Raw genomic sequence first — 72089 nt, 5'->3', positions numbered from 1 at the left:
CAACGGGAGATTGGCCGCCCTATCCCGATTCTTAGCAGGAACTGCGATAAGATCTCTCCCCTTCTATGCCACTCTAAGAAAGGGAAAACAGTTCGAATGGACGACAGAATGTGAGCAAGGCTTCAAAGACTTCAAGGAAGTTTTAGGATGGCCACCTATCCTATCTCGACCACGAGAAGGAGAACCGTTCATATTATATCTCGCAGTAGGGAGCTGGGCAATAGCCTCAGCATTAGTCAGAGAAGACGAAAATGGGCAACAACCCGTCTACTTCATTAGCAAGGCACTACAGGGATCCGAACTGAACTACCAGAAAATAGAAAAATTTGCCTATACTCTTATCCTAACATCTCGACGACTCCGCCCGTACTTCCAGGATCACACCATTAAGGTTCGAACTAACCAGCCCATAAAAGGAATATTGCAGAAAATAGATTTAGCAGGCAGAATTCTACAGTGGGCAGTCGAGTTGTCAGAGTTTGACCTCAAATATGAAGCTCAGACGGCCATCAAATCACAGTATCTGGCCGATTTTATCGCAGAATTCACAGATGCCCTAGAAACTCCCATAGAATGGAATCTTTACGTGGACGGTTCTTCAAATAAAACTGGAAGCTGTGCGGGCGTGATAATAGAAAGCAACCAAGGAATCCAGGTTGAGCTCTCCCTCAAGTTTGAGTTCCCGGTCTCAAACAACCAGGCGGAATATGAAGCGTTATTAGCTGGTTTAAAGCTGGCTAAAGAGGTCGGAGCTCAAAAACTCAACATTTATAGCGATTCACAAGTGGTCACATCACAAATAACAGGGAGCTACCAAGCCAAAGATCCCACCATGAAAAAGTATTTGGATAAAACCAAGGAATAGCTCGGACAAGTTGGGGAGTATAAGATCTGCCACATACCCCGCGAACAAAATGCCCGAGCTGACGCACTCTCAAAACTAGCCAGCACCAAACCAGGGGGCAACAATAGGAGCCTCATCCAGGAAATGTTGCAGAACCCGTCAATCTCGGAAGAGGAAAAAGTCTTGACCATAACAAGTCAGGACCAAGGATGGATGACCCCTATAGCCAACTACCTCAGAACAGGAATGCTCCCCACAGAAGAAAAGGAGGCAAAGAGGTTAAAAAGGGAGGCACAGTATTACACCATCATAAACAACATCCTGTACAAAAGAGGAATCTCAACACCTTTACTAAAATGTGTGCCAACCTCCAACACAAAGGAAGTGCTAGAAGAAATACACGGCGGTATTTGTGGCAATCATCTCGGAGCACGAGCTCTCGCCAAAAAAGTACTCCGGGCGAGATTTTATTGGCCAACTCTACAGAAAGAAGCCACAGAATTTGTAAAGACATGCCCACCATGTCAGAAACATGCCAACTTTCACATCGCCCCGCCAGAAGAGTTCATCAGCGTGACCTCGCCTTGGCCGTTTGCAAAATGGGGACTCGATCTTCTCGGCCCTTTTCCACAGGGATCAGGACAAGTTAAATTCCTCATAGTAGGGGTAGATTACTTTACAAAGTGGATCGAGGCAGAGCCCCTGGCCAATGCCACCGCTCAAAGAAGCCGAAAATTCTTATATAGAAACATTGTCACAAGGTTCGGGGTTCCATATTCAATAACCACAGACAATGGCACTCAATTCACAGATGCAGGCTTCAGAAAACTAGTAGCCGACTTGAATATAAAGTACCAGTACACCTCCGTCAAACATCCACAAGCCAATGGGCAGGCCGAAGCTGCTAACAAAGTCATATTGGCCGGATTAAAACGGAGATTACAAGATGCAAAGGGAGCCTAGGCAGAAGAGCTTCCACAGGTCCTGTGGGCATATCGAACAACTCCACATTCCACCACGAAGGAATCCCCCTTCCGATTAGCATACGGAATAGAGGCGATGATCCCAGTAGAGATTGAGGAAGGGTCGCCCAGAGTAGTTCACTACAATGAGGGAGCAAACTCCCAACTTTAGAGAGAAGAGCTCGACTTGTTACCCGAAATCCAAGAAAGAGCTCGGATCAAGGAAGAAGCTCTAAAACGCCGAATGGCTTCCAGATATAATCAAAAGGTAGTGCCGAGAAGTTTTGCAGAAAATGATCTCATCCTAATCCGAAATGATATCGGAACAAATCAACCAGGAGAGGGAAAGCTGGTAGCAAACTGGAAAGGACCCTACCGAGTTGTAGAAGTACTTGGAAAGGGCTACTACAGACTGTCTGAACTCGATGGACGAGAGCTTCCCAGGTCATGGCACGCCTGCAACCTCAGAAGATATTCTACAAAGATTTCAAGACGCATTAATCTGAAGCATTCATCGTCCGATTATAAAGCAACAGATCGGCAGAAAGTGAAAAATAATTTCACTGCACGATCATGATAAAGACAACCGTCCGATAAAGGTGAAAACGCGATTCACCCAAAGGACGATCTAGAGACGACAACCACTTTCTACAAATCGGCAAAGATAAACACAGAATAATGTAAGAAGTTATCGAAAGTGATCTAAAAAAGAACCTGACGAGGTCTTACGGATTACTAAAATAATAACTTAAAGACTGGCCGACGTTGAGAAGTCGGACCAAGTCAACCCAAGTTATAAGTAAACCCTGGAAAGAGGTCTGGCCAACCCTATTAAAGAGGATTACTTTAACTTAGAAGGGCTCGACATGACAAAGTCAGCCCAAAATGAAAAGTTATAAAAGTAATCCCTGAAAGAGACCTGACAAAGGTCCAAGAAAGAGGATTACAAAAATAACTTAAAGGAGACCGATATAACCAAGTCGGACTCCTACTACTTAAAGTTATCAAAGTAGTCCCTGAAAGAGATCTGACAAAGATCCAAAAAAGAGGACTACAGATAACTTAAAGGAGACCGACCTAACGAAGTCGGACTCCTACTACTAACAAGTTATAAAAGTAATCCCTGAAAGAGACCTGACAAAGGTCCAAGAAAGAGGATTACAAAAATAACTTAAAGGAGACCGATATAACCAAGTCGGACTCCTACTACTTAAAAGTTATCAAAATAGTCCCTGAAAGAGATCTGACAAAGATCCAAGAAAGAGGACTACAAAAAATAACTTAAAGGAGACCGGTATAACCAAGTCGGACTCCTACTACTTAAAAGTTATCAAAGTAGTCCCTGAAAGAGATCTGACAAAGATCCAAGAAAGAGGACTACAAATAACTTAAAGGAGACCGACCTAACGAAGTCGGACTCCTACAACTGGAAAGTTATAAAAGTAATCCCTGAAGGAGACCTAGCAAAGGTCCAAAACACAGGATTACGAGAATAGCTTGGAAGGGGACCAACGTTAAGAAAGCATACAAAGCAAAGAAAATCAAAGAAACAAGTTGGACCCCCACAACCACGACCTCAAAGGATTCAAGCTACAAATAACATAACAAAAATAACCTAAGGAGGTCAAGCCACAAGATTTCGACATCAGCAGAAAACAGAAAAGATGCCTAGTCAAAAAACTACTTTTTACAGAATTATAAGGCCTTGAAAGGCCACCAAAGACTACTATAAAAAAGATAGCGAACTATTGTTTGTTTTTCAAAATAAAAGTTGCTAGATAAGCAACTAAGAAGTATCAGCAAATAAATAAAAGAGTTCTAAAAAAGCCCACAAGCCGGACCAACAATACAAATTTTAAGAAAAGATCAACAAGCATCAGGAGCCTTCTTGGCAGTATCAGGACAAGGAGAAGGAGGGAGAGTCTGGATCGGCACAGCATCCACAGTTCCATCCTCCCGATTCAGGATCTGGCAATCCGGGTCGGGCACAGCGGGAGGAACCGAAGAGGTCAGCACTTTGGTAGAAGACACAGGAGGAACGACATCATCATCATCACCCTCATCATCAGGGACAATCTTGCCATCCCTGACAATATTATCCAGGCTAAAGAGGGTGAGGTCGGCCTCGGGAGCAATGACCTGAACTTGCTCCCTCAAGTTCTCATAAGCAGCAGTCACACTGCCAACGAGATAACTTTGGAGCTCAGCATAGTCTTCCCGAACACTGTCAAGCTCCCCCCTCAGGCGCATCACTTCCCGATAAGATGAAAGGTAACTCTCCTTGTGCATCAAGACTGCGTCCTCAGCCAACCTCAAAGAAGCCACCAATGACTGAGAGCTCGCCTCCTCATTTTTCAAGTCCTTCTCCAGCTTGGCTACCTTCGTCTCAAGCTCCTCCTTTAGCTCCTTCATCCGATCAAACTCCTGTTTTGCCTCCTCCATAAATGCTTTAGTAGCGTGGAGAGGGAGATTCTGAGCAGTCCGATATATGGCAGCCGACATGTACGCCATCTTCACATGATTTCGGGCCATGAATTCCAAGTGATGGAGGATGGACACATCGTCCATGGAGAGAGTGCCATAAGGACCGATTTGTTGATCCACGAATTCAATAGCATTAAAATCAGGAGCATCGAGGTCAAAGGGCTCAACAATCTTTTGTTTTTTATTGGGAGGAGCAACAGAAGGAGCAGCAGAGGTGACGTGAGGATCTACCAAATGAACTCGGGGTGTAGGGATCACCTTCTTCACCCCGGCGGAACTCTGCACCGATGGCTCCTCGCGCACTTGGGAAGATCCCTCCCCAGCTGTTCCGAGGATTACCAGAAACTGGAGGTTGATCTCGGATGAGATATTTGGTACCGGTCGGAGATAACGTGTCCGGCTGGCTGGTGGCGGCCGGAGCGGTTGTGTTCGACTTGTTGGATTTGCTGCGCTGCTAATCCTTGGCCACCGGAGGGTGGGGGGTACCTGCAAGAAACTCCGATGCTTAAGTTAGCACGGGTATTAGGCAGGTTTTTATGTAGAATCAGAGTATGAGTTATACCTGGGTGCTCCAGCGTATTTATAGTAGTGTGGGCTGACCTTTCTGATTAGATAAGTTAGTTATCTTATCTTATCTTATCTTTATCTTGAGTGAAGTCAGCTTATCTTTAAGTGAACCGCCTTTATCTCTGCAGGCTTGAACTGCCTTTGGATTTGGGTCGTGTTCCTCCATTTGGGCCCTTTACTGGGCTCTCCTGTCGATTTGACCGATCTTTTTAAGAAGAGGTCGGATAGTTGGACCTAAAGAGGTCAGTCGTTTTGCCACCAATCATCCCGGGTCGGACAGTTCGACCCAGGGTATGAACAGTGCCCCTGCTTTGAGCTCGGTCTTCTTTTTGAGGTCGAGTTCTTGACTTTGATCCTTCTCTAATGAAGCCGAACTCAAGCATTTTGTCGATTCCTTTGTAGAAGCTTTTGAATGTAGAATGTTTTTCCTCTAAAAGCGTGTGCTTTTATATCGGCGCTGTTTTGGGAATGCAAGCGGTTTTAATATCCGCATTTAATTGGCATTTAATTGCCCCAATTCCCCTAACTTCTCTATTTTTTGAATTTTGCACTCAGGAAAACAGTTTCTTTATTTCGCCCTTTTCGTATCTTCTTCACATTTCTTCTTTCACTCTCTCGCTTTCTGTCTTTCGCTTGAGCTTCTGCTTTCGTCGCTTGGCGTTTTTTCTGGGCAGCCTTTGTCTCTGCGCTTCCACTCTTCCTCGCAGCTTCTTCCGTCTCCAGGTTAGTCTCATTTCGTATTTTCCTCGTTTGTTTTTGTCTTTGCGATGGGGTTTTCCTTTTGATATTCTTTTTGGAGAAAGTTTGGATCTTTCCGTTTTTTATCATGCTTGACTTGTTGCATGCTCTGGAATTTCTTTGTTTTTTGGTGCGAATCTTTTTCTTTTACATGTTGCCACCGTTTCTGTTTGTGCCTTGGCTGATGATTTTTTGCTTGATTTCAAAAGAAAATTTGCGCCTTTGTTGCTTGATCTTTTTTGACATTTCTGATATGCTGTAGAAGTAGTGTTTTTTGCTGGTAAACTGTAGAAGTGTGGTCCTTTGCGTTTTTGCTTCCTTTGTTTTCTTTCTGGATTTTGTTTTGACGAGTGCTGGGATGTAAGCTGTAGAAATAACTTGAAAACCTTGCTTGTTTACTGCCTCCAAGGGATGCCCCAAGACCTTTGTCTTGAGTCTTGGGGTTTTCCCTTTTTGTTTATCCACCCGTCGAGATGTTTTGCCCTCTGTCCGAGATGTTTTTGTGTAATCCATTCTTCCTTTCTTTTTGTAGGATTTAGTTGACCTCATGTCTTTCCGAAATAACGTAACAGAAATGCCTTCCCAGGTTCCCGCGGGTATGGCTGATTGGGTGGACTCCATGGTTCTTATGTGTGTCTCGCTGGTTGATTCCGAATTTTGTACTCAGCTTAGGCAGTTTCACAGTGTTTGTAGTAATTCTGGTGATGAGAAGAATTATGAACTTGTCCCTCCCTCTTCTGACGAGAGAGTCTATTTTTCGACTCGAGTTGTTGACAATCGCCCCTTCTTTTATGCTTACGATGTTTTCTTTGGTCAACTGGGTATTACTCTTCCTTTTACTCCATTTGAAACTGACTTGTTATGGTCTTGTAATGTTGCCCCTTCTCAACTTCACCCCAACTCCTGGGGTTTTATAAAAATTTTCCAGTTGCTGTGCGACGGTTTTGGTATTCCTGCTTCCCAATCTCTCTTTTTCTATTTGTTTGTTTTGACTAAGCCCGGTGTGGTAAAAAAGAAGTTAGCTTGGGTCTCCTTTCGTTCTACCCAAGGAAAGAAAGTTTTTTCCATGTTTGACGAGTCGTTTCGTGACTTTAAGAACTACTTTTTCAAGGTCCGAGCTGTTGAAGGAGCTCGGCCCTTTTTTCTGGATGAAAATGACGAACTTGTCTTTCCCTTGGAATGGCAAAAAGACGTGAGGGTCTCCCGATATTCGTGGGAGATGTTGGATGAGGCTGAGCGGGCCTTTGTGACTATCTTGGAAGAACGCTGGGGTCAACCTCCCCATCTTGACACAAAGAAATTCCTAACCAATCCTTCTCTTCTTCAATCTGAACTGGGTATCTTGTGTTTCTTTTATGATTTTGTTTATGTTGCTTTGTAACTGTCTTTTCGAACTTGTCCGACTTGTAGCTGAGTTTTCTGTTTTGTTTGCAGAGGCAATGAAGAATAATGAATCCATGAAAGCTTATAAGAGGGCGCAGAGGGCGACTGCTGCCAGAAATGCCGCTGCCCAGGCGGCTGGGGAGGGATCTTCCCAAGTGCGCGGGAAGCCATCGGTGCAGAGTTCTGCCGGGGTGAAGAAGGTGATCCCTACTCCCCGAGTTCGTTTGGCAGATCCTCACGTCACCTCTGCTGCCCCTTCTGTTGCTCCTCCCAATAAAAAACAAAAGACTGCTGAGCCTTTTGACCTCGATGCTCCTGATTTTAATGCCATTGAATTCGTGGATCAACAGATCGGCCCCTACGGTGCTCTTTCCATGGACGATGTGTCCATCCTTCATCACTTGGATTTTATGGCTCGAAATCATGTTAAGATGGCATACATGTCGGCTGCCATATATCGGACTGCTCAGAATCTCCCTCTCCATGCTACTAAGGCATTTATGGAAGAGGCGAAACAAGAATTCGACCGGATGAAGGGACTGAAGGAGGAGCTTGAGGTGAAGGTGGATAAACTGGAAAAAGACTTGGAGAACGAGAAGGCGAGTTCTGAAGCGCTGGCTGCTTCTTTGAGGTTGGCTGAAGACACAGCCTTGATGCATAAGGATAGCTATGTTACATCCTATAGGGAGGGGAGGCGCCTGAGAGAGGAGCTTGACAATACCCGGGAAGACTATGCTGAGCTCCAAGGTCATCTCGTTGGCAGTGTGACTGCTGCTTATGAGAACTTGAGAGAACAAGTTCGAATCATTGCTCCCGAGGCCGATCTTACCCTCTTTAGCTTGGATAATGTTGTCAGGGATGGCAAGATTGTCCCTGATGATGAGGGTGATGACGATGAGGTGGTTCCTCCCCCTATGTTTTCTACCAAGGTGCCGACTTCTTCCGCTCCTCCAGTTGGGCCCGAGTTGGATTGCCAGATCCTGAACCGGGAGGATGGTACTGTAGATGCGGTACCAATTCAGACTCGCCCCCCTCTCCTTGTTCTAATGCTGTCAAGAAGGCTCCTGATGCTGCCGAGAAGGCTTCTGATGCTTGTTGATCTTTTTCTTTAAAGTAGTTGGCCCGGCTTGTGGGCGTTTGGAAATTTTTTGCTGACATTTCTTAGTTGCTTTTTCTAGCAACTTTTTATTTTTGAAAAACAAACAATTAGCTTGCCGTCTTTTGGATAGTAAGTGTTGGTGGCCTTTCGAGGCCTTATGACTCTGTAAAGAACAGGTTTTTTGGCTAGGCTTCCTTCTGCCAATGCTGACATCTTGCAGCCCGACCTCCTTGGGTTTTTGTTTTGTAGCTTGAATCTCCGTAGTTGTAGGGGTCCGACTTCTTTGGTTTTCTCGCTTTGTGTGTGTTCTTTAGCGCTCTGTAACCGATTTCTTTGCGTTGGTCCCCTGCTAAACTCTTTGGACCTTTGTCAGGTCTCTTTCGGGGATTACTTTTTACGATCTTCTCGTTTGTAGGAGATAGACTTCGTTAGGTCGATCTTTTCCAGGTTATTTTCGTAATCCTCTTTCTTGGATCTTTGTTAGGTCTCTTTCAGGGATTACTTTCAGTAGTAGGAGTCCGACTTCATTATATCGGTCTCCTTTAAGTTATTTTTGTAATCCTCTTTCTTGGATCTTTGTCAGATCTCTTTCAGGGATTACTTTTATAACTTTTTAGTAGTAGGAGTCCGACTTCATTATATCGGTCTCCTTTAAGTTATTTTTGTAATCCTCTTTCTTGGATCTTTGTCAGATCTCTTTCAGGGATTACTTTTATAACTTTTTAGTAGTAGGAGTCTGACTTCATTATTTCGGTCTCCTTTAAGTTATTTTTGTAATCCTCTTTCTTGGATCTTTGTCAGATCTCTTTAAGGGATTACTTTTATAACTTTTTAGTAGTAGGAGTCCGACTTTATTATATCGGTCTCCTTTAAGTTATTTTTGTAATCCTCTTTCTTGGATCTTTGTCAGATCTCTTTCAGGGATTACTTTTATAACTTTCCATTTTGGGCTGACTTTGTCATGTCGAGCCCTTCTAAGTTAAAGTAATCCTCTTTAATAGGGTTGGCCAGACCTCTTGCCAAGGTTTACTTATAACTTGGGTTGACTTGGTCCGACTTCTCAACGTCGGCCAGTCTTTAAGTTATTATTTTAGCAATCCGTAAGACCTCGTCAGGTTCTTTTTTAGATCACTTTCGATAACTTCTTACATTATTCTGTGTTCATCTTTGCCGATTTGTAGAAAGTGGTTGTCATCTCTAGATCGTCCTTTGGGTGAATCGCGTTTTCACCTTTATCGGACGGTTGTCTTTATCGTGATCGTGTAGTGAAATTGTTTTTCACTTTCTGCCGATCTGTTGCTTTATAATCGGACGATGAATGCTTCAGATTAATGCGTCTTGAAATCTTTGTAGAGTATCTAAAATATATTTTATTTAAAGAAAAAGTGCAAATATATCCATATGGGATTGTCTGAGTCTCAACTTGGTGCCTCATTAAAAAACCTTTTCAGGAAAAAGAGTGCATCCAATGATGAGATCTTTTATCTTTTCTAACTGTAGTACCTTCTGAGGTTGCAGGCGTTCCATGACCTGGGAAGCTCTCGTCCATCGAGTTCAGACAGTCTGTAGTAGCCCTTTCCAAGTATTTCTACAACTCGGTAGGGTCCTTTCCAGTTTGCTGCCAGCTTTCCCTCTCCTGGTCGAGTTGTTCCGATATCATTTCGGATTAGGATGAGATCATTTTCTATGAAACTTCTCGGCACTACCTTTTGATTATATCTGGAAGCCATTCGACGTTTTAGAGCTTCTTCCCTGATCCGAGCTCTTTCTTGGATTTCGGGTAACAAGTTGAGCTCTTCTCTCTGAAGTTGGAAGTTTGCTTCCTCATTGTAGTGAACTATTCTGGGCGACCCTTCCTCAATCTCTATTGGAATCATCGCCTCTGTTTCGTATGCTAATCGGAAGGGAGATTCCTTCGTGGTGGAATGTGGCGTTGTTCGATATGCCCACAGGACCTGTGGGAGCTCTTCTGCCCAGGCTCCCTTTGCATCTTGTAATCTCCGTTTTAATCCGGCCAATATGACGTTGTTAGCAGCTTCGGCCTGCCCATTGGCTTGTGGATGTTCGACGGAGGTGTACTGGTGCTTTATATTCAAGTCGGCTACTAGTTTTCTGAAGCCTGTATTTGTGAATTCGGTGCCATTGTCTGTGCTTATTGAATATGGAACCCCGAATCTTGTGACAATGTTTCGATATAAGAATTTCCGGCTTCTTTGAGCGGTGGCATTGGCTAGGGGCTCTGCCTCGATCCACTTTGTAAAGTAATCTACTCCCACTATGAGAAATTTAACTTGTCCTGATCCCTGTGGGAAGGGGCCGAGAAGATCGAGTCCCCATTTTGCAAACAGCCAAGGCGAAGTCACGCTGATGAGCTCTTCTGGCGGGGCATTGTGAAAGTTGGCATGTTTTTGACATGGTGGACATGTCTTTACAAATTCTGTGGCTTCTTTCTGTAGAGTTGGCCAATAAAATCCCGCCCGGAGTACTTTTTTGGCGAGAGCTCGTGCTCCGAGATGATTGCCACAAATGTCGCCGTGTATTTCTTCTAGCACTTCCCTTGTGTTGGAGATCGGCACGCATTTTAGTGAAGGTATTGAGATTCCTCTTTTGTACAGGATGTTGTTTATGATGGTGTAGTGCTGTGCCTCCCTTTTTAACTTCTTTGCCTCCTTTTCTTCTGTGGGGAGTGTTCCTTCTTTGAGGTAGTTGATTATGGGGGTCATCCATCCTTGGTCCTGACTTGTTATGGCCAGGACTTTTTCCTCTTCCAAGATTGACGGGTTTTGCAACATTTCCTGGATGAGGCTTCTATTGTTGCCCCCTGGTTTGGTGCTGGCTAGTTTTGAGAGTGCATCAGCTCGGGTATTTTGTTCGCGGGGTGTGTGGAAGATCTTATATTCCCCGACTTGTCCGAGTAGTTCCTTGGTTTTATCCAAATATTTTTTCATGGTGGGGTCTTTGGCTTGGTAGCTCCCTGTTATTTGTAATGTGACCACTTGTGAATCGCTGTAAATGTTGAGTTTTTGAGCTCCGACCTCTTTAGCCAGCTTCAAACCAGCTAATAATGCTTCATATTCTGCTTGGTTATTGGAGGCCGGGAACCCGAACTTGAGGGAGAGCTCAACTTGGGTTCCTTGGTTGCTTTCTATTATCACGCCTGCGCCGCTTCCAGTTTTATTTGAGGAACCATCCACGTAGAGATTCCATTCTGTGGGAGTTTTCAGGGTATCTGTGAATTCTGCGATGAAGTCGGCCAGATACTGTGATTTGATGGCCGTCCGAGCTTCATATTGGAGGTCGAATTCTGACAACTCGACTGCCCATTGTAAAATTCTGCCTGCTAAATCTATTTTCTGCAATATTCCTTTTATGGGCTGATTAGTTCTAACCTTAATGGTGTGAGCCTGGAAGTACGGGCGGAGTCGTCGAGATGTTAAGATGAGAGTATAGGAAAATTTTTCTATTTTCTGGTAGTTCAGCTCGGATCCCTGTAGTGCTTTGCTAATGAAGTAGACGGGTTGTTGCCCATTTTCGTCTTCTCTGACTAGTGCTGAGGCTATCGCCCGGCTTCCTACTGCGATATATAATATGAGTGGTTCTCCTTCTCGTGGTCGGGATAGGATAGGTGGCCGTCCTAAGAACTCCTTGAAGTCTCAGAAAGCTTGTTCACATTCTGTCGTCCATTCGAACTGTTTTCCCTTTCTTAAAGTAGCATAGAAGGGGAGAGATCTTATCACAGCTCCTGCTAAGAATCGGGATAGGGCGGCCAATCTCCCGTTGAGTTGTTGTACTTTTTTGACGCAGGTTGGGCTCTTCATATTGAGTATAGCTTGACATTTGTCTGGATTTGCTTCAATTCCCCTTTGTGTGAGCATGAAACCCAAGAATGTGCATGCTTCAACTGCGAAGGTGCATTTTGCGGGGTTGAGTCGTATGTTATGCTTCCTTATAATGTCAAACACTTGAGCCAGGTCAGACAATAATGTATCTTCGCTTTGTGTTTTTATCAACATGTCGTCCACATAGACTTCCATGATTTTTCTGATGTGATCTAAGAAGACTTTATTCATTAGCCTTTGATAAGTAGCTCCCGCGTTCTTGAGACCGAAAGGCATCATGATGTAGCAGTAGTTCGCCTTTGGTGCTAAGAACGAGGTCTTTTCTTGATCTGGTGGATACATGGGGATTTAGTTGTATCCCGAATAGGCGTCCATAAACGAGAGGTATCTATATCCGGAGGAAGCATCTACCAGAGCGTCAATACTTGGGAGTGGGTATGGATCTTTTGGGCAGACTTTGTTGAGATCGGTGTAATCGGTACACATGCGCCACTTTCCGTTTGATTTTTTCACCAAGACGACGTTGGCTAGCCATAGTGGGTACTTGACTTCTCTTATGAATCCTGCCTCCAGTAACGTTTGTACTTGTTCTTCCACAGCTTGGGATTGTTTTGGTCCGAGTTTTCTTCGCTTCTGCTGTACCGGCCGAGATCCTGGATAGACCGCCAACTTGTGGCACATTAGCTTGGGGTCTATGCCTGGCATGTCTGCGGCTTTCCATGCGAAGAGGTCGACATTATCTCGTAAGAATTGTATCAGTAATTCTTTTGAGTCTCCTCTTAGGACCGTGCCGATATTAGTCGTTTTGTCCGAGGTGTCTCCAATCTGAACCTTCTCTACCTCACCTTCTGGGTGCGGACGGAGTTCTTCTCGATGCTGAGCTCCGCCAAGCTCAATTGTATGAAACTCTTCTCCTCTGCCTTTGAGGTTTAAGCTCTAGTTATAACAGCGACGTGCCATCTTTTGATCTGCTTTTATCGTGGCTATCCCCTCTGCAGTTGGGAATTTCATGCATAGATGCGGAGTTGAGACTATTGCGCCGAGTTGATTGAGTGTTGTCCGACCTATGAGAGCAATGTAGGCTGAACTTACGTTGACCACGATGTAGTCTATTTTGAGGGTCCTAGATTGGTTCTCTTTTCCAAAAGTAGTGTGTAGCGATACGTATCCCAGCGGTTGTATCGGAGTGTCTCCTAGTCCAAACAGATTGTTTGGGTATGCTTTAAGTTTCTTTTCGTCTAAACCGAGCTTTTTGAAGGCTGTTTTGAATAAGATGTCGGCAGAACTCCCTTGGTCTACTAGTGTGCGGTGTAGATTGGCGTTTGCCAGTATAATAGTGATGACCATGGGATCGTCGTGTCCCGAGATGATGCCGGATGCGTCCTCTTTAGTAAATATTATCGCCGGGATGTCAGGTGCTTCCTCCTTTCCCTCAACATGATATACTTCTTTGAGATATCTCTTTCGGGATGATTTGGAGATCCCACCTCCTGTGAATCCGCCGTGTATCATGTGGACGTGTCTTTCTGGTGTCCGAGGTGACCGTTCAGCTCGTCCATCATCTTCGTCTCTCCGTCTTTTTCTTTGGTCATCATCCTGGGTGGCCAGAAATCGATCTAATTTTCCTTCTCTTACCAATTTTTCTATGATATTTTTTAAGTCAAAGCACTCGTTGGTAGAATGCCCTCGAATTCGATGGTATTCACAATATTCCTTCCGGTTTCCTCCTCCCCTTTTGCCTTTGAGTGGCCGTGCTGGGGGATTTTTTCTGTATGGCAGACTTCTTTGTACACGTCGACCAGGGATGCTTTGAGAGGAGTGTAGTTGTGGTATTTTTTAATTTTCTCACCCTGTCGATCTTCTTTCCTTTTGGAGTCCTTGTCTTTGTCTCAGTAGGAGGCCCCAGATTTTGAGATTTCTCCTAGCCGAGCGTTCTCTTCCATGTTGATGTATTTTTCTGCTCGCTCCTGGACTTCGTCTAAGGAGGTAGGATACTTTTTTGATATAGACTGGCTGAAAGGTCCCTCTCGTAAGCCATTGATAAGCCCCATGATGGCGGCCTCTGTTGGTAAACTTTGTATGTCCATGCATGTTTTGTTGAATCTTTTCATGTAGTTGCGAAGGCTCTCCCGATCTCCTTGCTTGATCCCTAGTAAGCTGGGTGCGTGCTTGGCCTTATCTTTCTGGATGGAGAATCTGGCCAGGAACTTTTTGGCCAGGTCGTCGAAGTTTGAGATGGACTTCGGAGGTAAGTTGTCGAACCATCTGATCGCCGTTTTCGTGAGAGTTGTTGGAAAAGTTTTGCAGCGAACGGCATCTGAGGCATCGGTAAGGTACATTCTGCTTCTGAAATTGCTGAGATGATGGTTGGGATCTGTAGTGCCATCATACAAAACCATATTTGGGAGCTTGAAATCTCTTGGGATTTTGGTCTTCATGATTTCCCTGGTGAATGGATCCTGTTCTTTGCGTGAAATTTCCTCAGGAGTGGTCCGAGGAGCTTTTGATTTGAGGTCGGCCTCTAATTGCTGTAGTTTTTCTTCTAGTTCTCGACGTCGCCGTACCTCTCTTTGTAGATCCTTTCCGATCTCCCGTTGTTGCTGGGTTTCTTTCTCAATTTGCTTTAAGCAATCTTGAAGTGCTTCCATGACTCCCGGATTTGGTGAGTTTTTGTGCCGGTTGGATTCCGGAGTATCCTTTAGCGTAGTGTCCGCATTTTTGTGCGGTGTTCTGTTCTCCAGATCCGAGTCGTGGTCGTTGTCATGGCCGTCCGCCATGGTTTTGGGATGACTTTCGGGTTCCCCGGCAACGGCGCTAATGTTCCGAGGATTACCTGAAACTGGAGGTTGATCTCGGATGAGATCTTTGGTACCGATCGGAGATAACGTGTCCGGCTGGCTGGTGGCGGCCGGAGCGGTTGTGTTCGACTTGTTGGATTTGCTGCGCTGCTGATCCTTGGCCACCGGAGGGTGGGGGGTACCTGCAAGAAACTCCGATGCTTAAGTTAGCACGGGTATTAGGCAGGTTTTTATGTAGAATCAGAGTATGAGTTATACCTGGGTGCTCCAGTGTATTTATAGTAGTGTGGGCTGACCTTTCTGATAAGATAAGTTAGTTATCTTATCTTTATCTTGAGTGAAGTCAGCTTATCTTTAAGGGAACTGCCTTTATCTCTGTAGGCTTGAACTGCCTTTGGATTTGGGTCATGTTCCTCCATTTGGGCCCTTTACTGGGCTCTCCTGTCGATTTGGCCGATCTCTTTAAGAAGAGGTCGGATAGTTGGACCTAAAGAGGTCAGTCGTTTTGCCACCAATCATCCCGGGTCAGACAGTTCGACCCAGGGTATGAACACCAGCCGCCTGGGCAGCAGCATTTCTGGCAGCAGTCGCCCTCTGCGCCCTCTTATAAGCTTTCATGGATTCATTATTCTTCATTGCCTCTGCAAACAAAACAGAAAACTCAGCTACAAGTCGGATAAGTCAGAAAGGACAGCTACAAGCAACATAAACAAAATAATAAAAGAAACACAAGATACCCAGTTCAGTTTGAAGAAGAGTAGGATTGGTTAGAAATTTCTTTGTGTCAAGATGGAGAGGTTGACCCTAGCGTTCTTCCAAGATAGTCACAAAGGCTCGCTCAGCCTCATCCAACATTTCCCACGAATACCTGGAGACCCTCACATCTTTTTCCCATTCTAGAGGAAAAGCAGGTTCGTCATTCTCATCTAGAAAAAAGGGCCGAGCTCCTTCAACAGCTCGGACCTTGAAAAAGTAGTTTTTAAAATCACGGAACGACTCGTCAAACATGGAAAAAACCTTCTTCCCCTGGGTAGAACGAAAGGAGACCCAGGCCGACTTCTTTTTTACCACACCGGCTTAGTCAAGACAAACAGATAGAAAAAGAGAGATTGGGAAGCAGGAATACCAAAACCATCGCACAGCAATTGGAAAATTTTAATAAAACCCCAGGAATTGGGGTGAAGTTGAGAAGGGGCAACATTACAAGACCATAACAGGTCGGTTTCGAATTTGGTAAAAGGAAGGGTGATACCCAGCTGACCAAAGAAAAAATCATAAGCATAAAAGAAAGGGCGACCATCAACAACTCGAGTCGAAAAGTAGACTCTCTCGTCAGAAGAGGGAGGGACAAGTTCATAGTTCTTCTCATCACCAGAATTACTACAGACACTGTGAAACTGCCTAAGTTGAGTACAAAATTCAGAATCAACCAGCGAGACACACACGAGAACCATGGAGTCCACCCAATCGGCCATACCCGCGGGAACCTGGGAAGGCATTTCGACAACATTATTTTGGGAAGACATGAGGTCAACTAAATCCTACAAAAAGAAAAGAAGAATGGATTACTCAAAAACATCTCGGACAGAGGGCAAAACATCTCGACGGGCGGATAAACAAAAAGGGAAAACCCCAAGACTCAAGACAAAGGTCTTGGGGCATCCCTTGGAGGCAGTAAACAAGCAAGGTTTTCAAGTTATTTCTACGGCCTACATCCCAGCACTCATCAAAATAAAATTCAGAAAGAAAACAAAGGAAGCAAAAACGCAAAAGGACCACACTTCTACAGTTTACCAACAAAAAACACTACTTCTACAGTATATCAGAAATGTCAAAAAAGGCCAAGTAGCAAAGGCGCAAACTTTCTCTTGAAATCAAGTAAAAAATCATCAGCCAAGGCACAAACAGAAACGGCGGCAACATGCAAAAGAAAAAGATTCAAGCAACAAAAAAAAGATTCGCACCAAATCAAAGAAATTCCAGAACATGCAACAAGTCAAACAGAAAAGATCCAAACTTTATTCAAAAAGAAGATCAAAAGGAAAACTCCATCGCAAGGTCAAAAACGAGAAAAATACAAAATGGGACTAACCTGGAGACAGAAGAAGCTTCGAGGAAGAGTGGAAGCACAGAGATAAAGGCTGCCCAGAAAAATGCCAAGCGACGCCGCAAACACCAGAAAGCAGAAGCGCAAGCAAATGACAGAGAGCAGATGAGAGAAACAGAAAATGAGAGAGTAAAGGGAGAAGTTACGAAGAAATAAAGGAGAGAAACCGTTTTGATCGCGAAATTCAAAATAAAAGCCAAGAGAGAATGAAGGGCAAATTAATGCCAATTAAATGCGGATATTAAAACCGCTTGCGTTCCCAAAAAGCGCTAATACAGAAGCGCGCGCTTGTAGAGGAAAACGTTCTACATTCAAAAAAGACTTTACAAAGAAAGGAATCGACAAATGCTTGAGTTTGACTTTAAGAAGGACCGAAGTCAAGGACTCGTCCTCAAAAAGAAGATCGAGCTCAAGCAGGGGCACTGTTCATACCCTGGGTCGAGCTATCCGACCTGGGATGATTCGAGATAAAGCGACCAACCTCTTCAGGTCAGATTATCCGACCTCTTCTCAAAGAGCTCGGCCAAATCGACAGAAGAGCCCAATTAAGGGCCCAAACAGAGGAGCACGACCTGAATCCTAAGGCGGCCTAAGCCTATAGAGATGAAGGCGGTTCCGTTGAAAGATACGCTGACCTCAACTCAAAGATAAAGATAAGATAAGATAACTAACTTATCTTATCAAAAAGGTCACATCTCACCATTATAAATACACTGGAGCACCCAGGTATAACTCATACTCTGATTCTACATAACACCTGTTTAATACCCATGCTAACTTAAGCATCGGAGTCTCTTGCAGGTACCCCCCACCCTTCGGTGACAGAGGATCAGCAACACGTCCAAGTCCAAACAAGTCGGACGTACCAGCTCCAGCCTCCATTCACCAGCCGGACACATCGGTTCCGACCATCACTGAGGATCTCGTCCGAGATCGACCTACAGTTTCAGGTAACCCTCGGAACAATTAGTAATAATGATAAATATTATACAAAAAAATTCAAAAGAAATTCAGATATAATTCCTATCCCTCGGTATAAAATAAAATCTTAAATAACAAAGGCGAGGGAATTCTATGAAAATAACTCAACATATAAACTTAACTTAAATAAAACTCCTAATCGCCTGCGGCTTCAAACTGAGTCTCCGAGCCTGTCACTGAAAGGGTGGAAGATTTTGGGGTGAGAACAAACCACTAGTTCTCAGTAGGGAATAGGAATGCCGCACTAAACAGAGTAAATACAAATAGCTAATTCATATCATAAAAACAATTTCACACAAAGCAACCATAAACCATTTGCAGTTACTCTTTTAATTTTAGTAGCATTCATAAGTTAAAACCTTTACTTTTAAAACAAATCTCCTACTTCAGTTAGTCGAAACCCACAAGGTTAGGCGTGACTCCAACTTCGTTCTAACTTGCAGCAGCAGCAGCAGCAACAGCTTTAAACCGAATCATTAATAGCAATGCCATCGAACAATTTGTAGTGGTATTGGCATAACCCTAACATATTAACATCTCAACATTCTCAATCAACCATGGAAGCAGAATGGTAATAATGAGGGTTTGGGAACAAGGACAACTTACTAAAACTTGAAAAGAACAGAGGAATGGAGCAGCAGCAGTAACAGCTTTGTTTAAGCACATGCAACCCCACGGCCACCATCACGGCAGCAGCGACTTCGGCACACAAAAGGGGAACCAAAATCAGAGACAAGGCTGAGCAACTAACGGAGACGGTGGCTTCGCAATAGCTGCGCGGCCTTCCTCCTCCCTTGGACAGCGATGCGGCACGACAGCAAGGGGCTGGCACGGCTTCTCTCTCTCTCTCTCTCTCTCTCTCTCTCTCCTCGCGTTCGCCTCTTTCTCTCTCCTCTGTTGTTGGCGACGATGGCGGCTACTGGCAGTGGGTTGGACGCAGCTGGGCGACAACGTGACGGGCATGAACGGCGAGCCCAAGGCCCGCAGTGGTGGCGCAGCTCCTCCCTCTCCTCTTCTCCCTTCCCTGTCACAGCTTCACTCTCAGATCTCTCTCTTTTCTTTCTTGCTTTTTATTTCTATTGTTGTATGGTAGCATTTTAGAAGAAAGGGGAAGCGGTGTGGCGGTGAGAAAGAATAAATTGTGGCTTATTGAAGAATGAACAGGTGGTTGGAGGAGTATACATGTGTGGGTGTTTTAGAAATTAGGATTAGGATTAGTGGATTAGGCATTAGGGTTTAGAATTGGGAATTTAGGATTTGAGTAGAGTTTTAATTTAAAACCAAATTTAATCAATATAATAATTAATTTTAAAAATACTATTTTATTTTTCAAATTACAAATTATTTTTAATTAAATACTCAAATTTACAATTTAGAGATAAATAAATAATATTAATCAAAACTTTTAATTATTTAATTTAAATTATATACAAAACTCTCTTTTATTTCCAATTACTAAAACTTTGAATTTTAATTTAGCAAGAACCATTAATTTCAGTAAATCAAAAGTATCTAATTATAATTGAAATTTATATAAAACCAAATTAATTTAAAACATGAAGTCTCATAATCTTTCTAAAAAGAAAATCATATATATAATTATAAATAATTCATTATTTATTTTCTAAAAATCGGGAGTTTACAATATCCATTTATTTTAATTTGTAATTATTAAAACTAATAATTATATTAATATTTTAATAATTATATTTTATGCTGGAAATAAAAAAAATTCAGATGTTATTTTTTCAAATATATTTAATTCTAATATTAGTGCAATTAATAAATATTTTTTATTTTATTATAATTTGCTCTTAGTGTAATTAATAAATATAATTATTATAATAAAAATATAATTATTATAATTTATTTTTTTAGATAATTTTAGTTATATTGTTATATTATTGTAACTTAAATAGCTATAGTTAAAAATATAATTATTATAATTAACCATTAACTATAATATTATAATATTTATGTTTAACGTTTCTTAATATATTAGTTTTCTGCGAGGTTAACAGGAATATTTTTGTTCTATAAACTTGCCACTGGAGATGTGGCATCCGATGGTAGATGGGGCCTTTCAAATAACGAGGTTCTACCAGTCTCAAAAATTGGTGAGATTAGAGAACATGTCTCGTTACTAAATGCTCTTGTGGAAAGGTGGAGGTCAGAGACTCACACCTTCATCTTATCGGTGAGTGAGGTTACAGTTTTACTAGAAGACGTAGCATATATATTTGGACAATTGAGTCAAGCATCTTCTGAACTATTACCGTGCACTGCAACGGTAAAGATTGATAAGATTCTTTCCAACTATCGAAAACATTTTTGATTGACTTCTGCTTTACCAACTAAGCATTTCGGTAACTGATGGTGTAGTTGAACCTGGACTATGGACTTTCACAATTATAGATTTTTCCTTCAGGGATGGGTCGATTTCAACCAATAGCCTTATAGCCTCAGCAATCGTGTTTGAGTTCAACTTAGAATGATCCTGTGAAATAATTTCCGTTGTATCTCCGTATCTCCTAACAATTTTTTTCCGTATCAAACTAGCTCGGATAAGCCAATCGCATCCATGATCATATATCTTGTATTTTGTATAGAACGTGTGTAGCTCAGACTCATACACAGTGTAATTAACTCCTCTAGAGATAATGTAACTCTTAATTGCCGTGACGACCGACTTTCTAGCACTGTATTCCATTCTGATCTTGAACTCCCCATCCTTAGGGTCAGCAACACCTACAGAAAAAATAAATTATCACTCATCGATCTATTTAAAATACAAATTAAGGAAAATGTATTACTCACTCCTCACATACCTATGTTCGCACATTAAGAGAATTCCGGTGCATGCATGGCATCACTATCCTAGATACGAATAAAAGGTGGAACATCCATAGGTTGACTGATTGCGGGTGCAACCACAACATTTTTCATGACTGCCTCACCTCCCCGATCACCAATCTCATTCTCATCACTGGCTTCGTAGTTAGCTTCAAAGTCATCTTCGCTATCACTATTCATTCCTTCGTATACTTCAACTCTTTCATTTTCTATGTATGAGTTTTGTTGAATCCCATTTGTAGCCATATATTCAAACTCAATATACAACTCAATCTTTGTTTGTTGCACCTGAGTCTGCTAGTAAACATGAAACATGCGCTGCATACTTGCTTCGTCAATGATCGGCATAATATCAAACTATATTAGACCTCCTAATACGATAATGGAATTTCTATACAGAGTATTGCTCATCCTTTTTAAGATATCACTGTTTATACTTTGACAGAGATCGTATTATAGCTCAGCAAATGTCATAGTGCATGAAACCACAAACAAAAATAGATTCTCACACGTAAAAGCTCACTCCCTCTCGTGTATTTCATATAATTTCACCCGTTGTGATATTGATGGAGGTAAAATGTCGGTAAAGATTTTCACAAAAATACGCGCGTTGCAAGTGTAGCTCTAAACCGACAATCAAACCTCAATCAAATTTAATTTGTTTGTCACTTAAGCAAACCCAATAAAATTAACCGAAGTATTAAACCTCGGGTCGTCTCTCAAGGAATTGCAGGGAAGTATGTTACTATTGGTTATGAAAAAGTATCTTTTTGGGATTTTTTTTAAATGTTGAACAAGAAATGTAAATAACAAAGAAGTAAACTAAAGTTTAAGAAAAGTCCTAGCAAGGATTGATAATTGGAATTCCTATCCCCATTATCATAGTCACTTGTGATGGTAATTGCCTTTTGCTCTCACTTAGTTAACCTCTAACAATGAAGGAAAGTCAAGTGAGCAATAATCAACTTTGAGTTCACAAGTCCTAATCAAAGACTAGAGTTGGTGAAGCTCAAGCCAACTAGCAAGTCACAATCACCAACCAACAAGAGACCTTAACAATTCAAGAGTCTCTAATTAATCAATCCAAGCTAAGAATATAAAAAGCTAATTTAAAATCCAACCAAGCATTTTATCAAACACTTGGTGGGTGCAAAATAAAAGCATAGAAAAGCAATAAGAGAATATAAATTCCAAAACTAACAATTGCAAAATCAATGATAACAAATAATAGAAGAAGCAATAAACATGAAATACCTCCAATTGTATTAAAAAGGGAAATCAAATCTAACATGAGAATTCATAAACTAAAGTGGCAACATAAAGTAATCAATAAGGAAAATAAATAAACTAGAATACTAGAACAATTAAAAGTAGAAGAGAAACTAAATTGAAATAAGATAGAATTCAGAAATTGAGAAGGAATAAAACTAAGAATCCTAAAACCTAGAGAGAGGAGAGAGCCTCTCTCTCTAGAAAACTACATCTAAAACCTAAAATTATATGAATGAATGTTGTATCAATGATTCTCCCACTTTGCAGCATCTATTCTGTGTTTTCGGGCTTGGAACTGGGCCAAAAGGAGCCCAGAAATCGCCCCCAGCATCTTCTGTGTAATGCAGCACGTGACGCTCTGTCACGCGTACGCGTCACTCACGCGTACGCGTCGCTTGGCAAAAATCCTAGTCACGTGTACGCGTCGCTGCCAGCTTCTCAAAACATCATTTTCTTGCATTCCTTCCACTTTTTCATGCTTCCTTTCTGTCCTCTAAATCATTCCTGCCCTATAAACCCTAAAAACACTCAGCAAATATATCACGGCATCGAATGGTAATAAGAGGGGATTAAAATTAGCAAATTTAAGGCCAAAGAAGCATGTTTTCAATCATAGTACAAAATTAGGAAGGAAAATGTAAAACATGCGATTCATATGCGTAAGTGTGAGAATAATTGATAAAATCCACTCAATTCAGCCTAAAATGTACCACGAAATAGTGGTGCATTAGATATATTACTATATTTGCGGTACCCTTCATCACACCACTAACACAGTAAAATAACTCTCCTTACAATCACTTCAAGAAAAATGCTGAATACTGTCGGATTTACCGTCGTCCTTGGATTGACGGTATAAACGTCGTCGGAAACAGCTTACTGGAGGATTTTTCTTAACCGACGCAAATTACCGGGAAAGAGACCATCGGTCTTTTTCAATAGTTTATCGAGTTTGTGTTAATGGTTACCATCGAATGTAACATTGGCGCCATTTCATGTGTTTAGGCGCCAAAGTTACCGTCGGATATCCCGACATTAAATCCAACGGTAATGTTAAATTTATAAACCCTAAATTTTTTTGGCACAATTAAGCCACAATTAGAAGACTCTTGTTAACACAATTGTTAGCAGAAATTTAACGTCGCCAGAAATCAAGAAATAATTTTATTAAAAAATAAATGGTTTGAATGAAATCAAATGTCACAAATGTAGAATACAATGTAGTAATGACAAAGAAAAATGAGTAAAACCCTAAATCCTACAAATCTTTGTAGTCTTCTTCGTTGTCGTCGTAGTCGGCGTCGTGGTCCCCCTACCGAGGTGGCGGAAGAGGTGCTGTCGTTGGTGCCCCACCAGCAGCGTCGCCGCTACCTCCAGCGCGCATCTGCTGGCTGTACTCCTCCATCTGCTGTCGCAATCAATCGAGCTGCTCCAGCATTTCCATCGGGTTGGAGCTGACAGCACTGCGTGTAAGAATCTCTCGATACCTCTGCTTAGGCTGCTCCGCCTGCTGGTGAAGCTCCTGTGTTATTAGTTTCTGTACCTCCTCCCTCAGATCGACAACTTCTGGGGGATGAGTAGGGCTGGTGGCAGATATAAGAACCGGATTTTTCACGAATAAAATCATTTAAATGCCCAAATTAAATTCCAGAAAGTTAGGATGAGAATTTGGGATTTAAATATGATTTTTGGACTCAGTAGGTCCTTCCGAGTCAGAAAATGTGCTTTCTGCGAAAAACTACGAACCGGCAGTTGAACTGGTTCAAGTCTGCCCGGTACCGCACGAGAAAAAGTGAAAACCGTCAAAAACCTTAGAAAAAATATTAGAAATGGAAAATCGGGCGTTAATTTTAATGGTTTGGCCCGAAGTTGGGCGAAACGGGCTAAAAACGCTAACGGATTGGACCGGGCCCAAGTTGGTCCCAAGCCCAACATATATAAGGGTTCATTTAATGAACCCATTCAGCAACAACACATCAAAATCACAATACCACCAGCTGATAGGAGAAGAAGAAGGGGAGACTCCATTGACACTATTCATTGTCAACTTCACAAGCTCGTATCTTGAGCTATAAAGCTCTGATCGCCGCACCGTTTGTGGCTACGCGTTCCTCATGAAGAGCTCTACAAAACCCATCCAAAAAAGTAGTAAGGTAACCACGAAATCCTCTCAGTTCTTCTCTCCAAAATTTTGGATATTTAGGGTTTTTGATTAAGTGAGTTTTTGTGATTTTTGGTGTTTAGGTTTGCTCTAATCCTTGTTTAGCATTGGATTTTGGCTATCAAATCTGTTGGAAGAGATAAGAGACATTAAACCCTTGTGATATTATGTTTAAATGGAATCCTAGGTTGATTTGTGGTGGTTTATGCATATATAGTTTGATTATTGTGAGTTTGGAGCTTGTTGATGATTATTGGAAGCTTAGATTGTGTTGGAAAGCTTGTTGGTGACCTTGTGGTGCTCATTGTGAGTTAAGAACATATTAAAAATCGGCCAAGATACGGTTTTGGTTTCCTTTATATAGTATATAATATTCATGGACACTTAGGCTAGTGACCTATAGGATAGGTTTGAATTATAATGGTTGATGAGTTGTGAATATTGATGCATGATGAATTATTGTGATTTGATGATGATATGGTGATGATGGCTGATTGTGTGAATTTGAGAAGTGAAATGTGATGATTTGTGTGATGTTGGAATTGATAAAATGATGATATGGTTGGAAAATGAGAAAAGGGATTGGTCAAAATGTGATATATGTGATATGTTGATGTTGAAGTTGAGGATGATGAAATATAAAGGAAAATGTGGTAAACTTGGTATAATATGACCTAGAGGGTTGATTTGGGTGATGAATGGAGTTTGGAATGGGTTGGTTTGGTTTTGATTGTGTGCTTACAAAGAAATTATGGAAATTGTGATTTTGGGTAAAAGTTAGTTTTTGATGAACTTTGTCTGGTCATAACTTTTGCCTCGGTTTTCAAAATCTGATGAAACTTATTTAGAATTGAAGATCTTTGAAAATCCTTTTAATCGATATAAAGTTTGTGAAAATTAGAATTTTGTAGAGGAAGTTATGATCATTCAAAGTTGGTGTGGAAAATCTAAAATTCTGCAAAGTTGCAAAATTTCAGGATTTCTGATATGTGCGCACGCACAGCCTTGTACGCACGCACAAACCTGAAAAAATCTCATTTTGTGCAGACGCACAGACCTGTGCATACGCATAGGCATGTAAAGGCTTACTGCTTGCAGCGTTAGCATAGCTTGTGCGCGCGCACATCAATGAAGAATTGCAACCTGTGCGGACGCACAGCCTTGTGCGCACGCACAAGTCGGGAAGGGTCGTTTGTTGGGAGCACTAGCACACCCTGTACAAGTGAATAGACCTTACAAGTTTTTATACCTATGCGCACGCATACTCCTATGCGTACGCACACTTTCAAAATTTCCTGGGCGTGCGCACGCACACCCCTGTGCGGACGCACACCCCATGTTTCTCAAATTTTCCTTTATTTTCAACTCTATCTTCCCAACAAGGTTGCAAGCTTCTATAACACCATTTTAAGACTCTTGGGCTCAATTTTTGGATGTTGGAACATGGGAAAGGTCCTAGGAAGTTTAATTTGGGTTTTACTCTGAAAAGTTAGCAAACGGAGGATTAGGTTTCTGGTGCAGTGAGGATGAGTTGGTTGAGAGAGAAGGAAGAGTGGTAAGTATGACGAATTGCTGATAGAGAATTTGAGAAATTGATGAACTAAAGAGATCGGAATGGAACTTGGGAATTGATGATGGTTGTGATGAGTATGAGTGGAAGTGTGTTTAGAGAAGTGGCCTCTAAGATTGAATATGTAAATACGATATGCATTGTTATTCGTCGTAGGGGCTGTGGCAGTCTCCCTCCTACGTTCGGATGTGAGAGTTGAAGCTGGGCTTCTCACTCATATTTCTCGCAACCAGAGGAAGGTGGTAGGGCACGCTCCCTCGGAATATTTTCCTCTGAAAGGAGAAGGTGGTAGGGCACTCATCCCTCAGAATTATTCCTCCTGAAAATGCAATTTCTCTCTGATTGCAAGGTGGTAGGGCACTAACCTACGGAATCATACGGCAACCAGAGGAAGGTGGTAGGGCACGCTCCCTCGGAATATTTTCCTCTGAAAGGAAAGGTGGTAAAGCACTCATCCCTCGGAATTATTCCTCCTTATGCGCAATAGAGAGACTAACCCGGGAGTTGTCGGCCGGATTTTCTGTCGGGTTTGGCATTAACCGACATGTGATATCACAGCCAATAGGGCAGACATTCATCATGTGCATCTTCTATATTCTTGCTTGCTTTGTTTACTTGAATTTACCTAATTGTATAACATGCCTACCTGCTTCTTGATCTACTTGTTGTATATGAATATTATCTGTGTTTTACTTGTTTTCATTAATTGTGATTGTCTGGGGCTGAGGAGGTTCGAAAGGCGGTGGCGATGGGATCGCATGGAGGATAGGTTGGTAAAGGCTGTGGGACAGCGATATTTGGTTAGAATAGAAACCCTTTAAGATAGATTACCCGGTTTAGTTATGTTAAGATTTATATAATTATGCTTATTTGTTTTAGAATGCTCTTAGATTGAATTATTGTGAGGGATATGGAGTCTAGGATTGCCTTTGGCGTCCCGGGGTCTTATATCCTACATCACTGGGCACTATTACCATACTGAGAACCTCCGGTTCTCATACCATATTTCTGTTGTGTTTTTCAGATGCAGGTCGCAACCCATCTCGGTAAGTTGTCTAGTTGGTGACAGAAGCGGAGGATCCGGATATCTTTTGAGTCTTTTTGGATTATGTTATATATGTCTCTCACTTTTGTATTTTGCTTTGCTTAGTGGCTTGTATTTGAGAGAACAAAATATGTATAAGCTATTTTTACTGTCTGGTCTTTTGTATGTCTGTATATAGGGCTAGCCGGCTTAAACTCCGCGAGCCGTGGCTATCTTATTATGATATTACACTATTATATTTTGATATGTCTTATCTATATCTTGTGGTTTAAGTTAGAAGCTTCGTTAGTACGTTTTGCGCTTTTGAAATCCTGTTTTTGAGCTAAATCCTTCATCGAGCATCTAGATTATACTAATCTTTCTATATATGTATTATGTATGAGTTTAGAACTGTCGTAATCTCTGATTAACCTTTACTTTACGACATGGGGTAAAGCTTAGGCTAATTAGGGTGTTACAGCAGAGGCAGATGCAGAGGAAGCCACCAACGCAGAGGAGCGGAGGCCACTGGCAAAGAACGACCCCAACCCGAAGTGGAGATTCTGGTGGGTTCAGAGGTGGTTTTGCGCCAAATCCTATCAGGATCCACCACGGAGGTCTCGGAGCCAGCATTTTTGGCCCCACTAAGTGGCTGAGATTGCTAGGTCGCGGCCTCCATCCTCTGTGTGTACTCCTCCTGCGTTACACTCGTTAGTAGTTTTTAGGATAATAGTTAAACAATTGACTTTAAACCAAGCAAAGTTGAAACTTCGGATTAATTTAAACTCACATAGTAGGCCGCAGACCGCTCGTCGGCAAATTTTTCCTTGTTTGCCTTCAAAGTATGGGTATACTTGAAGGTCTTCGCCGGTGTCGCCTCATGCTCCAGCGACTTAGAATACAAATTAATATATCAACCAACCAATAAAATAAACGAACAAATTAATGAATGATAGACAAATATAAACATGAACCAAAATCTTAATTGTAATTTCGAAAATATAATTATAATTTTTTCGATTTTATTGTAAACTTTATGAAAATTTCGGCAAAGTCTTCTCTAAAATTCAGATTTAGCCACCCTTGAAGGGTTCCATCTAATATTTTCCAGCAATCTCAAAGCCTATTCTAACTTATCTTAACTACCTAAATCCACTAAAATAATGACATTAAACTAACATTTACTTTACTAACTAGTTAGTTAAATTAATAATAAAAAAGGAAAGTAAAAAGCTAATTCAAGTAACTACTAAAACAATAAACAATGCCAAAATTCTTACTAGTCTGGTCTTCGTTTTCATGAAGGTTGCCGACCCACCCGTATACCTGGACGACCTAGGAGAAGCCTTCTTAGCGACGTTCGTAAAATGGTGACGCTTGAACCCCTCGTTATCTCTAAAATAAGCCACCAAGTCACACTTGATTTTTTGATGGATCCACCTTGTCAGGTGGTCCTTCCCCTGACGAACGTCACTCATAGTCTGCTGAAACTACTTGGCGGCGCAATGGTCATAAGTCTTCTTGATCATGATATTGTGTTTTGCATCCCATATGAATTTCAACTGCACAAAGTGATTCACTAAGATTAGTTAGTGGAATGAAATACAATTCCTACACATTTAAGTAATTCAAACGAAATTGGGTTCTTATCGCCCACTTCTGAAACCACCGCTCTCTCACATCAGTCGGGATCTGCGTGTAGGTCGGCCACGGGTAGTCGTACATGGACTTAATAACCTTGGTAATCTCCTGTGTGCACACATTGAAGGTTTGGTACAAACCTATTAGAGAAAAAATCTCACATTAACAAACACATAAGATAAACAAACTTGACATAAACAAACTTAAACTAAACAAACCTTAATATTAAAAAAATTGAACTCATGACTGCATGCCATCGGCCCAAATCCTCAGCCAGATGACGGTCAGTGATTGAGGGACTGATAAACCATTATTTTATGGTTTATATTGTGTTTAATTGTGTGGTTTTATCAAATCTTTACCCACTTATTCATTAAATTAGCATGTATTTACAATTCCTTCCCAAAAGTACTCCATGGTTGAAAACTTGCTTCCTAGAGACTTTTAATTATGTATTTTAATTTTCCTTTATTCCATTCGATGTCGTGATCTGTGTGTTAAGTGTTTCAGGCTTTATAGGGCATGAATGACTTGGAGATTGGAAAGGAAGCTTGCAAAAATGAAAGGAACACAAGAAATTGAGGAGATGACCAGCGAGAAGCGACGCAGATGCATGGCTCACGCGACCGCACAAAAAAGAGGAAATTGCAGTGACGCGCTCGCGTGCCTGACGCGAACGCATGGATTAGAAACTGCACAAGTGATGCGAATGCGTGGACGACGCACACGCGTGGCAAGGCAAAACGCTGGATGACGCGAGCGCGTGGATGACGCGATCACGTGACATGCGCGATCTGCAGAATCTGCAGAATTTGCTGGGGGCAATTTTGGGCTCTGTTTTGACCCAGTTTTCGGCCCAGAAAAGCATATTAGAGCCAGAGAACATGTAGAGACAAAGGACAACATTCATTCCGCATAATTTTAGTTTTAGATCTGATTTTACCCCTCCTCTAGGTTTTCTCTCCACACATTGATAGTTCTTAGGATTTTGATTTTTATTGCTTTTTGGATTGGGATATTGAGAAGGGTTATTACCTCCGTCAAGACTTCGTCATTCTAGTTTGTTTCCTTACTTGTCACTTCCTCTTCCATGTCCTTAATTTCTTCAGAGTTACTATTGGATTATTTTTAGAATTTATTAATACAAGAACTATTTTTATTTTCAATTGATCCTTTTGATTATTATTTATCACGTCTTTCTTTATTTCCCTTTCTTATTTCGTGGATTTTACAATCATAATGAGCGAGTAGTTCCATAACTTGATTGGGAGTTGATTGAAAGGAGGACCTTGAGTTGGATGCTCAAGAGTAAAATTATAGTTGGATTTAGCGTTGGGTCGCCCTCTAATCACTGACACTAGTCCTTCCCAAGGGAGAGGATTAGAACTTGTGAGTAGAAACTGACTTTCAACTTGCTTAACTTTCCTTTATCTGGTAAAGGATAACTGAGCAGGCAACCTTCAATTATCAATTGATCTTAGAAGAACTCCATCAAGGATAGGGCTTCCAACTAATCTACTCCCGGTCAAGGTTTTTATTTAAATTACATAAATTCTCTGATTTAATTTCCTATCTATCAAACTCAAACCCTTTTGGAAAACATCTGATTAATAAAATAGCACATCTTTCTGCAACTCATTGGGAGACGACCTGGGATTCATACTCCCAGTATTTTAATTCTAATTTTGTGACAACTCTTCTAAATTGATAAGCGGATTTTTGGTTGGTTAAGAACTATACTTGCAACGCATTTCTTATAATAATTTCTTAACTCGCCAATTTCCGCCACATCAGGGACATCTTACTCGGGGGCATTGGAGGAATCACCCCCGCGGATTCTGTCGTCGCTGCATCTGCAGGGGCTATAGTAGTAGGAGGCACCCAGTTCAGGTTTAGGACCATGATAAATTGCTGGTCCAATAGACCCGCCTATAATGTCACAGGGATCAACGGGGTAGCCGGGATAAAGGGCAATGACTGGGCAGCCCTGGGGATTCGGCGGAAGCCCACCCTCTATCACGACCACGTGATGACCCATTCGACATTAAAAAAAAAAAAGAAATATAGTAATATAAAAGAAAGAAAGAAAAAAAGAAAATTAATTGTTGTTTTCTTTCTATATTAATTGTTGCTCTGCATTCATTATCCAATTTTATATTACTATATTTTTCTCTCTTTCTCTGCTTACTTGTTCTTGTTTTCTTTTTCTGTTATACACTATAAGTGACCCACGTGGGTAAAAAGAAAAATATAGTAATATAAAATTGGATAATGAATGCAGAGCAACAATTAATATAGATATGTATTAGAAGCTAGATTATAATATGATATATAACATCCTAACTATCAAAATGTCACGCTTCCGGCTGCGCCACTCTAATAGCTCGGGTATTACGACCACTCTTATAATATTTAATACTAAAATATGAACCTATTTAAAACTTAAATCGTATTACCGCCCAAAAGACTTTTTAAAAGATAACATACATCCATACAAATATCAATACTTACAAAGTATATATATATATATATATATATATATATATATATATATATATATATATATATATATATATATATATATATATATTACAAGCATTACATAATCAAATCTCTATCCCTCTTATAAAAACTCGTAAAGATAAAGGCAAGGGAAAAAGTAACTAATAACTAAAACAATAACATCGAATAAACAAAACGCAATAAAACTCTTCATAAGCCTCGTCATCCGTCTCCTGAAAAGATAAAGCTGTAGGGGGTGAGAACCTAACCACACGGTCTCACCACAGAGTTTTCAGAATTGTCATAAAAAGATATTTAATAAGAAAATCATTTTCAAACTTAGTGATTATCGTTGTCTTATGAATCCTTTGAAAATCGATGGTTTAACCACCAAAAATTAGAAACTCACTTTTTAAATAAAAAGATCTTAAAAGTTTTCTAATAGTATGAATGACCAACCTGTTCCAAGCATGGGTTCATTAAGCCTATGCTGAACCAGCTTGATATTTCATACTTTACTAAACCACAACACAAACCAAACATGGCTTCAAGCCCAAACAGCTCAATCAACATCCAATTCACTGTAACTCAACCAATTTCAGTCACAAACACAAGTAGGGATGTTTAAACATAATCAAGCAGTTACATCACGTTGAGCAATTAGCAATTAGACAGAATTATTCACATAGGCAAACCAAGTACAATATGCACACCCAAACAATGTCACATAGATGCATATGATGAATGCTAGCCCTATGACTGATGAGTCTCACCTGTTGGTTATCAAGCCAACCCGACAAGTCCGGTTTGCTAAACCTTTAGACTGTCCCCCGACGCGCATCCCTATGAGTCTACGCATAGATTTTTCTCATATATATATATTAAATCGCTCAATGGGGGTACCATTCCTGGGAATTTATACGTGTCCGGTCACCCTGACGTCGTATGGTCAACAGAGTATCGAGTCTCAACCTGGAACATGTGGTGGCAAGTCACGGTACTTTACCCAGTGTTCATACCCTGGGTCGAGTTATCCGACCTGGGCTGATTGAAGACAAAGCGACCAACCTCTTCAGATGGGTCGCCCCGACCTCTTCTCAAAAGAGGTCAGCCAAACTGCCATAAGAGGCCCAAGCAGGCCCAAACGGAGGGACGCAGCCCAATCTAAAGGCAGCCAGAGCCTAAAAAGATAAGGGCAGTTCTCCTAAGAGATAAGATGACCTCACTTAAAGATAGGATAATATAACTAACTTATCTTATCTAGAAAGGTCAGCCCACACTACTATAAATACACTGGAGCACCCAGGTATAACTCATACTCTGATTCTACAATAAACATGCTTAAAGTCCATACTAACTTAAGCATCGGAGTCTCTTGCAAGTACCACCACCCTCCGGTGATCAAGGATCGGCAGCACCACCACCTCCAACAAGTCAGACACGACAGCTCCGGCCACCACAACAGATCTCATCCGAGATCGACCTTCATTTTCAGGTAACCCTCAGAACATTGGCGCTGTTGCCGGGGACCTAGAAGTCATCCCAACATCATGGCAGACAACGTTGACAACGACTATGATTCTGATCTAGAAAACAGGACGCCGCATAAAAATGCGGACCTCACACCAAAAGATACACCTCAACAGAACGGAGATACGCACTCTCCAAATACCGAAATTTTAGATGCTCTCCGAGAACAGCAGGATCGCCTCTAACAACTCTAAAAAGAGGCCGAGCATCAACGAGAAGTCGAGAGAAACCTCCGGAGAAAAACTAGGCGACGACGAGAGCTAGAGGACAAGCTCCTAAAGCTCGAAGCAGATCTCAAAAACAAAACTGCTTATTCCAACCAAGAAGATAACTCCCACAAGGACCAAGATCCCTTCACCAAAGAAATCATGAAAGCTAAAGTTCCAAAAAATTTTAAAGCTCCCGACATGACTTCATATGACGGTACCTCGGATCCAAGCCATCATCTTAGTAATTTCCGAAGCAAAATGTATCTCACCGACGCCTCGGACGCCGTTCGTTGCAAATCCTTCCCAACTACCCTAACAAAGACAACAATAAAGTGGTTCGACAGTTTACCTCCCAGATCCATTACAAGTTTTGACGACCTAACCAAAAAATTCCTTACCAGATTCTCCATCCAGAAGGACAAAGCCAAACACGCCCCGAGCCTACTAGGAATCAAGCAAGGAGATCGGGAGAGTCTTCGCAGCTACATGGAAAGATTCAACAAAGCATGTCTGGACATACAAAGTCTGCCAACAGAAGCAGCCATCATGGGTCTCATCAATGGCCTAAGAGAAGGACCTTTTAGCCACTCCATATCGAATAAGAATCCAACATCCCTGAACGAGGTATAAGAACGGGCAGAGAAATATATCAACATGGAAGAGAATTCTCGATTAGGGGAAACATCAAAACCTGAACCCTCCTACCCCTCTCGGGACAAGGATAAAGAGTCTAGGAAAAAAGAAGATCAACTCAAGGAGAAGCCCCGAAAATACCACAATTACACCCCTCTTTGGGTGTCTCTTGTAGATGTTTTTCGAGAAATATGCAACACTGAGAAGATCCCACCACCTCGCCCAATCAAAAGCAAAAAAAGAGGGAGAAGTCGGACAAAGTACTGTGAGTACCATCGAATTTACGGTCATCCCACTAATGAATGCTTCGACCTAAAAGATGTCATAGAAAAATTGGCAAGAGAAGGGCGACTAGATCGGTACTTAGCCAACAAAACGGAAGAACCAAGGAAAAGAAGAAGGGACAAAAAGGTCGGACGAGTTGAGCGACCACCTCACACTCCTGAGAGACATGTTCACATGATAAATGGAGGATTCGCAGGAGAAGGGATCTCTAACTCATCTCGCAAAAGACACCTTAAAGAGGTATATCACGTAGGGGTAGGAGAGAGGTCATTCAACCTCCCCGCTATTAGCTTTACACAAGAAGATGCAACGAGTATTATCTCGGGACATGATGATCCCATGGTGATTACTATCATATTGGCCAATGCTAATCTCCACAGAACGCTAATAGACCAAGGAAGCTCTGCGGATATCCTGTTCAAATCCGCCTTTGACAAGCTCGGCCTACAAGAAAAATAGCTCAAAGCATATCCGAATAGCTTGTTCGGACTAGGAGATACTCCAATCCAACCACTCGGGTATATCTCACTACACACAACCTTTGGAAAGGGAACCCGGTCAAGGACACTTAACATAGACTACATTGTAGTTGACGTGAGCTCTGCTTACAACGCCCTAATAGGTCGGACAACACTGAACCAGCTCGCCGCAGTGGTCTCGACCCCACATCTATGCATGAAGTTCCCAACTCCAGAAGGGATCGCCACTATAAAAGGAGACCAAAAAACTACACGTCACTGTTATAATGAATGTCTGAACCTTTTTTGGGGAGAAAGTTCACACTATAAAACTCGGGGGAATCCGAGCTCGCAAAGAACTCCGCCCTCAGCCAGAAGGTGAGACTCAAGAAGTTCAAATTGGAGACGATCCAAGCAAAACAACAAATATAGGAGCAAATCTGAGAGAAGACTTAAAGGAACTACTAATAAAGCTCCTAAAATACAACTCCGACCTCTTTGCATGGAAAGCCGCCGACATGCCTGGTATCGATCCCGGACTAATGTGCCACAAATTAGCCATCTACCCAGGGTCTCGGCCAGTACAGCAAAAGCGTAGGAAGCTCGGCCCGGAAAGGTCGCAAGCTGTAGAGGAGCAGGTACAGGCCTTGTTGGAGGCAGGGTTCATAAGGGAGGTAAAATACCCATTATGGCTAGCCAATGTGGTGTTGGTCAAAAAGTCAAATGGGAAATGGAGGATGTGCACTGATTACATCGACCTCAACAAAGCCTGCCCAAAAGATCCCTACCAGCTCCCAAACATCGACACACTAGTTGACGCTTCATCAGGATATCAATACCTCTCCTTTATGGACGCTTACTCAGGATACAACCAGATCCCAATGTATCAACCCAACCAAGAGAAGACATCATTCTTGACCCCAAAAGTAAATTATTGCTACATAGTTATGCCCTTCGGACTCAAGAACGCAGGGGCTACATACCAAAGATTGATGAACAAAGTCTTTGCAGACCACATTGGGAAACTAATGGAGGTTTACGTAGACGATATGGTGGTAAAAACACAAAGTGAGGAATCCTTGTTGCCCGACCTCACCAAAGTGTTCGACACTATCAGGAAGCATGGAATGTGACTTAATCCCGCAAAATGCACCTTTGCGGTAGAAGCTGGCAAATTCTTGGACTTCATGTTCACACAAAGAGGAATTGAGGCAAACCCAGATAAATGCCAGGATATACTTAACATGAAAAGTCTGACCTGCATCAAAGAAGTACATCAGCTCAACGAAAGACTTGCAGCCTTGTCTAGATTTCTAGCCGGTTCAGCAAGCAGATCCCTCCCCTTTTATGCCACATTAAGGAAGGAAAAGAGGGTTGAATGGACCGCAGAGTGTGAGCAAGCTTTTCAAGATTTCAAAAAATTCCTGGGGCAACCACCCATTCTTACCCGACCACAGGAAGGAGAAGCACTCATATTATACCTCGCAGTAGGAAATCGGGCAATAGCCTCAGGCCCTCAGCACTAGTCAGAGAAGACGAAAGTGGGCAACAACCCATCTACTTCATCAGCAAAGCTTTACAAGGGGTCAAACTAAACTATCAAAAGATAGAAAAGTTTTCCTACGCACTCATACTCACTTCTCGCCGACTCCGCCCGTACTTTCAAGCGCACACTATCAAGGTTCGGACCAACCAGCCCATAAAAGGCATCTTACAAAAGACAGACTTAGCTAGAACAATCCTGCAGTGGGCAGTCGAGTTGTCTGGATTCGATCTCCTATATGAAGCTCAGACAGCCATCAAATCACAGTATCTAGCCGACTTCATCGCCGAGTACACTGATACCCTGGGAAATCCCACAAAATGGAATCTCTACATAGACGGCTCTTCAAACAAAACTGGGAGTGATGCAGGTGTGATAATAGAAAGCTGTCAGGGAACCCAAATCGAGCTCTCATTAAAATTCAAATTCTCTGCTTCAAATAATCAAGCTGAATACGAGGCATTACTGGCTGGTTTAAGACTGGCTAAGGAGGTGGGAGTTCAAAAGCTAACCATCCTCAGCGATTCACAAGTAGTTACCTCACAAATAAAAAGAAGCTACCAAGCCAAGGATCCCACTATGAAAAAATATCTGGACAAGACCAGAAAATAGCTTAGACGACTCGGGGAATATGAGGTCCAACATATACCTCAGGAACAGAATGCTCGAGCTGATGCACTCTCAAAACTAGCCAGCACCAAACCAGGGGGCAATAACAGAAGCCTCATCCAGGAAACTTTGCAAAGCCCATCAATCTTATAGGAAGAAAAGGTCCTAACCATATCAAGTCAGGATCAGGGGTGGATGACCCCCATAATCAAATACCTCAAAACAGAGACACTCCTCACAGATAAGAAGGAAACAAAGCGTCTAATACGAGAAGCACAGTACTACACTATGGTGGGCGACATTTTATACAAAAGAAGGTTCTCAACACCCCTCCTAAAATATGTACCGACCTTCAATACAAGGGAAGTCCTGGAAAAATTACACAGTGGCAGGTGTGGTAACCACTTGGGGGCACGAGCTCTTTTCAAAAAGGTACTCTGAGCTGGGTTCTTCTGGCCGACCTTACAAAAGGAAGCGATAGAGTTCGTCAAGACATGCCCACCATGTCAGAAGCATGCTAACTTCCACATCGTCCCACCAGAAGAGCTTATCAGTGTAACGTCACCCTGGCCGTTTGCAAAATGGGGGCTAGACCTCCTCGGACCCTTTCCCCAATGATCGGGACAAGTCAAATTCCTCATTGTAGGGGTGGACTATTTCACAAAATGGATTGAGGCAGAGCCCCTAGCCAATGCCACTGCTCAAAGAAGTCAGAAATTCCTATACAGGAATATTATTACAAGATTTGGAGTCCCTTACTCCATCACCACAGATAATGGCACTCAATTCACTGATACAGGTTTCAAAAACTTGGTTGCTGACTTGAAAATAAAGCACCAATTCACATCCGTAGAACACCCACAAGCTAACGGACAAGCTGAAGCTGCCAACAAAGTCATACTAGCTGGGCTAAAACGGAGACTACATGATGCAAAGGGAGCTTGGGCCGAAGAGCTCCCCCAAGTCCTATGGGCATATCGGACAACTCCGCACTCCACCACAGGAGAATCACCCTTCCGACTTGCTTACGGAATGTAGGCAATGATCCCAATAGAGATAGAGGAAGGATCCCCCAGAATAATCCTCTACAATGAAGAAACCAACTCCTAAAACCAAAGGAAAAAGCTCGACCTACTACCCGAGGTCCGAGAAAGATCTCGGATTAGAGAGGAAGCGCTAAAGCGTCGAATGACTTCAAGGTATAATTAGAGGGTAATCCAGCGAAGCTTCGCCAACATCGATCTCATCCTAATCCGAAATGACATCGGAGTAGGTCGATTAGGAGAGGGGAAGCTAGCAGCTAACTGAAAATGACCTTACCGAGTTGTAGAGGTACTGGGAAAAGGCTACTACAAGGTGTCCGACCTCGAGGGACGAGAGCTACCAAGGTCATGGCATGCCTGTAACCGAAGAAGGTATTATAGTTAAAAAGTAATAAAGATCTTAGGTCAAGGTGCACTCTTTTTCATGAGAAGGTTTTTTAATGAGGCGCCAAACCAAGATCTACAAAATTGCCCGATTTAGAAGAGTAAGCACTCATATGTATATATTCTTGTCTATATGTCTATTTTCTACTTGAATAAAGTTTTTCAGATTCCCTAAAAAGTTTCCTACCAAGACGCATTGATCCGAGCGCAAAAATTCACTGCCCGATCACGACAAAGTCGGCAAGGTAAAAACCAAATTCACCGCCCGATCACGGCAAGGTGAAAACCAAATTCACCGCCCGATCACGACAAGGTTGACAATGTGAAAACCAAATTTACCGCTCGATCACGACAAGGTCGGCAAAGTGAAAGCGATTAGAACAGATCAATGCAAGAAGTTATAAAAAGTAATCCATAAAAAGCGACCTGACGAGGTCTGACTAAAAATGGACTGCTAAAAATAACTTACAAAGAGGTCGGACAAAATGACCAATGCAAAAAGTTATAAAAAGTAATCCATGAAAAGTGGCCTGACGATGTCTGACTAAAAATGGACTACTAAAAATAACTTAAGAAGGACCGACAAAGAAGAAGTCGGACCAAAACGACCAACGCAAAAAGTTATAAAAAGTAATCCATGAAAAGTGGCCTGACGAGGTCTGACTAAAAATGGATTACTAAAAATAACATAGGAAGGATCGACAAGAAAAGTCGGTCCAACAAAAAGCGTGCGCTAAAAGGGACACAGCTTTGCCCAAAAAACCACAACTCCACGACAAGGCTATCAAAATTGTTCAGCCTAACTAAAAAGGATTCTACAAGAACACTAAAAAGTTGCTGGACAAATTAGCCCCAAGGGTCATCTTGCCCAACCAGAAGACAAGTAAAACAAGATCTAATAAAAAAGAGGTCAGACAGCAGAGTGCCAACATTCTATAAAGATCTACAAAATTTGCTAAGGTCGCAAAAAAGAACGATCAACATATCAAAAGAAATGCAGCCATCTTTAAAAGACTCAGAAGGCGACCCAAAAGAGGGCCTTAAGAGTTCAAAGTATTTTGTTTTTCTACCTAATAAGTTGCATAAAAACAACTAAAAGTCAAGGGAGCCAAACCATAGACAAATTACAAAAAATAGAGTTCCAAAAGCCCACAACTCGGGCTATACAAACAAACCAAAGAAATCATAAGGGGTTCAAAGTTTTTCCAGTAGTAGCATTAGTGGCTGAAGGAGGAACGATATTCATAGGAGTGGCGTCCACAGTCCCATTCTCACGATTGAGAATTTGGCAGTCAGGATCAAGTTGGGAATGGTCGACCTCAGCAGAAGGATTTGAAGAAGTCGTGGCTGCAGAGGCTTTGGCTGGCAGTGCAGAAGGAGGCCCATCATCTTCATCATCTGGAGCAGGCACTATCTTGCCCTCTTCCACCACATTGTCCAGGCTGAAGAGAGTCAGGTCAAGTTCATGAGCAAGAACTTGGACCTGTGCCTTCAGGTTATCATACGTGCCTGTCACAGTATCTACAAGATGACCCTGCAGATCGGCATAATCCGCATAGGCAGAATCAAGCCTCCCACTCAGATCCAACACCTCGGCATAAGTACAGGTATAACTCTCCTTGTGCTTTTTAGCCGTCTCCTCCGCCAAATTTGTAGCTTCCTCTGCCCTGATAGCCCGTGACTTCTCCTTCTCCAAGTCCAATTCCAGCTTAATCACCCTGGCGTCCAGTTCGTCCTTCAAACCCTTAACCCTGTCAAACTCCGACTTGGCATCCTCTAGGAAAGCCTTAGTTGCATGAACTGGGGAACCCTGGACAGTACGAAACAAAGTCGCTCCCATATGGGTCATCCGGATACTGTTATTGGTAATAAAATTCAGGTAATGTAGGATGGACACATCATCCATTGGAAGTTGAACAAAGGGGGAAATCTAATTATCAACAAATCCCACAGCATCAAAATCTGGGGCATCCAAGTCATAAGGTTCAACAGTTTTTTGTTTTTTAGGAGGAGGGCCAGCAGAAGGAGAAGAGGCAGGACCACTAGATGGTCGAACTGGGTCAGAAGGAATAATTTTGACCTGAGGGGTTGGAATAACCTTCCTCGGCCCAGAAGCACTCGATGTTGGTTTCCTTGGAGGAACCTGAGAAGACTCTCCCTCCGCAGTCTTGGCCGAGATGTTGGACGCAGCTGTCGCTTTCTTAGCCCGACGATAGGCCTTCATGGAATCTACAGACTTTACCATTTTTGAAAAAGAAAAACAGCAAAATTAAGTCCCAAGTAAGAGAGGTATAGATCGGCAAACAAATACAGAAAAGCTAAAAGAACGTCAACAACTACCCAATTCAGCCTTAAGAAGGGAAGGATCTCCTAGAAATTTTTTCGTATCAAGATGGGGAGGCTCTCCCCAATTTTCCTCCAACACATTTACAAAAGCCTGCTCAACCTCATCCAGGCTTTCCCAGGAGTACCTAGCTACCACTACATTCTTCTCCCAGCACAGAGGGAAGGTAGGCTCGTCATTTTCATCCAAAAAGAAGGGCCGAGCTCCCTCAACAGCTCGGACCTTGAAATAGTAGTTTTTAAAGTCCCTAAAAGACTTGTCATACATGGAAAAAACTTTCTTTCCTTGAGTAGCTCGGAAAGAAACCCAGGAGGCTTTCTTCTTCGCTACCCTAGGCTTCGTCAACACAAAAAGGTAAAGGAAGAGAGTTTGGGTAGGTTGGATATCCAGTTCTTGGCACAGCAATTGGAAGATTTTTATGAAGCCCCATGAGTTCGGATGGAGCTGAGAAGGAGCTACATTACAAGACCCTATCAACTCGGTCTCAAAAGGGGTAAAAGGAATGGTAATATTCAATTGACTAAAAAAGTAGTCGTAAGAGTAGAAAAAGGGACGTTCTCCTTGAGTTAAAGAGGGAAAGCTAACCCTCTCCTCAGGGTCAGATGGCACTAACTTATAGTTTTTCTCTTGATCCCTATCACTACAAATCCTATGGTGCCTCCTAAGTCGCACACAATACTCAGAGTCAGCAACTGTAACACACATCAAAACAATGGAGTCCAGCCAGTCAAACATGCCGTCCGGGATTTTAGTAGACATCTCGACAATGTTTTTGTGAGAAGACATGGGTCAAATATTCTTACAATATGAAAAAGAAAAATTAGGTTACTACCAGACAACTCGGACAAATATAGAAACAATTCGGACAATAACATATGAACGTCAAGAGTCAGACACGGCAGTAAAAGGAAAACCCCAACAAGGCAAGAACAAGGGGCACCCTTTGGAGGAAGCAACAAGGCAAGAACCAGAAAAAAAGGAAATCGACGGTCTATGCCCTAAACATCTCGCAAATAAGAAAAACACAAATCAACACTCCACAACATGAAAGTTATCATCATCAACAAAAAACATCAAAGTCAGCCTTTCCTACCAACAATAGTTCATCATCAGAGCTATAGCCTTTTTAACCAAAAAGAACGCATTTGTCCAAACAGAAGCAAAAAGAGGGAATCATAGCATCAATCGAAAACAAAGACACAATCTTTTTGTGAAAGGATAAGAATTCTCAGAGACAAAACCAGTAAAAATCACATGCAACAGTGAAGACATACAAGGAGGTGACTAAACATGAAAGGGAAAGAAAACACCCACCTGTAGAGGACGAAGGAGCAAACGTGAGGAAAGGATCCGGAAGAAACAGCGACGAAGAGACACCAACAATCACTTCCGAAGTAAGGAAAGGAGGAAGCACGAAGGACGCAAAAAATAGAGGGTCCATAGGAACAAAGCACTGTAGCAAAGCAAAGGCGAAAAGAAAGAAGAAGAAAAACTGAAAGATGAGGCTTTAAAATTCAAAATGAAGTGAGAAAGAGGGAAAAAAAGAAACGGCAAAAGAGGAGTTAATGAGCATTTAACCCTCGCACGTTCCCAAGGAAGTGCAACGCGCGTGGTGATTAACAAGGGAAAAAAGAAAAAATGCTCCGCATTCAAAGGAGTCCAGTAGGAGTTACACAGAAATCGATATAAAGGCAAGATGCTCGATTTCGACTTCTCCAAAAGGATCGAAGGCTGAAGACACGACCCTAAAAAGTAAAAGATCGAGCTCAAGCAGGGGCACTGTTCATACCCTGCGTCGAGTTATCCGACCTGGGCTGATTGAAGACAAAGCGACCAACCTCTTCAGATGGGTCGCCCCGACCTCTTCTCAAAAGAGGTCGGCCAAACTGCCATGAGAGGCCCAAGCAGGCCCAAACGGATGGACATAGCCCAATCTAAAGGTAGCCAGAGCCTAAAAAGATAAGGTCGGTTCACCTAAGAGATAAGATGACCTCACTTAAAGATAGGATAAGATAACTAACTTATCTTATTTAGAAAGGTCAGCCTACACTACTATAAATACACTGGAGCACCCAGGTATAACTCATACTCTGATTCTAAAATAAACCTGCTTAAAGCCCATGCTAACTTAAGCATCGGAGTCTCTTGCAGGTACCACCACCCTCCAGTGATCAAGGATTGGCAGCACCACCACCTCCAACAAGTCGGACACGACAACTCCGGCCACCACAACAGATCTCATCCGAGATCGACCTTCAGTTTCAGGTAACCCTCGGAACACCCAGGAAAACTCGTATCTCAGATCAAAGAAGTGAAAAAGCCACATATTCATTTATTCATCATCATTTCCGCACTTCATTAACAATTCATATCAAATCAATTATCATTCAAGCCATAAGTCACTTTTTCTCAAATCTCTTTACTTGGAATCTAAAATCTATCCATCTCAGTCTTAACTTTAAAATTCTCATTTCTCAAATAATTTCAAGCTCACAAACCACTTTTTCTCAAACGTAAATTCCCCCTTTTTTTTTAAAACACAGTCACCATCCACAATATCTTCCCAAAATATTTCAAAAACCACACCAAATTAAAAGTATCTTCTAAAAGATTCAAAATTATTCATCCTTCCATTCCGTTCATCAACAATCCCAATTCAAAACATAATTCTTTTTTTTCTAAATAAATCAAACTTAAAACATAGGTTCTTTAAAATCAAATCTTTTTTTAAATAATTACTTCAAATGAAGCTTTTTAATTTTTATAAAAATTTCAGCAGCATCTCCTTTAAAACTGGAACTCTGCCACCCTTTTCGGGTCCCATCCAAATATTCCTCAAACCTTTCTCAATCATTTCCAAATCTTAATTATTTTCCGAAATTCAACCAGTTCTAATATTAAATTATTTTCAGATTGGACCAATTCTAATAATAAATCTTTTTCAAAATCAAACCATCTCTAATATTAAATCATTTATAAAATCAAACTATTTCAAAACTAAACCACTTTCAAAATCAATTCATTTTCATATCTCAAATCATTTCCAAAGCCAATGCATTTACATTATCAAATTAACTTCATTATCAAATTAATTCCGTAACCAAGAAAAACCACTTTTCATAATAATCAACTCAACCTTACAAACCAATTTCTTATCAAAAACCACACACCAGTTAGGCAATCAGTAATTCAATCCAGCAAACAACCACAAGACAAACATAATCACAAAAATATATTTTTCACATCAATATCTATTTATAACAATCCTGTACTATAAAATAAACTTTAATAAAAACTCCTACCTTAATTCATCGAAACTTGAAAGCTATACAGTGCGTCAAAACCCCTTCTTCTCAGTCTGTAAGCTCCGCAGCCATAACCTCAATTCCAACCCACTTCCACAACAACCACAGCAACTCTAATCACAATATATATAATAATTGAAACTCAATCTTATACCAATTAATGCCGCAAAACCTCAGCTAAGATAACAAAACAGTGACCAAAGGGATTTCAGGAATGAAAATGCTTACCGCAACTAAGGAGAAACACTGAACTGAAAAGCAGCGACTCAAGCGGTGGTCCCAGCGACCATGATGCCGTTCCCGGCATCCAGAGATGCTGTGACATGATTCAAACAGAATCAGGAGGAGTGACAGCCAACCCCAAGCGGCTTCCATTGTGCTCCAGCAGCACAGACCTCCTCCGGTGGTGGCCCGACAGTGACGACGGCAACAAGAGCTTCGACGGCGGCGGTTGTGGCTCAGCAACGAAGGGAACAACCCCTTCCTTCCTCGGTCTTCCTTTTCTCTCGTTCGCGTTAACAACAACGATGAAGGTCCTTCCAGCGGCGGCGTACGATTCTGACGGCAACAGGAGCACGGATGGCGGCGACGGGCTTCATCACCGACAGCAGCGGTGACTAGCACGAGGAGGCGGCACAGCTTCTTTTCCTCTCCTCTCGAATCTCTTCTCTTTCTCTCTGCTTGCGACATGACGGCGGCCGTGGCAAGGCGGTGGCGAGCTACGCGGTCTTCCTCTCCAGTCAGTGCTCTCTCTTCTTCTCGGATCTTTTCCCTTCTCTATACGCAGCGGCGGTGACTCCCCACAGAGGGTGATGCAGCACGGCGGCGAGGAGCTGGCGCGGCTGGCCGGCGAGCTCCCCCTTCCCCTCTTCCCTTCTTCTCCGTGGATCCCTCTTCTTCCTTTCCTTTCTATTTCTTTTTCTTTTTTTTCTGAAATTGTTGCTGTGTAGTGTTTGTGTGTATTTGCTGATGGGAAGAAGAAGGTGGCGGCTAGGGTTTTTATTTTGGTGAAGGGAGTGTGTTTGAATGTAATTGGGTTAGGATTAGGCTTTTTGGGGATAATTTTAGGATTAATTTGGATTTATTTTAATTAAATTAGGACATAGGTTAGTAATTTGAAATCCAATCAAATCTTTAAAAATTATTTTAAAATGTTATTTGTTGTATAAAAATATTAGTTGATTTTCACTCAATTATTCTAATTAAAAATATATAGTAATATAATTAATTCTTTTTATCCCTAAAATATAAAGTATTAAATCAGAAAGATATAAATTATTTAAATCAAATTATATAAAATATTTTTTATTTCACAACTACTAACTTTATAATTTAAATATAAAAAATTCAAAAATGATAGAATTTAGATAAAAACCTTAATTATTTTCAATTAATCAAAACTGCTTTTGAACCATCTTCAATAAAAATAATTTCTAAAATTAAAACTATAATTAAATATATGATTTGAAATTGGTTCATAATAAGATTTTTCAAAAATTTCAAGTCTTACATGATACATATTAATCATAGGGACACATATTTTTCTCTTGAGTCAAATCCATTTTGAACCAGATTTTTATTCCTTATTTTTTGTACATCAAGCATACAAATAAAATAATTATTTAAATAAAAAAGAATAACAAAATATAAGAAACAAGCAAACCAAATAAGTAAAAAAGAAATCATATAAATAGAAAAAAAGCACCTAAAAAATGTTATAAATTTTTTAATATTGTATGCATAAAAACATATAATAACAGAACACTCAACCTATGATGAGGTTACCATTGCTATATTCTTTAATTTTTTTCTTTTTGAAATCATAAAATTTAAAATGTATCTCCACATTTATATTAGAACATACAATAACAAAATACCCAACTCCTAACCACCTAATATCAACTAAAACAGAAATCAATCTAACTAAACTAATTATTAAAAATCAACTAATGAAATGAAATTAAGATTAATTAAGCAGAAATTAAACTGCGTGAGAAACAAATTCAATGAAACCCCCTAACTGCCTAAAATAAACTAAAACAGAAATTAATCTAATTAAACTAATTACTAAATAAAATTATATATATATATATATATATATATATATATATATATATATATATATATATATATATATATATATATAGAGAGAGAGAGAGAGAGAGAGAACAAATTTGAAATGAAGAGAAAGAAGATTTGCGGTTCGAATTTAGGGCACCATTAGCATCGAATTTACCGACGGCTTCATCTGCCGTAACATGGTGCGGGTAACTAAAACACAACATTTCGTTAATCGTGCCTACCGTTGGAATAATCTAATGGTAATTCCGACGCTACGATTGGTGCCTATTTGTCTAGTGTTCCTGCCAAATATTTACCAGCGACTTTACCGTCAGATAACCTTTTCCGATGGTAACTCTTTGGTACGATGAATCTCACTACAAAACCATCGCTGAATCCACCGGTACGCTGCGACACTAAATTCGACGATACTTAACGTTTTTCTTGTAGTGAATGAAGCAAAATGGTAACAGATTTTGCTTTTATAGACAGAACACTCAACACATAGCTCATGTTTTGAAATCACGTCGAATCAACACGTGATGCGTGTCCAACACGCTCTCTGTGTATTGGCCAGGAGCTTGTTACGTGTCGTGTGTTAGCTCATGAGGTTAAAATGACGTTAGAACTTTTGTGAAAAAATGAGGTTCGACTCTGTTCTTATATTAATGATATTCAAGGTCAGGGATATGGAAAGAAAGCAGGTCACTCAATGTTCTTTCTTGAGAATATTTTTGTTCCACCAATCAAATTCCGCCCTCCCACTAAAGGAGGTGATATGGTAAGTGAATGATAAATAAAGACTGTTAATGAGTTGTACTATTTCTCTATCTTCTTTGTTTGTACTCCATGTTCTTGCTTCTACTGTGAAGTGTAGAATATTTCCAAAGTTTGTCAATGCAAGGTATAGGTTTAGGAAAGTATTCTGAATTTGAAATTGTTGTGGGATATAAATGTAGGAAAAATGTACTTATGAAATTATTAGCAGATATATATAGCTTGGAAAATGAAGGATTTTTGTTAGAAAATTCTATCATGACTCATGCGGGCCATTCTTAGGAATGCAAGCCAGCAGGATGTAAAGGGAATGTGAAGGGAGGATATAAGGATGAAATGCAAATCCAGTTTCTTTCTTGGTTTATCACAAGAACACACTTACCCTTTCAATTTAGCTAATCTCATTTAATGGGACGAAGCTTGTAAATTGCTGGCATTCAAAGTATAACTACTCCTTTTTAGTCCTTTCATTGTTTTGTGAATACTTGACTATCTTTTTTATTCTACATTCACCTTATTGACTTGGACTTAGGCAATTGTGTTTGTAGGTATCGGAGCATGCTCATACTGTTTTGTTGAGTAAGATTCTGCAGTCTAACATAAGATTAGGGGATGTCCATCTAAACAAGAAGGATCCCTCGATGGTTTTAGCCAGGTGGGTGGAACTTCAGTAATCTGTAAATATGCTCTTTACCAGTAACACTTTTGGTGAGAATTTATGCTGTTTTGTTTTGTTATGCTGTTTTGTTTTGTTTTCTTTTTTTAGTTGTAACATACAAACCTGGGTGTAGTTGGGTAATATATTTTATACGTATCTTTATGTGATAAAATATCTGTTGAGCACTCTCTTCTTTTTCTCGTGAATATTTAAGAGAGAACAAAGAACAATATGTGCACAATATATGGTAATACCCAACATGACTACATTATGTGACTGTTTCAACTATGTTTTTATCGTATGGTTTATAGTTTATGCTTTTTGATCTTTGAATCCTAAATTTGAATTTGTGAAACACTACTATGTATTTGCAAAACTTGTACACAATACAGAAAGAATTAATAATATCAATCATTGATAGTTTTGAGTTTAATTTTTTAATTTTTATAATTGTAAATGCCATTATAAATATTTTTTTAATTACTGTTCTATATAACTATGCAGGATAATATTGAGGATGATAATGAAGATTAAGCTATTTATCATTGTAGTTTATTGGCTAAGATAGAGTAGTGTTGGAAATGGATACATGTATGATTGACTAACGACTTTTATTAGAAGATACTTATGTAGGATATAATATTTTAGTTTTTCGTAGAGTATTACTAGTAAATTCTAAGTGGTCTCATGCTTATTTTGATATGGCTATGCTTAATTTAGTGTGAAATGTATGAATATTCAAAGTTAACTTCATTCTAGTATTTTTGGATCATTAATTATAAATATATTTTGGTTAGAGATCATTTTTATTATTAAAAAAATTATTTAGTATAATTATGTGTTTATTTTTTTATAATATTTAACTCATTTAATTAAAAATGCAGAATTATCATATATGTAATTATATTATTAAATATTATGTTGTATTAATAATTAGTAGAATATTATATATATATATAATAAAGATAATAAGGTACTTAAGGCTACACTTATATATAGTAGCTATGGTATACAAAAAAAAAAAAAATATAAGGGACCTAAGGCTACACTTATAAACGGTAGCTATGGTATATAATGTGGCTACGCTTTACAGGTGATGTAGTAGTGTTGAAAAGCGTAGCCTATTCTAGTAAAAATGGAAGCTGAAAAGCGTAACATTTGGTTTTGGACAACATCACTTGAAAAACGCACCATATTTCCAAATGCCAAAAGCGTAGCCTTTGAGAATAAACAACGGCCGAATAAAAATTACCCCGAAAACCGTAGCTATAGCCTAGAAAACGTAGCTGTAGTCTAAGACATCATTTTTTTTTTTACTTTTGACTACACTTTTCAAGTGTACCTGAATGAGTATTTTTCTTATAGTGTCAACACACCACCTACATGCTGACCTACTCCTCTGCAGGTTCCACCTACATGCGATTACACCAGATAAGTCCATTTCCAACAAAAACAACTCCCACTTTTTCATATATATAAAAAATGAGCCAAATCAAACTCTAACTCTAAAAGCCATCATGAATATTGATTAGTATTATCACCTGTAACTTCAAATGCCTCCATCCATTCACCTGTTGCTTTCTCTCAACCCTTTCCTCTATCTCTACTTCTATCTCTCACCGAAACCATCCCCCGTTACCAATAACAACAATAATAAAATCAATAACATACATTAGAAGAAAGAAAATAAATATATGGATCCTAATGCTGCTTTTTATTTTTAATAATAAAGAAAAAGGCGTGTTTTGCTAAGATGAAAGGTGTATCATAGAATTGTAAAAGACAATTAGAAGAGATCTGAGAGTCGAATTTAGGTACCAAACATTTGAGAGTTAAATTTGTGGTTATATTTTTTTATTCTTTTTATAAATCAGAAATTTGAAGATTCGATTTGTGTTTGTGATTTTTTTACTTTTTTAAAATTAGAAATTTGAGAATCAAATTTATATTTATAAAATTTTTATTATTTTAAAATACAAATTTATATATTTATAAAATTTTATCATAAAATTTTTACTCTCAAATTTTTTGTCTCTATGTTAAAAAAATATTTTGTCTACTCATAATAATAAATAACACAGTGTTTTCTATTTCTTAAAAAAATAGCTTGTCAATGCATGATAATAAGATTCGAATGGCAATTTACTTTAAATTAAAGGTTATTACCTTTGTTTTATCAAATTAAAAATGAATAAAATAAAAATGTACATATATAGAACGAGGAAGCCAGCCATACGAGTTACGACCGTGAAACAGAGAGGAGGAAGATACATTAGAATGCCTTTGACTAGGGTGTGCATGGTCCGGTCCGGTTCGAAGATCTGGCCCGGTCTCGAACACTTTAGGGGCTAATTTGGTGTGACTTCATCGGGTCTAGGGTCGGGTATGGGTCTCAAAAATAGACCCGATCATTATTTCGGTTTGGGTCCGGGCCATAGCTCGGGTCACCCGAAATCGGCCCGGTGGCCCAGTCATCATACATAATTAATATTTTGTGTTATTAGTGATGGATGATGACTATTATTATGTGAAATTTAAGTGTTGTAAATCTTAATATTTTGTGTTATTAATCATTATATATAAGACTATAAGTTAATATTTTATATTTAAAATGCATAAGACTTTAGACTAATGCATAATCTTGTATTATTTGTATTGATTTAAATATTTTGTGTTATTAGGCAATATTAGTATTGATTATGGTTATGCTTTAATTTTAGAGAAGAGTTGGTTCCTATTATATTTTTCTAAGTGAATTTTACCATGTCAAATAATGATTGGAGTCTTGGAAATTTTGATATTTTTACATGCTAAGTTACAAGAAGGTATCAAGGTAATATAATGTTAACGGCCCGGTTTTCACCCAGTTTTTACTCGGTATAATCATAGCCCGAAAGTGTATAGGTTTCATCGGGTCTAAGGTCGGGTTCGGGTCTAACAAATAGGCCCGGTATATATTTCGAGTCAGGTCTGGGTCACATCAAACCCGATTTCACCCGGCTCATGCACACCCCTACCTTTGACGGTGAAAATAGGATAAAATAAGATATTAAAAATAAAATATAAAAGATAGAAATATAAAAATTGATATTTTTATATTTTGTTTGGTAATAAATTATAATAAATTATAAAAGTATAATTTATTTTTATTTTTTTATTTAAAAAATTTAAAAAATATATAATAATAAAAAATATAATTATAAAAAATTAATAAAAAATAAAAATAAATTGTGTCTCTTATTTGTGTTTTATATCTTTTTTATCAGAATAGATACAATATAATAATTTACTTTTTTTAGATATAATATTTTTATTTATGTCTTATTTACTAAACATAATTTTATATCTTTGTATTTTACTATTTCTACTTCACTGTTTTATGTTCGTAAACAAACGTAATCTTAGAATTTAAAAGACAAAAAGGAGAGATTTAGGATAAATTAGCAAATAAAATTTGACTAAACATTAATTGATTAAAAAGTTAACGATAAAAATTGTATTGATTAATTTTAACTAATTTTTTTATTTGGCAAATTTGTTGTATTTATCTAAACACTACATTATATATCTAGAATTTATGTTGTATATAGTTCTTGAAAAATGGATTATTTTTTAAATTCATCTCTGAAAAATTTTATTAATTAAATTAATTTTTAAAAAAATTATAAATTAATTAATTTTATCTTTTTATTATTTAATTAATATTTTCTGTTAACCATTAATAATATAAAATATTAATAATTTATAATTTTTTAAGAATTAATTTAACTGATACAATTTTAAAAAAAATTTAAAAAATAAATTATTTTTTAAAGACTAATTTGATTTCTAGACCATGTTTTATTTAATTAAAAAAAAAAGTGAGATAATAAAGACAAAATGAAAGAGCAAGGGAGGCTATGAGGATGAGAGTAGGAACAAGTCGTGCTTCCTTTCGCACGCCAGGCCAGGCCTCTCTACCCAAATCTGTCTTTCCACCGCACTACTCTCTCTCTCTCACTCTCACACACCACGCCACAACACAACATTCTAATTCTAAGTACTTATTAATTTTCTTGAGAAATGCGATTATAAAATAATAAGCCTTTTATTTATTAATAAATATTTTAGTGTTCTTATTAACATTAATATTTCATCAGAATTGTGTCTACTTTTGGGGAAAGAATTTGACAGTAAACCATTAAACAACACCTTACACCTTAGCTTGTTCCACCATTCGGAGGTACATTCCTCTTCTCTTTTGCCCCCTGAATTTGAAGAATAGTTTTCTTCTCCAATTCCTACTCAGCCAGCAACACCTCGGTCATCATAATTTAGATTCCTTGCCAGGGTATCTAGTTTTAACATTATAATAACATGTATTTTTCTATGCTCCATTTGTTTCTATTTAATTATCTATCGCTTAAATTTTTTGGTCTTTTGTTTTATAATATATCTCTCACTTTCATTTTGTCTGTGCAGTATTTTTCAGTGAATTATCAAATATATTCTTAATAATCAATAGATATCTATTTAGAATACTCAACTATTATATTTCTTCATTATTAAATAAATGCTATTTTTAGTGATTTTTTTATTTATGTTTCTTAGCAAGAATGCATTTAGCCAAAATAACAAATAAAAAATAATAAATGAAGTATATTTTTAAAATTAAAGAATATAAAATTTTTATAAGTTCTTAAGTAAAGCATATTTTATTCTTATGTGTTCATTAGGGTTCTTAGTGTTCTATTAGGATTTTAGTGCCCTTTAAGATTTTCACATAACACATCACAAACAAATCCAAACACGGTCATTACTACCAGAATTCTTATCAGCAAACAGAATGGATAATTTCAGATCTAATCCTAAGCGCCCTAGACATGAGAAGGAGAACGAGGAGGAAGAGATTGTCATCCTTGATGAAGAAGACATCTCGAAAGGAGTACAAGCATGTACGAAGAGTCCTTCGAGAAGAATTTTGTCGGAAAGACCATTTTCTACTGGAACAATAGAAAGTGCAATGCATGCTATTTGGGGTAGGCCTGAAGGATTTAGAGTGGTGAGCAAAGGTAATAATCAATTTTAATTTTTTTTTTTAAAAATAGATATGTTGAGAATTGAAAGAGACTCAGCATGGCTCTTTAAGAATTATATCCTACACGTTAAGCATTGGGAGGAGAGTGAGGATTCACGAAAAAGAATGATCTCTACAATCCCTATTTGGGTTCAATTCTGGGATTTGCCAGAACAATTCAAAATCCTGGAGGTTGAATGTAAATTAGGGAGTAAATTAGGCCCCATCTCTGACATTAATTTTTTCGAGGTCAAAGACAAATAATCTCGGATTATCAAAGCCAAGGTGGAATTGGAGGGTGATAAAAAGCTAAGAGACAGCATGAAATTGATGGGACCGAATCAACAACCTCTAAAGATGGGTTGAGGTATGAACGTATTGGTGTGTTTTGCAATTACTGTGTCCATTGGACATGAGACAAGAAATTGTCAATCATTCTTGGAAGATTCATCTAAAAATCAGATTAAACAGGAGAGTATAGGGGACTGGGTCAAGGAAGACTAGGTTGGAAGGAGAGTTGAAAGGCGAAAATATGATGATTCAAGAATAATTAGAGCTGATGGTGATTCTCTTGCACAACCAAGGAAGAAACCAGCCCCAATGTGGCTTCTAGAGAGCTTTTCAAGTCTGAGTATGGAAGACAAGAAGCAGCAACCAATTCCCAAGCAATTAATGGCAAATAGTTCTAACGTGCAGGAAGATAAAGATGCAGAAGTGGAGACTGCTAACACTAATTCAGGTGTTGATTCGCTAAATATTCTTAGAGAGTTATCTATTCAAATGAATACTGAGGAATATGTGGCTACTTTTGAAAATAGAACAGAATGCAAAAATAAGAAAGTAAAACTGAAGCAGATAGCTAGAACAAGAGACAATATTATCAAGACTTATGTTGGCAATAAGAGAAGCAATAGTGGAAAGGAGAATGAAGGAAGTTGGAAAGAAACCGTGTTTAGAGGAAGAGCGATTAATTGAAAATGAGGTGGAGGGTGCCAGCCGTCAAATGGCACCCAAAGCCTCATGAAGCCACTAAGCTGGAACTGTCGGAGTTTGGGGAGATCCCTAACAGTCCAGAATCTTAAAGGGATATGTCAATTCCACTCCCTCCGAGATTGTGTTCATCTATGAAATTAAAAATCATTCTCGCATAGTAAAAAGAAAATTAAGAAGCTGCAGATTTGTGAATTGGAAGATTAATAATCCAATTGGGACAGCGGGAGGAACAGTTCTGGCCTGAAAAGAAGACCTAGATCTCAAAGTAATTGCTACTGAAAATTACTATACGACTGTAAAGATAAGTGACACATCTAATAACTCTTCATGAGGATTGGTGGGTGTTCACTTAATCTGTTTGAATCATAAAAGGCTAACCCAATTCGAAGAGATCTCAACAGTTATTCAACAACTACCTGAAAATATCATTGTTTTCGGAGACTTTAATGCCATTATGAGTCAACAAAAGAAGATGGGAAGAGATCTTAAATCCTGGGCTGTTATATCTGATTTTTCTAATTTCATTGATGAAAATGGATTAATGGACTTGGGTATGGTAGAGAGACCATTCACATGGTCAAATAAAAGAAGGGGTTCGGAGCATATTGCCGAGAGATTGGATAGAATGCTTGCTTCAGGGGGCTGGTTAAATATCTACCCTGCTGCTTTAATGATTAGATTGATGGAAAATGGGTCTGATCACGCGCCACTCCTCTTAGATACTAATCCTCAAATGGAGAAGTCTAAGAGAAGATTCAAATTCCAAGATCGTTAGTGTGGAGTGGAGAAAATAAGGAATGTCATTGCTGCTGCTTGGAGTTCCAGGTTTGAGGGTTCAACAGTGTTTATTCTTGCACAAAAAATGAAGATGTGTCATCATCAATTAGTATTTTGGCAACAGTCATCTAAATCCAATTCTAAAAAGGAGATTGAGAACCTTCTTAATAGGATTGAGGCCCTCAGAGAAGCAGGAATTAATGCCGGAGACCAACTGAATGAGCTGGAAAAGGAACTTGAAATGGCGTATTCCAGAGAAGAGAGCTATTGGAAAGACAAATCAAAGATAAAATGGTTGAAGGAGGGTGACAAAAATACTAAATTCTTCCATCAATCCTACCAATCTCAGATTCGGAGAAATAAAATATGAAGATTGAAAAAGAATATAGAAGCTATGCCACCACTCATGGAGAGATTGCTACGGTTGCCGAAGAATATTTTAAGAAAATGTTTACTTCAACTAACAAAGTTGATCCATCCCCTCTATTTGAATATTTTGGTGCTAAAGTCACCCCTGCCATGAATAATAAATTGTTGCATCTAATCTCAATGGAGGAAACTAAGAGAACAATTTTCAGTGTCCATCCCGGAGTGCCCCAGGTGATGACGGATTCACTTCTAAATTCTTTCAATTCTATTGGAATATTGTAGCGGAAGATGTTTTTAAAGCAATCTGGAGTTTCTTTGTTAGTGGTAGAATGTTAAAAAGTTTCAACCACACTCACATTTGCCTAATTCCTAAGATCCCAGATGCAAAGGTAATGGCCCAGGTTAGACCTATAAGTCTTTCTTTATTTGTCTACAAATTTATTTCTAAAGTATTAGTTCATCGGCTCCAGTGTTTCATGAATTGTCTGATTTGTCCAACTCAGAGCGCTTTTGTGAAAGGTCGGTTAATCTCTGACAATATTCTTATACCTCATGAATGCATGCACTACTTGAAGACTAAGAAGAGGGGTTTGATGAATGAGATGGCTTTGAAACTGGATATGAGCAAAGTATATGATAGAATTGAGTGGAAATTCCTATGGTTTATGCTAGAGAAGCTTGGTTTTGATTCAAGATGGATTGGCTGGATACAAGAGGTGGTAACAACTGTTTCTTACTCTGTCGTTGTTGAAGGACAACCCTATGGCTTTTTCAAGCCAAATAGAGGTATCCATCAAAGTGACCCTCTATCTCCCTATCTTTTTCTTTTTTGTGCGAAAAGTTTTTCCTACCTTTTGAACAAGGCAGAGCAAAACGGTATCCTCTCAGGTATTCAAATTAATTGAAAATGCCCAGCAATGAATCACCTTTTCTTTGCAGATGACTCAATTCTATTTTGTAAGGTGAATAAGGATAGTTGTGACAGAATTATGGAGCTGCTTTTGAATTATGAGAATGTGAGTGGCCAAAAAGTGAACTTGGATAAATCATCTTTGTTTTTCAGCAATAAGACTCCTAGGGAGGTTCGATTGAACTTGGCGGATAGACTGAATATTAATCACATAGGAGCCCAAGATAAATACTTGGGACTTCCCTCAGTTATCCAATGTTCTAAGAAAGTAACCTTCAGTTCCATTAAAGAGAAAGTAAGGAAGAGGGTTCAAGGATGGAAAAGGAGACTCATTTCTTCAGCTGGCAGACACGTTTTGATAAAAGCAGTGGGAGAGGTGATTCCTATTTACTCTTTGTCTTGCTTTAAACTCCCTGACTCCCTAATCAGAGAAATTCATGGTATTTTATTTCAATTTTTGTGGAGTCAAAAAATTTCAGAAAGAAAAATGGCTTGGGTGAGTTGGGATCTTATGTCAAGGCCTAAAAAAGAAGGTGGTCTCGGATTTAAAGACCTACGAGCCCAAAATCTGGCATTGGTTGCTAAACAATGCTGGAAACTAGCTACCTAATCAGATTCTCTTATAGCCAGAGTCTACAAAGGAAAATACTATAGATACAGTTCCATCATGAAGGCAGAGACGGGTAACTCACCTTCTTGGGGATGGCGGAGTGTTCTAGAAAGTTGCTGAGTTCTGGAAAAGCAACTTATTCGGCGGGTTGGCAATGACAACAACATCCAAATTCTCACTGACCCTTGGCTCCCTCCTAATCATCCATTCTTAATTCCTCCTTCAGTTGTCACAGAAATTCAGAGACATAACATTATGTGGGTAAAAGATTTAATGCTACCCAATAGAAGTTGGAATCAGAATCTAATTAATCAACTCTTCTTACCTGAAATTAGTCAACAAATTCTATCAATCACAATCTTAGAAAGTGAAGACAGACTTCAATGGAATGCAACTCGAAGCAGAAAATATGGGCAAACTCTGGCTACCAAGTGGCATATCATTTCAAGCACTCTCCAATAGAGTTTTGTCCGAAAATTCTCCAACGTAAAGAAATCTAGTGTCAATTGTGGAGGCTCTCTCTTCCTCCAAAATTGAAGATTTTTCTCTGGAGAAGCATGCACGAGAAGCTCCCTGTCCTTAGTCTACTCACCCAGCGCCTCCCTTCCATTTCCCCATTATGTCACCGCTGCCAACAAGATGCAGAATCGATCAATCATTGTCTATTCTTATGTGAGAAAGTAAAAGAAGATGGAATAAAATCCCCATCACCATAGATTTTGTCAACAACAACTCACCTTCTTTTTGGTCAGTCTGGTCAGAGAGATCTGCGCACTTCAGAGCTCGACATGGTGGGTCGTCGCAGTTGATGTTGTTAGCAACGTTGTGCTGGGAAATTTGAAAATCCAGGAACAGCATGATCTTTGAACAAGAATTGATCCCTCCAGAAGCAACGGTGGAGTCATGCTTGAAGCTTGTGAATGAGTTGTCTTTCAATCCCTAGTTTTGCATTCACTTTCCTTTTTCTAATCTATTTTCTCTTTCATTCATCATTTGATGTTGTATTCATGATTTAGTGAACTTTGGAAATTTCTTCTTTCTTTTGCTATATGTCCTAACATGGATCCCATTGTATTTTGCTTCAATCAATGAATAAAATACATCTATCTTTGGAAAAAAAAAAGAAAAAAAAAAGCATATTTTATTCTTGTTATTATAAGTATTTATTTTTAAATTTTTGTACTACTTTTTATATTGTGATTTAAAATAAGTAGTTATAATTAAATATCTCTAAAATATATGTTAAATATGCTATATCAATAGTACAAACATTTTAATTTATATATGATCCGTTATTTTATAGTTCGGTTTTTATTGTGCATTATCAGTCATAACTCGACTTTATTTACCTTCATTCTAAATTTGTAACGGACGATCTTAATAACCAGTGTTATCAAAACCGGATCAACCCGCCCAGTCGGACCAAAAACCCAATGAACCGGTGACCAAGCCAGTCTGAGTGAGCTTGCTGACCGGACAAAGAAGAGAACCGGAAAGATCCGGTTTGAACCGGCCGAGTTTGACTAAAACCGGTGAACCGACTGGGTTAAAACTCGGACCGGTTCATTGCATTTTTTTTTGCCCCTCTCCCCAACGAAACTACGTCGTTTTGGCTTTCTGAAGGGAAAAAAGTGAAACCTAAAAGCTACCCTCTCCCTCTTCGAGCAACAGCAGCCCCTATCCCCCTACCTCTCTCTCAATCTCACTCAAGAACGAGAACCTCTGACTCTCACACTCCCAAAAAAGCACCGCCCACCGCCACCTCCGGGCTACTCTACTTCGTCTCGTGACTCTCGCGTCAGCCCCTGTGCATCTCCTTCCTGGATCGTCGCCTCCTCTGCGTGATAGCGTCTCACGTCGTCGTCGCACCCTCATCTGGCATGGCTCACCGTAGCTGCTGCTTGCCAGACTCTGCTTCGCCGTGCTTGGTCTCCCTCTTCTCAAGTATATTTTTTATTTTTTTATTTATTCAGTTATTGACTTATTGCCTCATTGGGTTATAATTTGATTAACTGAGGAACTGATTAATGATGTTGATTAACTAAATCTGTCAATTCTATAAGGGTTTTACAATGTATGATAAGAAACGTTGAGATGAGAACTAACTAGACCTGTAACTTATTGAACAAATTTCTAACCAATTTTTGCTTATCAACCTTACTTTTCTTGTTTTGGAGTCAAGCAATTCTGCTGTGTACTAACAAATTTTTTATTGTTGTTGATTATATTTGGTTGATTGTAATTTTGTTGATTCAGGCAGATTATTCAATAGGGTAATATATTGTTGTTTTATATTATTGTTGTTCTAGATGGCTTCATCAAATACACCATTCTCCCAAATTTTGTTAGCAAATCATTCAAATTTTGTTGATACATTGTAATATATGTAGGTTTAGTGGTTGATTGATGCTTTTGTTTTTCTGATTATTAATGTTTAGGGTTGATTTGTTGCTGTTTTTATACCATTATGGTGAATTGAGAGGCTATTTTTATATTATTATTTTCATATTGTTATGTGAATTTATATTGTTGGATAGTGGATAAATTTTGTGAATTGAGCTGTTTTGTTTATATTGTTTTGGATAGTGGATAGGTTCTGTTAATTTATATTATTCTGTTCATGTTTATTCTATTGCATAATCTTTGAAAGCTTGGTTTTGTTTGCAAGAGTTTAAACTAGGAAGTATTTGGCACTTCTCAGATTTTAAGTTTTTCGTGTAAAGGTTTAAATTTTTTAAACTTTATTGCTTTCTTCTATCCCCTTTATTTGCAGCACACGTCTTTGACAAATAATGATTTGGTAGAATTAGTTATTTTTAGAAGTTGAAACGATTGTTGTTAAAATATTAGTGACAAACTGATAATTTGTATTTCGAATTTTAAATTTTTGACTATTTTATGTTTTTTATTTATGTGAGACCGAGTCAATCGGTTCAATTAGTGACTCACCAATAGTGTTTAATGTGTGCTTCATTGTGGCAGGCCCAAGTATAATAGCTTATGTTGTAGCAGCCCATCAAAACTAATTGAAAAGCAGCTCACATTGTTCCTTGGTATAGCAACCAAGTCCAACAATTCCTCATGGCACCATTCAGAAATAAAATGGCTATGTGTTGGCAAAAGAAGAAAAGAAAGAAAAGGACATCTGTCAACATCAAGGACAGCTGGGGCTCTAGCAAAACAACAAGACACATGGACTCTCACCTCTCCAAGGACATACAGTAAAGCAAATCTCAGCAAAGGAAAAGCAAAATACAAACTTGCCAAGCAACAGAGGTAGTGGGTGAAGCTCCTCATATGGCAGAGATCATGGAGCAGGATGCAAAAGAAGAGCATGCCAAGGAAGAAAGAAACACCAAGGACAGCAGAGGTAGTGGTCGAGCTACTCCAGCAGCAGAGGTGGTGAAGCAAGATGAAGAAAGGACTGCATGTCATCAAGGACAACTCCAACGAGCAGCTGGCACAAGGAAATGGAAGAGGCAGAAATTCTAGGAAAGCTGAAGATATATATAAGAAGTCTCATTCCATCATTTCAAGTTAAGGAAGAGAGCACACACATTTAGAGCACCTTCTCTAACATAGAGCTGAAATCTCTTTCTTCTACTCAAGCTTAATTCTGATTTATTGTTATGGCTGTCTTGCGTTATTTTCTGTTTTGAGAAAAGGCAATTATGTGAGGTTCAAAAGCCAAGAGAGAAAAGGCAAGAGTGATGCAAAAATAGCCACTGTTAGTTTTTCTGATGTAATTTGGGTTTATGAACTAGGATTAGTTCTCCTTGCCAAGTTGGGTTAGCACTTGGTGAGAATTGAATCTGTGTAGATTCTCCTTCCAAGTTGGGATAGCACTTTGGGGTTGCTAAGCTTTGGTGAAGAAAGCTTAGGGATAGATACTAGTTGAATTAGGGAGTAATTCAATAGTATTGGTGTATGTAACCTGAGAATTATAGTGAAAATTCCACCATGATTTGTGGTGGAGACTGGATGTAGGATTCATGGCACAAAGAATCCGAACCAGGATACATGCTGGCCTCTTTCTCCTCTTCTCTGCACTTATAATTTTCTGCGTATGAGACTATTTTAAATAATCTCCTGCAACTCGAGCAACAGCAAAAACAGAGTTTGAAACTTTAAGTTTTAAGCCAACTTGATTCAACCCCCCCTTCTCAAATTCAACTAGAACCATCAATTGGTATCAGAGCCTGGTTTCAAGAAGGCAAGCTTCACAGCTTGGAGTAAAGATCCATGGCCAACAACATGAATCCCAACATCGTGGCTTTCACTCTCACTGAAGGGCAGTCCAACAACAGACCTCCCTACTTCAATGGCAGCAACTACTCTTACTGGAAAGAGAGAATGAGAATCTTCATGCAGTCGATCGACTACAACATCTGGAAGATCATTCTCAATGGTCCAGACGTTCCTACCAAATAGAATGCTGATGGAGAAGTTGTGGCAAAGGAGGACAGCGAATGGACAGATGAAGAAAAGAAGAAGGTTGAACTCAATGCCAAGGCAATCAACCTGATGCACTGTGCAATCAGCTTTGAAGAGTTCAGAAAAGTGTCAAGGTGCAAAACGGCTAAAGAAATCTGGGATAAGCTCAGACTCACTCATGAAGGCACTAAGCAAGTAAGGGAGACCAGAATTGACATGCTGATGAAGGAGTATGAAATGTTCGGTATGAAGGAAGATGAGAGCATCGATCAAATGTTCGAAAGGTTCTCAATAATCATCAACAATCTGGACGCTATGGGAAGAAACTACTCTGAAGAAACCTTGGTAAGAAAGATTCTGAGGAGTCTTACTAAGAAATGGGAAGTGAAAAGCACAGCCATCTCTGAAAGGAATGATTTGATCAAAATCACCTATGATGAGCTGAGAGGCAAGCTGCTGGTTTATGAAACCACTCACATGTCTCAAGACAAAGATGACAAAAAGAAAAGTATAGCACTAAAATCAAGAATGACAGCCCAAGGAGAAGAATCTGATGACAGTTTCTCAGATGAAGAAATGGTGCTCTTTGCAAGAAAAATGAGAAGACTACTGAGATACAAAAATAAAGGCAAAGGAAGTTCCTCATCCAAAGATGTCAAGAAAGATCAAGTCAAGTTCACATGCTATCACTGCAAGGAGCCTGGTCACTTCAAGTCAGATTGCCCTCAACTTAAGAAAGGCGAAAAATCCAAGAAAGACAAAAGGAAGGTGATGATGGCAACATGGGAGGACTTGGAGAACGACACCAGCTCAGAGAGCTCAGATCAAGAAGCTCAACTATGTCTGATGGCAGATCATAATGATGAAGATGAGGTAGATCTCTCTGACTTATCTATTGATGAACTGCACTACATTATCAAAGACATTTCTGTGAACTCTAAGAAACTCTTGGATAAGTATGCTAAATGTAAGAAAGAAAATGAGGCTTTGAGGACAGAAAATGATCTTCTTTTGAAAAAGGTTAAGGCAAATGAAACTAGCAATGAAAAATTTTTAAAAGAAGAAAACATTGCCTTGCGAGCTGAATTAGAAAAATACAAGCTCAAGCATGAAGTTACTGCTTCCACTGATTTGATTTCTGAAAACAAAAAGCTGAATGAACAAATAAAAATTTGAATGAAGACTTAGCAAAGTTTGTTCAAGGTTCTCAAAATCTTAACAAACTACTTGCTAGTCAAAGGTTTGGATCTGAAAAATCTGGACTTGGATTCATAGAGGAAAACAAGGCTGTTTTCAAACAAAACTTTAAAAAATCTGAAGCCTCCTCTTCCAAGCTTTTCAAACCAAAAGGATTCAGCAAACCTAAAAAATCAGTAAGCAATAATCATTGCTACAAGTGCAACAGAAATGGTCATGATCCTCCTCAATGTTTCATCTTTCTTAAGTCTTTTGGTAATGATAGTAAATTATATAAAGTTGTTCATGATTATAATGCTCTTGGGCAACCAAGAAGATTTCACATCAAAGGATCCAAATGGATTTGGATACCTAAGGTTAGTTGAAGAACATGCAGGTTTGCCTTGCATTCAAGAAGAAAATGGACATGTGGTATCTTGATAGTGGATGTTCAAGGCATATGACCAGAAGGGATACTTTCTTCATTAAACTCAACAAGTATAATGGAGGATTTGTCACTTTTGGAGATAATGGTAAAGGTAAAATAATTGCCATTGTTAAGGTTGGCAAAGATTTTTCAACTTGAATTGATAGTGTCTTCTTAGTTGATGGGTTAAAGCATAATCTATTGAGCATAAGTCAATTGTGTGACCTTGGGTATGCTGTAACCTTTAGGAAATCTGATTGTAGAGTCATAAATGAGAAAACAGGGGCTGTTTTATTTGTTGCCAAAAGAAGTGATAATGTTTATGGTATCACTCTAGATGATCTAAAAGTTCAAAATGTAACTTGTTTCTCTTCAATGGAATCTGAAAAATGGATGTGGCATAAGAGGTTAGGACATGCTAGCATGTTCCAAATCTCTAAGCTTGTAAAGAGGAGCTTAGTTAGAGGTCTTCCTAATATAAAATTTGACAAGGATATCACTTGTGATGCTTGTCAAATGGGTAAACAAATTAAAACCTCTTTCAAACCCAAGGAAGATGTCTCTACTAAGAAACCATTGGAGTTGTTACATCTTGATCTGTTTGGACCAACTAGGACTCAAAGTCTTGGAGGAAAGAGTTATGGTATGGTAATTGTGGATGACTATACTAGATTTGGCTGGGTGTTCTTTCTTGCTCATAAACATGAGGCCTTTTCTGTTTTTGAAAAATTCAGCAAAAAGATTCAAAATGAAAAAGGTTCAAAAATTATTTCAATAAGAAGTGACCATGGTAAAGAATTTGAAAATCAATACTTTGAATCTTTTTGTGATGAACAAGGCATATCACATAACTTCTCTTGTCCAAGAACACCTCAACAAAATGGTGTTGTGGAAAGAAGAAATAGAAGTTTACAAGAAATGGCTAGAGCTATGTTATGTGAATATGAAATTCCCAAGTTCTTGTGGGCTGAAGCTGTGAATACAGCTTGCTATGTTCTAAATAGAACCATCATTAGGAAGTTTTTGAAGAAAACCCCATATGAACTTTGGAAAGGGCATCCTCCCAATCTTAGTTATTTTCATGTGTTTGGCTGTAAGTGTTTCATTCTGAATGTCAAAGAAAATTTAGGAAAATTTGATCCTAAAACACATGAGGGGATTTTTCTTGGTTACTCCACAAATAGCAAGGCCTATAGAGTTTATAACAAGAACTCCAAAACTGTTGAGGAAACCATGCATGTCATTTTCTGTGAGACTAACATTATTCCTAGTGTTTGCTTAGATGATAGTCCAGGTTTCGAAGCTGAACTACCCAAGAATGATGAGCCAGTTCAACAAAATTCAAGTTCTCAGGAAGCTGCACCTACTAGCAACGAAAATTCCAATTCTGCAGGAGACAATTTGGAATTATCTCCTGTTGCTGCAGAAAATACTGATGCAGAGGCCATTGTTGATCAAGAGGAACCTGTATCCTCACACCAATCAAAAAGACCAAGAGAATGGAGGTTTCTGAAAAACTATCCTGAAGAGTTCATAATAGGAAATCCATCCACTGGCAGGACTACCCGTTCATCTTTGAAAAGAGCCGAATCCACCAACCTTGCTCTCTTATCAAAGATTGAACCACAAAACATCCAAGAAGCTCTTGCTGATCCTTCATGGGTGCTAGCTATGAAGGAAGAATTGCTGCAATTTGAGAAGAACCAGGTCTGGTCATTAGTGCCTTATCCAAATGGAAAGAAAGTCACTGGCACTAAGTGGATTTTCAGAAACAAACTGGGTGAAGATGGATCCATAGTCCAAAACAAAGCTAGATTGGTCGCTCAAGGATATGATCAAGAGGAAGGGATTGATTTCGATGAATCCTTTGCACCTGTAGCTCGAATGGAAGCCATCAGATTGCTCCTTGCATATGCTGCTCATTGTGGCTTCAAGTTGTTCCAAATGGACGTAAAGTGTGCTTTTCTCAATGGCATAATAGATAGAGAGGTTTATGTGGCTCAACCACCTGGGTTTGAAAACAATTTTTTTCCTAACCATGTTTTCAACCTAGCTAAGGCCTTATATGGTTTGAGACAAGCTCCTAGAGCTTGGTATGAGAGGCTTAGCTCATTTTTGTTGAAAAATAATTTTCAAAGAGGAGCCACTGACACCACTTTATTTATTAGGAACTATCATGATCATTTTATTCTTGTGCAAGTTTATGTTGATGATATTATATTTGGTTCGGCTAATGAGGATTTGTGTGCAGATTTTGCTAAGCTTATGACCAATGAATTTGATATGAGCATGATGGGAGAACTCAATTTCTTCCTAGGCTTGCAAATCAAGCAAACTGCAGAAGGCATATTCATCCATCAAGAAAAATATGCAAAAGAACTTGTCAAGAAGTTTGGGCTGGACTGTGCTAAACCTATGGGAACCCCCATACATCCTAACATCAAGCTTGATAAGGATGAACATGGTAGAGATGTTGATGAGACACGTTACAGAGGGATGATTGGATCCCTAATGTATCTAACCTCCACAAGGCCTGATATCATCCAAAGTGTTGGAGTCTGCTCAAAGTTTCAATCAAAGCCTAAGGAGTCACATCTCTCTGCTGTCAAGAGGATCATCCGATATGTACTTGGTTCCACTAATTATGGGTTATGGTTTTCTAAGACTGATTCTTTTCAATTAGTGGGTTTCTGTGATGCAGATTTTGCTGGGGATAGGACTGATAGAAGAAGCACAAGTGGCATGTGCTGCTTTCTTGGGAAATCTCTCATTGTTTGGTCTAGCAAAAAGCAAGCTACGGTAGCACTGTCAACAGCCGAAGCTGAGTATATTGCAGCCTCCTCTTGTTGTTCTCAATTATTATGGCTGAAAACTCAACTAGCTGACTATAAATTGAATGTCTCAAATATTCCATTATTTTGTGACAACATGAGTGCTATCAATATTTCCAAAAACCTTATTTTGCACTCTAGAACAAAGCACATTGAAGTTCGTTTTCATTCTATAAGAGAACATGTGCAAAATAGAAATTTAGATATTCAGTTTGTTAATTCTGAGGGTCAGCTAGCTGATATATTCACCAAACCATTGATAGAGGAGAGGTTCTGCAAGTTAAGAACTGAACTGGGCATTCTAACTTCATCTCTGTTTTCTTAATGTTTCTGATAATGAGATCTTTTATGTTTTGTCTCTTGAATCGCGGTGAGATTTTTTGGCAGATGATGAGTAACCTTCATTGAGTCACTATGAAGCATACTGGATTCAAGCCTGAATGATGAACATCTCGTGCTGAAGCAGTCTCGACATATGGGCTTTCTTTACTGAATCCAATTGAGCCCATTTCATAGTTGCTTTTTCATTTCTTTGAAAATAAGTTTTTGGGCCTCATTTAAAATTTGTTTTCAAATCCAAATTTTATTTTGCTTTTGTTCCCATCTGAAACGTACAACAATTACAGCTGTTACTTCCTATACGTTTTCAAAGTTGGGATTTTTATTTTTTCAAGGTGCAACCTTTACACTTCTCTAAGTTTATAATAACTCCCCACTGCATGCATCCATTCACACCACACTCTCCACTCTCCACTCTTTCATCTTCTCCGAACCAGTGCTTCTATAAATATGGCTCGAAAGAAGATAGTTGCTCACAGAGGCTCCCACAGTGGCACCCACCGTTCTGATCACACACACTCTTCTCCCTCTCATTCCCCCACTCATTCCTCACCATCTCCACCACCAAACCCTTCTCCTGACATGGCCCGCACGAAGACCACTGCTCGCCGCCCTGGCGTTGCCCCTCGCCCTACACCTCCTCCTCCTCCACCAAACATGTCTCAGCCTAGTTCTTCCAAACCTAGCTCTTCCAGAGGAAAGAGGCCTCTTCACGAAGACGAAGAGACTCGCCCCACTCAGAATCGCCATACTCGCGGTACAATCATTGGCTTTGACCTCCGTCCTGTTGCTGAACCTAGACTCTCAAATCCTATTGCTTACAAGTCATTTTATGCTGATTTTTCTGATGAGTCCTTTGATCGTCGTCGTTTTCAATCTCTCATGAACTATCTGTTTTTCTGCAAAGATATTTACAAGCGTAAACTCTGTCCCTCGAAGCTTGTCAATCTTGACAAACTCCGTAGAAAAGGCCTGAACTTTACCCCATTGTTTGCATATCAAGGTTGGACATCCATACTGTCCATCAAAGAGAAAATTTACCCTGATTTGGTAAAACAGTTATATAGCAACATGTTCTACAAAGAAGGGAGAATCGCCTCTTTCGTTAAAGGCAAAGTGATCATTCTTGACAAATATCACCTAGGCAAAGCCCTAGATTACCAGGACCGAGGCCCTGATGTCTACACCTCTAGTAAGTGGGACGAAACACTCAATGTTTCATACTTTGATGCCCTAAGTACTGTCTGCATCAATATCCCTCTCTTAGAAGGTAACACTCCAACTCATAAGTCTCTTGGTCCAGTCTGTGCCCAGCTGCATAGGATTGTGAACCATGTCATCTTGCCTCAGAGCGGCTCTTTTCAACGCGTCTCATTCTGTGACACACTGGTTTTGTATGCACTGCTTTCAAAAATTCCCATCTCTTTTGCTTACTTACTTGTGAGGCATATGTATGCTTGTGTCAGTACCAAAAATGCATTACCATATGGCATGCTTCTTACAAAAATATTTCAATATTACAATGTTGATTTTGGGGCTGAAATTGCCATAGATTGTAACTCATATATTAAAGGGGGTGATGCAGTAAAGAAAACAGCTCCCAAGCGTCGCCAAACTGATGACAGCACTGATGTTCCCTCTGTTGATGAGGATCCTCTGATTCTCCCTTCCACATCCACTACCATCAAGGTCATGACCCGTATTCTGAAGAATGTGCTTGAAGAATTTATCAATCTGACTGACGTTCTTCTCCATCATGGTGCTGAGCGCAAAAGGAATCAAGTTTTGGAGGAGAATGCTCTTAAGAAGACCAAAGGAAGGATTCGCATTCTGAGGAACTTTGTGGAGGATGTTGAGGTTGGCCTCACCACATCTGACAATGAGGGGGAGGACGATGGAACCTCTGATGAATCCAACTCTGATGCCTAGCTCATTTTATCTCATCTGTGATTATGACTTAGTTTCCTTTTGAACTTGTTAAATAGTTTGGATGACTGTAAAGACTTTAACTACTCTGCTACTTAAACCATATGCACCAGCCACTAACAAATTTTGTGCAGGTTACTTTTTCCTTTCCTCCCTTGATGACAAAAGGGGGAGAAAAGAAAAGGAATGTTAGTTTTGGCTGAATTAATAGTAATAGTTAAGAACAATATTTTGTGGTGCTATGATTTATCCTGTGTTGTGCTTAGTGTTAATTTCTCTGTGCTTCCATTACTGTGATATATTGTTTGGATATATTGGTCTTGGCTGTTTTTAAGTTTTGTTCAGGAAAAGATGTAAGCCATGATCAAGGGGGAACAATGCTAGCATTTAGGGGGAGCAACTCACAATCCAAATGTCATCAAAGGAAAGTGTTCTTAACTCATTTAAATTTCTCTTTAAATTCCCTATTTTATCATGTTTGTCATCAAGGGGGAGATTGTTGAGTCTAGTTTGATTTTGGGTTACATTGTGATGACAAACATTTATTTGGGTTGAAAGCCCAATAGTGTTTAATGTGTGCTTCATTGTGGCAGGCCCAAGTATAATAGCTTATGTTGCAGCAGCCCATCAAAACTAATTGAAAAGCAGCTCACATTGTTCCTTGGTATAGCAACCAAGTCCAACAATTCCTCATGGCACCATTCAGAAATAAAATGGCTATGTGTTGGCAAAAGAAGAAAAGAAAGAAAAGGACATCTGTCAACATCAAGGACAGCTGGGGCTCTAGCAAAACAACAAGACACAAGGACTCTCACCTCTCTAAGGACATACAGTAAAGCAAATCTCAGCAAAGGAAAAGCAAAACACAAACTTGCCAAGTAACAGAGGTAGTGGGTGAAGCTCCTCATATGGCAGAGATCATGGAGCAGGATGCAAAAGAAGAGCATGCCAAGGAAGAAAGAAACACCAAGGACAGCAGAGGTAGTGGTCGAGCTACTCCAGCAGCAGAGGTGGTGAAGCAAGATGAAGAAAGGACTGCATGCCATCAAGGACAACTCCAACGAGCAGCTGGCACAAGGAAATGGAAGAGGCAGAAATTCTAGGAAAGCTGAAGATATATATAAGAAGTCTCATTCCATCATTTCAAGTTAAGTAAGAGAGCACACACATTCAGAGCACCTTCTCTAACATAGAGCTGAAATCTCTTTCTTCTACTCAAGCTTAATTCTGATTTATTGTTATGGCTGTCTTGCGTTATTTTCTGTTTTGAGAAAAGGCAATTATGTGAGGTTCAAAAGCCAAGAGAGAAAAGGCAAGAGTGATGCAAAAATAGCCACTGTTAGTTTTTCTGATGTAATTTGGGTTTATGAACTAGGATTAGTTCCCCTTGCCAAGTTGGGTTAGCACTTGGTGAGAATTGAATCTGTGTAGATTCCCCTTCCAAGTTGGGATAGCACTTTGGGGTTGCTAAACTTTGGTGAAGAAAGCTTAGGGATAGATACTAGTTGAATTAGGGAGTAATTCAATAGTATTGGTGTATGTAATCTGAGAATTATAGTGAAAATTCCACCATGGTTTGTGGTGGAGACTGGATGTAGGATTCATGGCACAAAGAATCCGAACCAGGATACATGCTGGCCTCTTTCTCCTCTTCTCTGCACTTATAATTTTCTGCGTATGAGACTATTTTAAATAATCTCCTGCAATTCGAGCAACAGCAAAAACAGAATTTGAAACTTTAAGTTTTAAGCCAACTTGATTCAACCCCATTCTCAAGTTCAACTAGAACCATCAGATAAAAATTTAGTAGATTAATTTGATTCAACAAATGAATTTATTAAAGAACTTTTAACTATTTACTCTGAGAATTGTATTAAAATTACAAGAATATACCGTATATACGGATTAGTATTCTCTATTCAGTATTTCAGTGTTCTTCATGGACGGTTGATGACACCCTTTTTCTTTTACCTTTAATTATAATTCTGTTCAATAAATTTTTAAATAAAAAGAATGCAAGATAAGAAAGATTTGAAATGACCAAAAATTTTGGAGCAAAATATTACTTATTATTTTGCAGGAGCAATAATGCTTTGTATCCATTCATAGGAAAACAACTATATATAATTTGTAACAGATCAGATGATGATATAATGATAATAATTATTAGATGCTTAATATTAAAGGTGGTCTTGACTTTGAAACAAACATCCAAAAGACTAATAGACAAAAGCATAGACATGCACCATCATAATCATATAATAACCACAACAAGGTGTGTTGGCGTTTATTCATATCATCATATGTATAGTAATGTATAATCAACTTGACCTTATTTTTAGTGATGTACCAAAACGAGTTTGTGAATTATTAGTTAAGCCTCCTTAATAAGAGGACAAGAATGAATATCATCGTTAACGCATGAATTATATCAACTCACTCTTTCACCAACACATACAATCTTCTTGCTGATTTCAATTTGTATACTTCCCTATATGTATGAAATCGATTGATGTTAAAGTCCCATTATTGCTTCACAATCAAGTAATTAGCGAGATAACTGTACCATTTTCTCTCCTACCTACTAGCTTAGCTATAAACTTAGTAGTTAATTAGTAATTGATTATTGCAAATACAACTTTACATTAAAATGATAATGCTATTTATAGGTGGACCACGAGTTAAGTTTTAAAATAGTCTTAAAAATTGGTACTGTTGCATTAAATTGCCTTTGAAATTCTAATTACATTAATTATATTTTAAAAATTGGTAAAAAATGTACTATATTAGTCATTTATTTTTTATTAATGGCGTGTTGACATTGATTGTTAGTGACACATGTCACTTTATAATTTTGCCACGTATAATGGTATGATGACAGATTAATCAATAACACGTGACATACTGACATGGACGGTTGTGTCATGTGTTACAATATTATTTGTCCACGTGTCATCCACTGTGTCATTATTGTAGATAGGGGTGTTCAAAACCGATCCGGACCGAACTAAACCGATGGACCGAACCAAAAAACCGAAAATCGAATTAACCGAAAACCGAAAAAACCGAAAAAAGTGATGTTTTGCAGTTTTTTGTGGTTCGGTTCGGTTTTCGATTCTTGCCACCAAAATCCTAACCGAACCGAACCCAACCGGTTCTTAACAAAATCCTAAAATTAAAACTACCCCAACCCCACCCCCCCCCAAACGCGTTACAGGCTACAGTTGCGCGAGTCCCTCCCCTCCCCCCATGGAAACCTAACCCCGCCGCCCAAACCCCAGATCGGAGCCAGCCACCACATCTCGGCCACTCACCCAAACGGCCAGCAGTCACCCACCCACCCACGCACCCAAACGGCCAGCAGTCACCCACCCACCGCGAAGACGAGGACGAAGACCCAGTCACCCATCCACCCACTCCCTGATGCATTCTTGCCTTGTTGTTGGTATTGCTGCAATGCTGCTTGCTGGTTAATGGTTATTGTTCAATGTTCAGTTTGTTCAGTTTGTTCAATGTTCAGTTTGTTCAGTTTGTTCAGGTTAGTTTAATCATCTTTTTTTGTACGTTAGGATCTAGGAGTTCAATTTTAATATAAAGATTGATAGAATTGAATAGATTTAACCTGAAAAATGATATTAGGGATCTAGTTCAATTTTAATATAATCAATTAATCATTAACATAATTAATCATTAACATAATTCCTCACATGAATACAGAAACGGACAAAACAATGGGAAAATAGTAAATAGTTTGCCTTTTGCTTCAGATATAGGTGAATGATTGGAGTTGTTTTTTTTTTTTTCAATTTATTTGTAGGATCAAAGTTTTGAATTTGGCTTCTAAAATGGAGGCTTTCAGTTTCTAGTTCCTTGCTTGTTTATTGTTTGGTTTATTGCTGTTTATTGCCAAGTTCAATTTGTTGGTATAAAGGTTTATTACTTGTTCACATTTTCAAGTTTTGTTCTGTTTGGTTTATTGCTGGTTTAGGGCTGGTTCCTTGCTTGTTTATTGTTTGATTTATTGCTGTTTATTGCCAAGTTCAATTTGTTGGTATAAAGGTTTATTGCTTCTTCATTGCTTGTTTGGTTCATTGCTGGTTTAATTTGGTATAAAGGTTTATTGCTTCTTCAATTTGTTGGTATAAAGGTTTATTTGCTTCTTCAATTTGTTCATTGCTTGTTCAATTTGTCAATTCTGTTTAGTGTTTATTGCTGGTTTAATTGTTCATTGCTTGTTCACATTTTCAAGTTTTGTTCTGTTTGATTTATTGCTGGTTTAGGGCTGGTTCCTTGCTTGTTTATTGTTTGGTTTATTGCTGTTTATTGCCAAGATCAATTTGTTGGTATAAAGGTTTATTGCTTCTTCATTGCTTGTTTGGTTCATTGCTGGTTTAATTTGGTATAAAGGTTTATTGCTTTTTCAATTTGTTGGTATAAAGGTTTATTTGCTTCTTCAATTTGTTCATTGCTTGTTCAATTTGCCAATTCTGTTTAGTGTTTATTGCTGGTTTAATTTTGTTCATTGCTTGTTCAATTTGCCAATTCTGTTTAGTGTTTACTTGAAAATGTGAACAAGCAATGAACAATTAAACCAGCAATAAACACTAAACAGAATTGGCAAATTGAACAAGCAATGAACAAATTGAAGAAGCAAATAAACCTTTATACCAACAAATTGAAGAAGCAATAAACCTTTATACCAAATTAAACCAGCAATGAACCAAACAAGCAATGAAGAAGCAATAAACCTTTATACCAACAAATTGAACTTGGCAATAAACAGCAATAAACCAAACAATAAACAAGCAAGGAACCAGCCCTAAACCAGCAATAAACCAAACAGAACAAAACTTGAAAATGTGAACAAGCAATAAACCTTTATACCAACAAATTGAACTTGGCAATAAACAGCAATAAACCAAACAATAAACAAGCAAGGAACTAGAAACTGAAAGCCTCCATTTTAGAAGCCAAATTCAAAACTTTGATCCTACAAATAAATTGAAAAAAAAAACAACTCCAATCATTCACCTATATCTGAAGCAAAAGGCAAACTATTTACTATTTTCCCATTGTTTTGTCCGTTTCTGTATTCATGTGAGGAATTATGTTAATGATTAATTATGTTAATGATTAATTGATTATATTAAAATTGAACTAGATCCCTAACATCATTTTTTAGGTTAAATCTATTCAATTCTATCCATCTTTATATTAAAATTGAACTCCTAGATCCTAACGTACAAAAAAAGATGATTAAACTAACTTGAACAAACTGAACAAACTGAACAAACTGAACATTGAACAAACTGAACAAACTGAATAAACTGAACATTAAACAATAACCATTAACCAGCAAGCAGCATTGCAGCAATACCAACAACAAGGCAAGAATGCATCAGGGAGTGGGTGGGTGGGTGACTGGGTCTTCGTCCTCGTCTTCGCGGTGGGTGGGTGACTGCTGGCTTGAGTGGCTTCGACTTCGAGTATCAGGGAGAAGGAGTGAAGAAGGTGGGTGACTGCTGGCCGTTTGGGTGCGTGGGTGGGTGGGTGACTGCTGGCCGTTTGGGTGAGTGG

At 39.3% G+C, this 72089-nt stretch overlaps 1 long non-coding RNA gene across 1 annotated transcript; it reads left to right on the top strand.

Annotated features, from left to right (window-relative positions):
* The first annotated feature begins 45843 nt into the window (after positions 1–45843).
* LOC140178829 (uncharacterized) lies at positions 45844–46619 on the top strand. The gene is made up of 2 exons (XR_011871760.1): positions 45844–46010; positions 46555–46619. It is a non-coding gene; the product is annotated as an uncharacterized lncRNA (long non-coding RNA).
* Positions 46620–72089: the final 25470 nt, after the last annotated feature.

The sequence above is a fragment of the Arachis hypogaea genome, chromosome 14 (assembly GCF_003086295.3).
Source record: "Arachis hypogaea cultivar Tifrunner chromosome 14, arahy.Tifrunner.gnm2.J5K5, whole genome shotgun sequence".
Classification (NCBI taxonomy): domain Eukaryota; kingdom Viridiplantae; phylum Streptophyta; class Magnoliopsida; order Fabales; family Fabaceae; genus Arachis; species Arachis hypogaea.
Note: the sequence above shows the minus strand (reverse complement) of the source record. Positions and strands in the feature narration are given on the sequence as shown.